This window comes from Theropithecus gelada, chromosome 4 (assembly GCF_003255815.1).
Source record: "Theropithecus gelada isolate Dixy chromosome 4, Tgel_1.0, whole genome shotgun sequence".
Classification (NCBI taxonomy): domain Eukaryota; kingdom Metazoa; phylum Chordata; class Mammalia; order Primates; family Cercopithecidae; genus Theropithecus; species Theropithecus gelada.
Genome location: NC_037671.1, coordinates 49,976,268 through 50,048,356, shown reverse-complemented (window position 1 = coordinate 50,048,356; position 72,089 = coordinate 49,976,268). Strand labels below are relative to the sequence as shown.

The 72,089-nt window shown below is 41.0% G+C and overlaps 2 protein-coding genes across 3 annotated transcripts; both read right to left on the bottom strand.

The window, feature by feature from the left end:
* Positions 1-20,791: 20,791 nt before the first annotated feature.
* Positions 20,792-45,657, bottom strand: ADGRF4 (adhesion G protein-coupled receptor F4). 2 transcript variants are annotated; one of them, XM_025383468.1, is made up of 10 exons: positions 45,407-45,657; positions 36,090-36,198; positions 35,157-35,211; positions 32,553-32,704; positions 30,791-31,042; positions 28,201-29,580; positions 26,002-26,043; positions 25,463-25,522; positions 24,377-24,433; positions 20,792-21,622 (listed from the first exon to the last, which is right to left on the bottom strand). In XM_025383468.1, exons 2-9 carry the CDS (start codon positions 36,180-36,182, stop codon positions 24,380-24,382), a joined length of 2,088 nt encoding a protein of 695 aa, XP_025239253.1. In that variant the 5' UTR covers positions 36,183-36,198; positions 45,407-45,657; the 3' UTR covers positions 20,792-21,622; positions 24,377-24,379. The 2 variants fall into 2 exon arrangements, with proteins under 2 accessions (XP_025239253.1, XP_025239254.1); XM_025383469.1 differs by having other exon boundaries at positions 45,495-45,657.
* A 7,462-nt stretch (positions 45,658-53,119) lies between these two features.
* ADGRF2 (adhesion G protein-coupled receptor F2) lies at positions 53,120-71,283 on the bottom strand. Its single transcript, XM_025382336.1, has 8 exons — positions 71,212-71,283; positions 66,731-66,773; positions 65,401-65,552; positions 64,229-64,462; positions 61,876-63,237; positions 57,434-57,475; positions 53,886-53,945; positions 53,120-53,239 (listed from the first exon to the last, which is right to left on the bottom strand). Exons 1-8 carry the CDS (start codon positions 71,281-71,283, stop codon positions 53,120-53,122), a joined length of 2,085 nt encoding a protein of 694 aa, XP_025238121.1.
* Positions 71,284-72,089: the final 806 nt, after the last annotated feature.

The window sequence follows — 72,089 nt, the reverse complement described above, 5'->3', positions numbered from 1 at the left end:
CCTCATGTGTTATATATTTCTACCCATCATTAGAGCAGGAGTCAACATACACGATTTGTAGGATCATTCAATACCGGGTGCACCACTTAAGATGTGTGTATTTCCAATTCCTTACCTATGAACTGGAAATAAAAATTCATACTCTGGCTACCACACAGTGTTTGGGGGGTCAAATGAGATAATATGTGTTTTAAAACCTTCAAAACTGGAAAGTACTATACAAAAATAAGAAATGTAAATTGTTTTTGTATTCTAGGAAATTCAGAGCTATTGTTGTAAACATCAATATTTGTTGGATGCTGCATTAAATGATGCCACGTGAGTTGTCTAAATATTCAGTGCTAATTGTTCCTCATTTCATAGGCCAATGTCCCATGTTCTTGTGAATTAAGTCTTCTTTTTAGAATCTATGCCATGATTATTTCTTAAAACGCATAAGAATGAATGGGGGAGAGACTCTGAGTATACAGGACTAAAATGTATATGTATATGTGTGTGTCTATGCTGTTTATATATATACAGGCAAACAGATATATGCACCTTCTTTTTTGCTTATCCATGTTTTAATTGTATTTAAAAAGCAGCAGTTCTCTCTCCTTTTAAAAAAATCACCACTCTAGTTTTCATCTAGTTAAGACTTTGGCTATAAATCTTAAAATAACCTACCCTATGTCCTCACGTCAGGAAAAATGCTCTAACTTCTAGTCCTGTGAGGCTTCTTCTTTCCCTGCCACCCAGATTCAATCCTCTAGCCCTTCTGTTTCTTCTATACACATGGAAGATAAAGGCCCCAATTCTGAGAAGAGAAGCTATGAGAAAAATGAAACAACCACTGACTCCTCAGGGTTATTTTATTTGCACTTTCTGAGTCATTTTGATTCACACAGGTAAGAGTCAGGGTTTAAATTAGACAATTTCTGGCTGGGAAAGTTATACTGTTCCTAAAATGGAACGTGGAGAAAGGAGGTGTGACAATAGTGTAAAATGACTCATCGTCAGCCACAATTAGACTCTCTCCATTGCCTGCCAAGTGCCCAACAGCCCTGGGCTCAGAGCCTCACAGTCTCTGTTAAAGGCCGCCTTGGCTTCTGGTAATCTTCCTCAGTTACTGAAAATTATTGATCCTGTTTCCACACATCTCAATGTTAATCGGCTTCTCCTGAAGTGTCCCCATGGACACCAGAGACCAGCTTGACCTGTTAAATAAGCAGAGTTGATTCCTATTAATATTTTTTCTCTTTTAAGTTGAAGAGTTAGACACCACCAACTGAGGCAACTTTTAATTTGTTCTTAAAATAGGACAATCATTTCTGTATGACCCACCCACATGAGTCCCTATCACTGATAGTGATTCAGCAGTATAACTGGTACCAAGAGAGATGGCGGGACAGGGAGAGCCTAGATGGAAAGAAAAAATCGCACAAGAGTTAAAATCATATGGACATATGGGCTTTAGAATCAAAGAATTCAAATCCTTGAGCTATCACTTCTCAGCTATTTGCAATTATCAATAAATTGAAATATAAAATATAGATACTCAATTCTCAAAATAGTCCTCTTAAGAATGCAAAGAAAACTTTCATCATGGGATGCTGGCATTTCTGGTTGCAGCATATATGTAATCTGCATTTAAAAAGTAATAAATTTAAAAATCCAAGGTGTCTACAAGAAAACAATACAAGGGAACAAATCAATCTCTATGTTTGCGGTTTTGGTTTTGGCTTTTGATTTGCTAATGCCTTACGAAAATCAAATTCTAGCTCAACAGAAGATAGATTTCAACAACTTCCACCATAGTCTGTGTTCCTTGGGACAGCACTGGCTTTATATCTAATACTTTCCACTGTTTTTTAACTGAGTCTGCTTGAAGAACACACACTGTGTTTCACTGCCTTGTTGCATGTCCTGTGGCACCCTGAACAGTGTTAGGCCCATAGTAGATATGCAATGAATATCAATTTACTGAAAGAACTCACGATTCTATCATCCTCAGTGCCTCTGAATGCTTCCTATGACAGTAATGCAAATGTTTGTCTTTTTCTGCAGATACCATCAGTTAGGTTTGCCCTTTCTAAGGGAACTCAACTGTTTCCTGGAGTGCTGCTATTTGAATTTCATACTTTTCTGTTGTGGAAACAAGATGATGCCCTCAACCCCCATTATTCTGAATAAAGACAGGTGCAACCAACCTGCTTCTCCAGAGATCTCCCAAGACATCAATAATGGGGTCGAAGGAAACAGACACACTTGGGGTAAGCCCCACTGCCCCACAGAGGAAGAGAGAACTGGTATACTTGCTCTAAGAACACACCTCCCATTAACCTACAACTCTACCTACCTCCAGCATCAGTGTAAAGAGGGGCCTCTAGAAACTCACCCTCTCTGGCCCCCTCTAGTCAGAGCCTCACCCCACCCTCTCCTTTGGATCCACCTTATTCACTTTATTCCTGTTTATGAAAACCACCTCAAAAGCCCCAAACTGCAAAGCCACCCCTCATCTCCCACATTGTAAGGGTCTGCTCATCCCCATTCTGCCCATCTCTTCCACATTTCCCCCAATCCTGAGATCCTTCCATTATGCTATTTGAATTCCTAGCAAATCACAGAGGACAAATCCCCCTTATTGTCCTCTCTTCTCTGAATGTTCTCTCACTTTCTTGTTGTTCAAACAGAAATCAGGTCCACAGGAGTCTTTCCAGCCCACTAACACCCATGATTCATTGATTCTTAAATCTCGTTGCTGTCCACTGCTCCTGCCCTTCTTGATGGTTTCACTCCCCTCCTTACGCAGCTGAAACGCCATAGTTAATCCTTTGCATGTACCCTTTTGCCCTTAACCCTTTCTCATTTGCTCCCACTTCCTTGGCAAACGACAAACTTGGCTAAATCCAACATTTCATTCCCTGAAGCCCACTCTAGCAGTGGTTGATTTTCCCCCAGACCTGGAAGGGAGTAAGTGTCCTCCTTGCCTGCCCACAACCTCCATTGCTGCTTTTGGGCTGTTCTCTTTCCTTCAATTCTGAATTTCACTGTAGCTGTCATCTGCTTCCCCCAAGCCCTGCCTCCTTATTTTCCACGGGAACTCTTGGTTCACTGTCACTTCGTACTATTTTGGTGCTAATCCTTAGTCATTTCAATATACATGTAATTGCGACTTCTAATGCCTGGACTACCCCATGGTCAGACTCTAAGACCTCATCATTACCATCCTTTACAGAGCTGCGCACTCTTCACAGTCTCAGGTGTGCACATCCCACTCTCTGCCAGCTGCCTCCTAACTGCAACTCACTCCCTCTAATACCTATGCCAACTGTCTTTCCACCACACTCACACCCAGTATTCATCGATTCTTAAATCCCTTTACTGTTCACTGTTCCTTAGCCCCTTGATGGTTTCACTCCCCTCTTTACACAGCTGAAACTCCATAGTCAACCTTCGCATGCACCCTTTATGCCCTTATCCTCTCTCATTTGCTCCCACTTCCTTGGCAAACCACAAACTTGGTTAAATCCAAATCAGCACCTTTTCTGCATACAATCTCTTTAAATTTGTGACCACTAAATCAAGTGGCCTCTTTATGGTGCCCAGCAGTCATAAGAGACCCCACTTTCCAAAATGACTATTCCACACATTCTCTTCCCCTCTCAAATTCCACACTTCCTCCCCCATTCTTATTCTCAGCCAATGATCTTTCTTTCTATTTCTCTGAGAAAATAGAAGCAAACAGAAGAGAACTTCTACAGGCTCCCACCATCACTGCTTCCCACCACCAGCATCTATATTCAATGACTCTGGGTTTCTACCTGTTAACCAGAGCTGATCCTCTGCAAAGCCAGCCTTGACCCCTGGGTACTAGATCATAGCTATGGGAAGTTTTATATTGCAACTCATTAATTTTTCCTACCTGCGAGGAGCTTCTAAAATAATTTGAAAAGGGCATTTCATAACAGTTTGTCAGTACAGGAGATTTTGCTATTATTAATATACACAACAGATCACAGTGAAGGAAAGACTTGACTTGGGTGGCCATTACAGCTAACTCTGGGCAGCTGTGAAGTAACGGAAAAAACACCAGTTAGGTGTTTCAATGCTAGTGCTTTTAAAGTGACCTTGGGAAATAATTCCAGAGTTATAACAAACTGAGTTTGAATCATAATTCTGCTACCAACTGGCTTTGCTATTTGGACAAGTTATGAAATAGCAAAGGCCTTTAGTTTCCTGTACATAACAGCACTGCCTCATATGTTGTACTGAGGTCTAAGTGCATAGAATCATATAAAATGTTCGTTTTTAAATTTATTTTCAAGATGGAGTCTCACTCTGCTGCCCAGGCTGGAGTGCAGTGGCTCTATCTCAGCTCATTGCAAGCTCCACCTCCTGGGTTCACGCCATTCTCCTGCCTCAGCCTCCCGAGTAGCTGGGACTACAGGCGCCCGCCACCACACTTGGCTAATTTTTTCTTTTTTTGTACTTTTAGTAGAGACGAGGTTTCACCATGTTAGCCAGGATGGTCTCGATCTGACCTCGTGATCCGCCCACCACAGCCTCCCAAAGTGCTGGGATTACAGGTGTGAGCCACCGCACCTGGCCTAAAATGTTCTTGAAATATATAATTTTCATGTTTAGTTTCTTCTTGATGTGTTCATTTTACACTGTTAAAAAGTAAAAACATTGTAATATCATTTCCATGCTGTGGAAGGAGGAAAAGTGACCAAACCCTGCCCCAGCCCCCAAGATGTCCATGTCTGACTCCCCAGAGTCTGAATATGTTACCTTACCTGGGAAAGAGAGTTTGTAGATGTGATTAAGGATTTTGACATGGAGAAGTTATCCTTTATTATCTGGGTTGGCCCAGTGTCATTACAAGAATCCTTAAAAGTAGAAGCTGGTGTGGTGGCTCACTCCTGTAATCCCAGTACTTTGGGAGGCCTAGGTGAGCGGATCATGAGGTCAGGGGTTCAAGACCAGCCTGGCCAATATGGTGAAACCTCGTCTCTACTAAAAATATAAAAATTAGACAGGCATGGTGGTGAGTGTCTATAGTCCCAGCTACCCCGAGGCTGAGGCAGGAGAGCTGCTTGAACCCGGGAGTTGGAGGTTGCAGCAAGCCGAGATCATGCCACTGCACTCCAGCCTGGGCGACAGAGCAAGACTCTGTCTCAACAACAACAACAACAACAAAGTAGAAAAGGTACTCAGAAGAGTGAGGTAGAGGAAGATTGACTACAGAAAAGGAGGTCAAAATGACTCAGCGTGAGAAGGACTCAGTGCATCCTTGCTGGCTTTGAAGATGGCAGAGCAGTACCAAAACATGTAGGCCGCCTCCGGAAGCCGGACAAGGCAAGCAAGTGTATGCTGCCCTAGAAGCTCCAGAAAGGAACACAGCCCAGTTGACATAGCCCTGCTGACACTTGGATTTTAGCCCAGGGAGATCCATTTTAAACTTTTGACCTCCAGAACTGTTATATAATAAATATGTGTTGCTTTAAGCCACTAAATTTGTGACAACTTTTTTATAGTGCTATAGGAAACTAATACGCTTATGTGTTCAGTACAACCTATGCCTCACCCCACCTTGCCCTGCTTCTAATGGTAACCACATTTACCACTTTCTGCTTTATTCTTCTTGTGGATATATTTGTAATAAACAAATACATATGTGGTTACTCTAGCTTTTTTCTTTCTTATGCAAAATATTCTATACTACATACAACAACTCTGCTCCTTGGATTTTTTTTTTTTTTTACTTAACAATGCACATTCTTGTTCTTTCTTTACCCTGCACAGTAGCCCCACCCATGACCCAAGTTTTTGCAATCAAAATGTCTCCAGACCCTGCTAAACATCCCTCCCGTTGAAAGCCACATTTGTAGATGGAATAAATACCTCAATCTAGGGAAACATCTTTATGGGCTGTGAGTACAGAAGAATTTCTTTAAACACAACTTCAAAAACACAAACATAAGGCAAAATGTGGATCAATTTTATGACATCACTCAGGCGATTGTATTGAGAATTAAACAGTAAGGGGATAAGAGCTGAATCCAAAGGACCAACCAGGCAGTTCTTAAACTAATTTGGCGAATCCAAGGCCACACAGCAGGCAAACGTTAGAACCAGAATTCAAACCTGTAGTGTCTTATTTCATGCACACACTCTACCTCTGCTTAATACTTTTCTAGAGTGTCAACATAAGGAATATTGCAGGCTGGTAAAAGGCCTAAAAGAGTTAAGTTGGCTCAAGTACGATCAAGTTTCCTTAAAAATAGGTTATGTGATGAAGTTCAGGTTCTACATTTAGAGGCTTTATAAAGTTATACATGTTCTGAAAAATCCTGATGGAAAGATCTGGGGATAATGTGAAGTCTGTCTTTAATACCAGGAGGAACTCATGGCTGACGGGAGAATTGAACGTTTTCGATAAATAGCAGAAAATCAGAAGATGGAAGGGTAAAGCTGTGCTTTAGTAGTTGTGTCATATAAAAATTGCAAAAGAGAGGCAACTCTTGGGACCATCTGAAGAAGGCTCACAGATGTTGACCCTGTTCAAATGCCACAGCCTTCAACCGGCCTGTTCAGTGGATAGGGACGTTCGTGGTGCCTCAGCCAGAGGCCAGTATGGCCATTAGAAAAGGGGATTCACCATCCTTCATTCTGTCCTGTGCATGCTTCACTACCCTGCATTTTATTTTATTATGGTAACAAACACATATTATAAAATTTATTATCTTAACCATGTTTAAGTGTATAGTTCAGTAGTGTTAAGCACATTTACATTGTTCTGAAAGAGATCTCCACAACTTTTTCATCCTTTAGTGCTGGAACTATATATCCATTAAACAATTCCCTTTTCCCTCGTTCTCTGGTAACCACCATTCTATGAATCTAACTACTTTCTAGACCTCATATAAGTGATATTTTGCAGTGTTTGTGTTTTGCTATTGGCTCAATTTACTTAGGATAGTTTTCTCAGGTTTCATCTATGTTGCAGCATGTGACAGGTTTTCCTTGCTTTTAGGATCGAATAATATTCCATGTTTATATATGCATATATATATATAATATTCTATACGTGTGTGTTGCTTCTACCTCTTGCCAGTTGTAGACAGATATGAGACCCCACTTTCAATGTTTTCAGATATACACCCAGAAGTTGGATGGCTGGATCGTATAGTAGTTCTATGTCCTTTTTTAATTTACTGAGGAATTCTCATACTGTTTTCCACAGCAATTACACCATTTTACAATCCCACCAACAATGCACAAGGGTTCCAACTGCTCTGTATTCTCGCCAACACTTGTTATTTTATGTTTTGTTTTATAGCGGTGTAAAATCAAAGAAAAATGACTGAGGAAAGTCTAGATCAATTTCAAGGTTTATTTTGCCAAGGTTGAGAATGCACAAGGGAAAAAGGGACACTAGCCACAGTTGGATCTGCGGCCCATAATTTTGCTGAAGAAGGTTTGAGGACTTCAGTATTTAAAGGGGAAAGAGCAGGCAGTAGAGGAAAGAGGAAAGAAAAAGGAGGACAGTAGATAAAAGTGGTAATCAGTTGCATTCTTTTGAGTCTTTCGATCACTGTTCACATTCACATTTTTACATGTGAAAAGAGAGGCTAGAGAAACAGTCAACTACATATTTGTGTGGCCTTCTGCTCAGTGAATCTGCATTTCGACGTAAGATAAAGTAAACATAGAGTAGAAGCAGCAGTCAAATATGTATTTGTCTCAGGCAAGCAGAAGGATGACTTCCAATCCTGTCCTTGTCCCAAAACTATGAATATAAGTTGTTGATGTACATTGTCAGGGTGAAATTTAACAGAATTTCTGTTTTAGAGTAAAAATCTTGGAGCCCACAAGGAATTTCACTGTAAGCAAATTGTGAGGGAGGCCCCCTGGGGAGGTAAGTGGCCTTGCATCTTTTCAGCTCTCTATTTGGGAACACAACAAGAGGCAGTTTTGCACTATTCAGTTCCCAAACTTAATTCTTCCCTTTGGCATGGTGAGTTCGGAGTCCTGAGATTTTATTTTCCTTCCACAAGAGCCATTGTAATGGGTGCAAGATATCTTGCACTTTTGAATGGCCATGGGTGTACAAACAGGTTCAGATTCTGTATAGGAGAGGATTAGAGGTGGTCTCTGGTTGAAATAATGCTACATTTGCATCATACTTTATATATCGGTTGAGAAAATGTAATTGTCCATAACTAATATGGAGAGAATAACTAATATGGAGATTTCATAGACTTTGTGAGGTAAGGTCTGGGTAGAGTGAAAGTTCTCCCAAGTCACCTATCACTGACAAATGATGATTCCTAGGCAGGTCTCGTTGGCTTCGTGTTTTCTGTCGTGTGTCCTTGCCGTAAAATGCTTTATTCCTGAATGTTTACAAGCTGAACTTCTTTCTTCATTGTATTATCTGGTGACCCAAATAAATCCTTCCATCTTTTATTTTGAATCATTTAACCAAAAACAATAAGCTTAGTGTCATGCTTGGAGCATTTTACTTCTACTGCTTTGGGTAGATGTCATTTCAGCTGTCAGTCACTCTAAGATTTCAACCACCAGGTGGCGCCTAAGTGTTTATTAAAATCAATTGTCTGTTAGCCCAGTTTTAATTTGCCTAATAAGTTATTTATGACTATAAAGTCACAGCTACTGTATTAGTTTTGTATCATTGCTGTGACAAATCACCAAAAACTTATTGGCTTAAAATATCACAATGTATTATCTTCAGTTTTGCAGGTTAGAAGTCAAAAGTGGGCCTCTCTGGACTAAAACCAAGGTGTCTGCAGGGCTGCATTCCCTCTGGACGCTCCAGTAAAGAATGTTTTTCCTTTCGTTTTCCAGCTTCTAAAGGATACATGCCTTCCTGGGCTCACGGCCCCTTCCTCCAATCTCAAAGCCAACAGCACAGCATCTTTATATCTATCTCGTCTCCCTCTCGCACTTACAAGAACACTTGTAATTATATTGGGGATACCCGGATAACCCAGGATAATCTTACCCACGTTAAAGTCAGCTAATTAGCAAATTCAATTTCATCTGCAACCTTCATTCCCCTTTGCCATGTAACCTAACACAATCTCAGGTTTCAGGACATGTCTATCTTTGGGGGTCATTACTTTGTCTACTACTGCTACCACAAGTTCTGGAACTTTTAACTTGTCTTGATTTTTTCATACTCTGCCCTGACATGCTGAAGTCAAACAGTATCAACATTTTTTTCTGGAGTATTCAAAGGATGGATGAATGGATGGATGGATGGCTAGATGATTTGATACTCAGACAAATGTGAGGTATTAATGTGTTTCACACATACAAATCCCATTTGACTTCATGAACTTCTCCTGCACCCTGCTTGAGCTTATAGATATGAAGTGGAAATCAATTCCAGCTACCATAATTACCAGGCTCAAACATCCAATTCCTAGCTTTTTAATTTCGAAAATACTAGTCTGTGAACAAGACAAAAACTTTTAAAATAATACTTGACGAATCTTTTTTCCAGATTCAAAATGGGTTTTGGCATTCACAAAATAGGTTAGGATTCTCCTGGCTGGGGGAGAGAAGCAGGAAAACCATTTGCTACTGGCAAAGGTGTCTAAGACACGTCCTGAGCTCTGGAGTTAGATCCCAGGTTGGCCGAGAGTGTAGGGAGAAAGCAGATGATAAGTTTGGGGGACCAAGAAAAGAGGAAACTTGTCCACACCCCTACCTTTTGGAATATGACAGACAGACTCACAAACATTCAACACACTATAGTGGCAGGGGGTGTAGAGTGGAAAAGGCTGTGGGAGCTGTTAGGGGCAGAGAGTAATAAGCAACCTCACCGTGTTTCTCATGACTTCAGAGAGACATGAGATACCACCTGTATCCTCTCCACACACCTGAGAAAAGGACATGGAAGTTAGGAGAAAGAGAGGAGGAGAAAGAAGTATAACAAGCCATTTGTCTAGATATATTCATAGAAATCTCAGCAGATGCTGGGACAGAGTGATGACTATCCCCAAAGACGAGATGGTACAAATCCAGGGCAGATGCCCTCATAGATAGAGCAGCCCAAGATTTGAGACCTCCTTTCTGCTGATACACAAAACTATGGAAGCCCCTAGAATTTAAATGGAATCTTAGGAAGAAAAGAGAGGGAGGGAATAAGGAGGACAAATCCTGAACTAATTGAAATTGGCCTAGAGAAAGTGAGTTTATTTTGAATGGGCTCAATTTATATATATATAATTTCGCTAAAGGTGAAGCAAGGTTTAAAATTAAGTTGATTTTTTTAAAATTCTATTTCTTATACACATGAGTACATGACTTGAAACTATATGTCTACTAAATACAGATAATGTCTGCTAAATAGACTGATAATTAGAACTATTAAGCCGTATACCTCAATTTTTTGCTCAAAACTATGCAATCATATTAGTGTACTAGGTGAAAAATGATATACTTGAGAAAGTTTCGTGCTTGTTAGAAAACCTAAATTTTGATTCTCAGTCACTAGCCCCAGTTTTCTATCTATAACCTTTACCTTCTTCCTCATAGAAATAAGTGTTGATGTTTATGTGCATTTTCCATATTTTAATGGGCAATAAATACCAGTCATGAAGTCAAGAAGTTATTTGGGTGAGTATATGTCTAATACCATAAATCTAAAAATCTGAACTATACAATGTATAAACTGTGTAAGAATCTTAATCTTAGGCCTCTCCACAATTGCTCCACTAATAAAATACAAGAAAAACTTAAAGAGTGAATACCAGGATTATCATTTGGGGTGGGGTATCAGTATTTGGTACCCAGCCAAAGACAAGCTCAAGTAAAGTATTTACTAAGATTACTAATATTTTGGCTCTCTGATTTGGGAGCTGGGTTCTATTTTGAACCTCTCCCACATAGGAATAACTGCTGGCCTCTTCAGCATAGGAATAAAGCAAGGATTTCATTTCTCCAAAGTTAATTATGACTTAATTGCTAGTTCCTACAGTGACACCATAAGCCCCACAGTAGTGTAGGGACACTAGAGAGGTTCTCAAGGCATTATGGCAGTGCTGGCTGCAAAATAGGACAATAAGGCTTGGAAAAGCTTTTTAACAAACTCAGTCTCTCTCTCTCTCTCTCTCTTTCTCTCTCTTTCTCATTTTTAAGGTGTTGTTTGTGCACAAAGAAATAAATACAAGGCAATACTAATAAGACATGACTGCTGTGAGCTACAGAGAAAAGAATGAAACCCTTATTCATAAGTTAATCATAGAGGGAAGCTCTCCAAAAGCTACACAGATTCGACTCTTAGCAACTCTGGTGGCATCCACTCCTAACTCTGGCTGACAGCAGAGTGTAGAGTAGTTAAGGGTCATTGCTGAACAAGTCCCAGTTTTAATCTAGTAAAGAAAACAGAAACTTGAGAAATTAGTCAGAGAAAAATACATCCTATGACATCCTAGTTATTCATTATTTATTCAGATAATTAAATGATGTAAGAATAGTAGAACAAGAAAAATAAAGATGTGAGTATTCAAAAAGAGAGAGCTGTCTTTATTCATTTAACACTAGATTGTATACATAGAAAAATCTACAGATAAGAGATTAGAAAATATAGTAAATTTAGCAAGGCTGCTAGATGTAGGAGCAATACACAAAGAAGGCGATTTTTTTCCACATGACAGAAAAACAATTAAAAATGAATACTTTTAAAACAACAAAAATATCAAAAAAAAACTCAATACCTAAAAGTGAAAAATATGCAAGACATACAGAAAACTACAAAACGTGTGGAGAAATTAAAGAAAACCCATTGACCAAAAGACTAAGATGGAAGGGTAAACTATGTCAATGAATTAAAGACAAAAATCTTACAAAGATATTAACTTCCTACAAATTTGATTTAATTCCAATCGAAATTCAGCAGATTGTTTTTGTGTATGTTGACAAACTGTACTTAGACTCATGATTGCATAAGGTTAGGCTTAGGATAGCAAAGTTGTAAACTTTGCTTTAAAGTTTAAAGTTTAAAACTTTGCTATCCTATGTGACCCAGACCAACCTACATCACCTATCTGAGCCTCACTTTCCACGTTCTATTAAAGTGGAGATAATAATGTCTCCCTCACAGGATTCCTGTGCAGATAAAATTGGCAATTTAAATAATGTTTTTCAGTGATCTGCTCCTCATATTTCCTATTTGTCTCTCTCCTTCTGTAGACTATAAGCTCTTTGAAGACAGGGACTGGGTTTTGTTCACAATTAAAAGTCTAGTGAAGATACTCAATAAATGTTGCATCAATAAATGTATTTTGAAATATACAATAGGAAATAGATGGCATTTCAAGCAAATATCATGCAAGAAGGAGCTCTTGTAGGAGATAAGAAGGGTTTCCTAGTAAGTGGGCAAGTATGTGATTAAGGTATCTGGGAGCAGACTCCTACTCAAGTCGGGGAGGGATCTGGGAATCAGTCCCTGGGGAAAAGGAAAGACTGGAGCAAGGTAGCAAGTTGAAGGCCCAGATTTATATGGACTTAAAATCAGAAAGGACGATCAATACATGGCACAGAGTCATTATTAGAGCCGGTACAATTTGGAAAGTTGGTTCCAGGAGCACGGTGGAAGCCCCATTACAACCAAGGCATGTGATCAAAGTAAGCAAGGAGTTTCATTAGATATTGAATCACCCAGCTCATAATGAAAAAGACTTTTTATACTCCCTTCTGATTAAGATCAAAATCAGTCCTAAAGCCTAAGGCAAGGTTGATCCTGAAGTTTAAGATGAAGTGACCTTCACTGGGGAAAAACATTTCTTCAGAGATTGGGGTCTAAGCAGAATCATTACATATTGGAGATCCTCACTTACACATTGATTAAAATATAAAATAATATTTGAAATAATTGATTTGTTTAACCCTATTGGGGGGACTTTTTATGTGCAGATCTTCTCTACTTAGCTCCCTTTGGTGACAGGGCTGGATAGCAGCAGCAGGGGATGGCAAGGCAGGGGATGGAAGAAAGAAGCAGCTCTTCCTTGAAGTTTTCTGAGACCTCAACAGAGGAAGCTTATGGGAATGGACAAGAAGCTGGACTGAGCTCACTTACCTAGAGGACTGGTCTTATGTGGAGTGAGCAGCTACCCAACTCTCAGAGCGCAGAGAGGCTGAGTAGCCAGGGCTTGACTTGGCCATGAGCACTGCCTAAGGGGTCTAGGATACTTCACAGGGTATAGCAGCCAGACCAGGAGTAGGCAGTGACAAGTGATCTCAGGGGGCTGACCAATGGAGCAAGGTCCAGCCAGAGCATGGGACAGCACCCAAGAATGAAGCTGCCCAGAGGAGGTGTGAGAGCTCTGCTCTTATAAGGTACAACTCAGATCAGGACACTAACCACAGCATGACAGCTGTTTAGTAAACTAGACCCCGCCAATACAGGAGATAAAGGAAACAATAACAGGCTGAAGACACCCAGAACCCTGGACTCATCTTCAGCTCACCTAACCAGGTTGATGGTAGCAAATCCCAGGTCCTAATCACTGCTGTGCATGAAACTCTGAGCATGCTTTCCAAATTATTGGCATTGGCTCAAAAGTGGGCAAAGTTGAGCTGGTAAATAAAAGGCTCAGTATAACAGTGCAGAGGCTAGGAGGTAAGGGCTAAGGTGAAGATTCTAGGCAGAGAGCATGATTCAGAGGTGACTCAAGTAGACTGCAGTAGGAAACCTTAAGCAGGAAACCTTGAGTCTGCAACTTAAGCCACTGCTTCAGTGTCTACAGAGAAAGATTCACTTATACTTGAAACACTTTTCTTTGAAAAACAGAGAGCGAAGATTAGAGAGAAAATAAACCAAGAAAGACATGTGACCTTACCCCAGAAAGACAAAGGTATCCTTGTAGATCCCAAGTGCATGGTCCAGCCCCGTTCACCAAGACTGACTTCCTCATGGGAATATTATTGCACTAAGAAGTCCTCGTGAAAAAGAGACATGATTGAAACATCCCCTCTGCAGTTCTTGTTTGTGGCAACAGCAGATCAGGGACTTGGAGATTCAGGATTGCTTGCAGCCCATTTTTCCACTCTGTCCATGGTGACAGGTGAAGAAACAGATGGACAGAAGAGTTATGACTTTTCCTAGGTCACATGACTGGTGGCACTCAGGTGTTCTCAGAGCTCAGAACATATTCCAGAGCCTGATTTATTTCCTGATTTCTTTATGATAAATCACTCTGAAAACCAAGAACACTAGATCATAGACTGCTTGTGCACTAATATCAGAGCTCCTTCAGAAATGGGTGGCCCATTCCTGGGGTGAACAATCATATCTCAAGGTGCATTTATCCTGGGTAGCCACACTCAGCCCTGTGTTTTCTCTTTACATAGTTCCAGCAGCCTGCAAGGTCACTGATGGGCAGTCCTCTAATAATAGCTTAGTAACTCAAAATGTTTGGATCCCAGATTTATTTGGCTGCTATGTGGCTTATTTTTTTTTTTAAGTGAGTCCTACTTCCATTGAGCACATGTTCTCTAATGTCAGAAAATTTTCATCAACATACAGTCTATCATGCAAAACATTCAGACTATCAATTACTTCCACTTACTCTGAGCAAAGAATATCATTAGTATACCAATAAAAATAGTTTTCTATGAATGGCGTCCTTGTTCACATTCCCTGGAGAGCAGAATCTGAGATGGAAGTTTAGTTGCATAAAGTTTATTGGGGAGTGTTTCTGTGGGTGAATGAAAGCAGCCAAATGGGGAAGAAGGAAGAGTTGAACTGTGAAGCAATGAACAGTGGCCACCGCTGATCCCACAGGAAGCTCTGGAGATGGGTGGTCCTTCAGAAATATTCCAAATTGAGCAAGGCCTTTATGGTTAATGTCATTCAATCATTGCATGCAAGCTGACCTTGGCATGATATAGGGAGAGGCAGTTGACTTCAGTTCTCATAGGACAATGCTTAGGGTGTGATGTGGTTTGTCCCCACCCAAATCTCATCTTGAATAGTAGCTCTCATAATTCCCACGTGTTGTGGGAGGGACCCAGTGGGAGGTAATTCAATCATTAGGTGGGTCTTTCAGTGCTGTTCTCATGATAGTGAATAAGTCTCATGAGATCTGCTGGTTTTATAAAGGGATGTTCCCCTATACAAGCTCTCTTGCCTGCCACCATGTAAGACGTGCCTTTGCTCCTCATTTGCCTTCAGCCATGATCGTGAGGCCTCCCCAGCCATGCTGAACTGTGAGTCAATTAAACCTCTTTCCTTTATAAATTACCCAGTCTTGGGTATGTCTTTATTAGCAGTTTGAGAACAGCTGTAAGCCATTAACCAGCAACACTCCTGGAAGCTGGGGGAATGAGTGACTTGATCCTGAAAGGAAGGTCATGGTAGTGCCTCACCACATCCACTATAATTGGTTTCTTCAAGATAGTTGCTTTGAGAATATAAATGGATGGCCATTTTCACAACAAACTCCTTGCAGTACAGCACTGTATCATGTTTGTCTTTATAACTACTATACTATACTAGCTGCTCTCATGCTCTTTGCAAATAGCTAACTTCAACAAATATTTAGATTAGAATTGCCTGAAATAAAATCCACCCTATTATTGGCATATTATTTTGAAAATGAAAATAAAAAATCTACAGTGGAGCTAAGAATAAACAGTTTGTTTGTGCAGACTTGTAATGATAATAATGCATTGTATCCACCTTTTGTTCCAAGAAATAAATACGTATTCTCATGAAGCATTTCATTCATCTAAAAATATCTTTAGGCATGTACATTAGCTTGCTAGGTTTGCCATAACAAAGTACCACAGACTGGGTAGCTTAAAACATAAATCTATTGGCTGGATGTGGTGACTTACACCTGTAATCCCAGCACTTTGGGAGGCCAAGGCAGGCAGATCATCTGAGGTCAGGAGTTCGAGACCAGCTTGGCCAACATGGTGAAACCCTGTCTCTACTAAAAATACAAAAATTAGCCAGGCGTGGTGGCAGGTGCCTGTAATCTTAGCTAGTCGGGAGGCTGAGGAAGAAGAATCACCTGAACCCAGGAGGCAGAGGTTGCAGTGAGCCAAGATTGCACCATTGCACTCCAGCCTGGGCAACAAGAGCGAAATTCTGTCTCTCAAAAACAAACAAACAAACAAACAAACAAAAAAATGTAAATTTATTATCTCATAATTCTAGAGGCTGGAAGTCCAAGATCAAGGTGTTGGCAGGGTTGACATCTTCTAAGGTCTCACTCCATGGCTTGTAGATGGCTGTTTTCTCCCCGTGTCTTCGCATGGTCTTTCCCCTGTGCTTATCTGTCTCCTAATCTCCTCTTCTTACAAGGACATCAATTACACTGGACAAGAGCACACCCTAACAGCTTCATTTTAATTTAATTCCCTCTTTAAAAGCCCCATCTCCAAATGTAGGCACATTCTAAAGTAGTGGGAATAAGAACTTCAACATACAGATTTTGGAAGAGACAATTCATCTCATAACAACATATGGGAAGGGCTCATGCTTCAAATATCATTTTATAGATAGATAAACCAAGACAGAGATGCTGAATGTCTTGAGGCACAGGTCATGTTACCTATCCCAAAGGCTTATCTTCTTAATTTTAATACAACTGTAGGGACATCACTCCAGCTAGAATTTTAGCATTCAGAGAGCGAGCTTTTACCACTAATGTCCCCCAGAACTTGTTTGCATTGAACAATTAAGTTACTAAAGTCATTCAAGAATGGAGTTTGTCGTCTCCACACAATTGGTTCCTCTGAAAATTAATATTATCCCATATAAGGTTCACTCTCTTGAACCAGGTTCAAGACACATATATATATATATATTTGTTTTTTGTTTTTTGTTTTTTTTCCTGAAGCAGTTCCTTGCTCTGAAGCTCTTTCCCTTTTCCTATCCTGAACCAGGCCTAATCACTAGAAGGACATTTGGAGGTTTCTTCTAACTCTTGCTTTTGAGCCTGATAAAAGTCTTAATACATAAGTCCCTGATTCCACTTCTCTAGTATTACCACTATCCCCTCATCCCCAGAAAAATAGAGAGATGGGAAGGGGGACTAACATTTCTCCGATATCTACTATGTGTTAGACATGAGGGCAGGTGCTTTCACAGATAGCTTCTTTACTCTAAACCATACCGTAAGGTGTGTTTTATGTTATCATTTTATAGATAAACATTTAGACTAAATATTAGGCTCCAAGAGCCTAAATACCTTGCCCAAGTCACCCGTTGGAAAGTGGAAAGGACAGAATTGAAATGACAGACATGCCTGACTCTCCAAAACCTAGCTTCTTTCCATTGGCCTACAGTGCTTATGTATAATGGGCATCACAGAGACAAGCCCCAATCCAGCCCACTCTCTCCAAAAGTCCCCAGGTCCAAAGGTGTAGATGTTCATAGTCTTTACTCCCTGACTTTCATACCCCATTTATGTGTCTGAAAAAAGGTTCTATCCACTGTCTTAAAATACCCATATCATATAGAAGGGTGGCACTCTTCTGCACATGCTTGTTTCCTGTTTCATGAGCTTCAACATTCTTCATTTGTTTTATCAGCTTAAGTCTTTTCTTTGCCAGCTCATCACATCCTGCACTGAGGGCTGTTAAATCTGCACAGGCCCCCTCCCAGAGGAAGTTGTGGGAACTGGGCTGAATGCGAGCTCCCTTCTCCAGTTGCCTCTTTCAGGGGTGCCACTCAGTGACTGACTGTTTCCCCAAGGTCCTGTGACTCTGAAAACCAGTTCTCCACTCCCCAGGCAGATTGCTATCTCTCAAAGAGCTGGATTGCAAAAACAAACCTACGTAAAAGCTGCCCCTTCCATTTGCAATACAAACTTTCAGCCAGATCTGCCAATGGAATGAATGAAATGGGTGAAGAGGTAGAACGAGATGACAAAATACCACCTGGCTACAGTATGCAGGTAAAAATGGATTTCTTTTTAAAGAATGATATACTTTAGATGTTTGTCCCCTCCAAGTCACAGGTTGCAATGTGATCCCCAATGTTGGAGGCGGGACCTAATGGGAGGTGTTTGGGTCATAGGGATGGGTCCCTCACAAATGGCTTGGTGCCCTCCCGATAGTAATGAGTGAATTCTGACTCTATTAGTTCACATGAAAATTGATTGTTAAAAAACACCTGGCACCTCTTTCTCTCCCTCATTTTCTCTCTTACCATGAGACACACCTGCTCCTCTTCCCTTATGCCAAGCTTTCTGAGACCTCACCAGAAGCCCAGCAGATGCTGGCACCATGCTTGTACAGCTTGTAGAAACATGAGCCAAATAAACCTTTCTTCTTTACAAATTACCCAGTCTCGGGTATTCCTTTATAGCAATGCAAAATGGACAAATACGAAAGGCTATAATGGAACCACAACCATTGAGTCATTGACTTGTGACATTTACTAGAAGGGAGAAATCCATAGCTGTAAAATTTGCCTTCCAGTGAGTGGCTCAGGGCTGAGATCTTTCTGCCTAGGGTTCATGCCCGGATACTGGAATCATAGCAAGATAGTCATCCAAGAGCCTGGGCAGTGCCTTCCTAACAGATAGCCCCTTTACTCCACCCTGTCATCCTCTCCACATTTCTCTGAGTCTTTGGTTTCCTTAATAAGACTAACCATTGTTCTCCAAAACAGAAAGCTGTGCATTAAGCAGTATTTATTATCTTTACTGTCACATACCAGATCCAGCCCCATCATCCCCACACCAGGTATGCTAGGCCTTCCACAATCTGACCTACTCTCCTTCCATGGCCAGCATGGCCTCCACTTTGGTTAGGCTGCTGTCTGCATGGTCTCCCATGAATGCCTTCTTTACTCTTTACTTCCCTCTCTGGAGTGCGCATGCTCTCCTCCAGGCCTAGAATAAGCATCTGTTCAAATCCTTTCCAGCCATTAGGCCCAGCTCAGGTTCTACTTGCTCTGAGATCACCATCCAATTCCACAATTCTCTGATATATTCATTACATCAAGTCTTTGTGTAATAATTCAATATTGGATAAAACTTTTTATATCATCTTTTGGTCAGATATTTGGTCAGAAGCAGAAGACTAAGAGAGACTTCATTTTCTCCACTTGAACCCCTCAATGTAGGCACATACAGTAAGAAACCAGTAACTATTTATCTAAATTAAACTTATTGAGTGAGAAGTTTCTCTTTCTTCATTCTTCCACCTAGAAAGGTTTTCTTTTCCCGCCTTTTCAAAGACTAATTGGATCAGAATCTCTGGGGGTAAGGCTCAGGGTTTCATGGTTTTAGAAGCTTTCTAGGTGATTTTTAATGCGTTTCAGTGTTGGAACTCACTGTTCTTTATGGTGGTCCACCACGAGATACAGCCAGTTCTGCTATAATGCTTGTTTTGAAAACAAGAATTTGTTCTAACTGGATGGATATATTCGGGAATAATTTGAACATAACATGAATTTCATGTTTGCTAATATGTGATACCATCTTCAAGAAACATTAGGTGAACCCAGAAAACTGTATGTACATGAATCAAGCAATGTAGGAGTATACAAAACATGCACACACGCATGCACACACACACACAAACTTCAAACATCTACCAGCTCTCTCAATTCACTGCATGTGTTATAAGCTATACCAATTTACTTCTGGTGTTACAACTTTCTATCAATGTCAGATAACCTTCCTTCACCATAACTAACAAGCTGCAACCTTTTTGACAACCACTTCCAAAAGCAAATTTCAGATCTTTTTCAATGAAAAGTATGTGTGTGTGTGTGTGTGTGTGTGTGTGTATAGTCGTATTTATATATTTCTTGACCACTTAACATGAGTCAAACTGTGCTATAATTTTTATTCAGTTATCTTTTTTAATGGGTCTCTGACAAAGTTTTGCCATGTTTTATCTCCGATCCATTTTCCCCATAAGCTCTGTGATTTTTATTGCCTATTTTGCATAGCAAGGTGATTTTTGAAATGCATATGTGGCCTTATTGCAGAACTGACTGCACCCAGTACTACATTTCTCTTACTATGTGCTACGAAGATGGAAAGCTTTGGAAAATATGGAAAAGAAAGAAGACTAAATGGTATTAGCATATGGAAATTATAGATTTGGCCTTGTTACGGTATCAAATAAATCTACTAAACCAAAGGCAATTATTTGGCTTGGAATTGCATAATGCTCAGGAATTTCTGGATTGAGAGAAATAAAAGTTGTTTTTATAGTGACAAGAGTCAGAAAGGAAATGTGAATCAAGAAATTAATGCTAAAGAACTTTTATACATCTAAAAGTTAAACTCATGTCTCTCCAATGAACATTTTATTTTCATTTCATGAGAGGAGAAAAATTTGCAATTGACTGAGAATTTTCACTCTTTAAATAATTACTATTTAGTATGAAACCAGATCTTATCTTGTTTCTAAACCAATACTAAAGGTTTTGACAGGAGCCCTGCAAAGAGATATTCATTCAGTTGTTTTGTTGTTTGTTTTATGAAAAAGCATGACCACTAATCAGCTTTCACGACTTCCACAATTTGAACCCAGTGCTCTACCCATGCACATACCCATCTTCAGTCCTGAATGCCTCACTATAAAGCCAAATTGGTGATAGAAATTTCGTTGAGAATCCCTGAAAGACGCTAGTGTTCTTTGCTAAATATTTCCAGGTTCCCGCCCTGTGAACGCATGGCAGGATTGCATTCTCAGGCCTCTTATAGGTATGATCAATGCACTGAGGTGGACTGATAGCAGCACTAGTGCCCAAGAATGTGTGGTACCAATGGACAAGCCCATCTCAAATGAACTCACACATGAGCAAGTTGTGAAAGGTACATATATTCATTTTTACATCTAAAATAACAACCAGAATCTTCTTTATATATAGTATTTTTAAAAGACACACACACACACACACACACACACACACACAAAAACACATGCAGGTAGACACAAACACACAAATAGTAATACCTACAAGAATTTTTTTTTCCTGTTTCACAAATAAGGAAACTTGGATCCTAGAAGCTAAATTAGTTTACTCAAGGTCTAAAATACACTAAAAAAATTAGCATATGAAACAGTTCTCTTACTTTTCTTCTGTTCCCTATCTTTAGGAAACGTACCATGACTTAACTGTCTCCAAAGTAGACTCATTGTTCCTCCTGCCACCCCACGCTACCACTCACACTCCCAACCCTACTCCTAAAATTGGATCTAACCCTCACTGTCCAAAGTACCCAAGATCCACGCAGAGTGATGGAGGACTGAGCTATGGAGCCACACAGCAGGCCTCAGGAGTGAAAGACAACCAAGCCCAGCAGAGCCCCACAGCCCCCAACTGGCCCAGGAGACCATAAAACGGCTTGCAGGTTGACTCTTAATCTAGCCAAGATTGACCAAGAAGCCAGCCTCCTGCAGGGCGCAGATAGGTCAAAGGGTCCATAAATCACCCTCCTTAAAGCTCAGTCAGCAAATGATATCCTCAGTTTTTCTTCAGCAGACCAAGAGCTTTGGAGTCACTCCTGACAAGAAGAGAAAGTATTCCAAGGAAGCATGACCATTCCTCCTCACTCCAGACTGCTTTCCATGTCCTCTTTCTCCCAATCTCCCCTCTTGGTCTCAGGACATCCATCAGAAATGGGGCAGCCTGGGAAATATGGTTGAAAAACAATTAATAGCAAGAACAACAGCTTGCATTGGGTTTTTAACGTGTTAGTTCATTTAATCCTGAAACTGTCTTGGGAGGCCTGTACTATTATCAACTCTGCTTTACAGAAGATGAAATGAAGCACAGAGCCATTGAGTAATTTCCTCAAGGTCACACAGTAAAAAGGCGATGCTCTCAGCTGCAATTTTTGGTGCCTTTGCCTTCCCTGGGCTGTTCCTTCCACCCTAAACTTGGTGCTCAGTGCCCTCCCTCCTCCTCTGCTGTTGGAACTTGGATTCTAGAATGCCTCTGCTGCTGTGAATTTACTTTGCAAACCATGTTGCTTCCCTCGGGGTATTTGCTCAATCAGTCTCATTTATTATTGTGGAGTGAAAAACTCTGTATCCTTTTAGTGATAAACCAACACTAAACAGGCATAAACAAATATGTGGAAGACACTGGAGGAACCCAGAGCCTTCCTGGTGCCCCTGGAATCTAACAGCCTGCTTGTCCTGCCCTTGATATGAACAACAGAGGGTGCTGTGGAGCTGTGGTCTCCAACAGAATGCCGTGGCCCTCTCTCCCCTGCCTCCCAGGATGGGGTCCCCCAATGAGAATCTATACCCAAAGCTAAGTTCCCTGTTTCTCCACCTCTGCAGTCCTCTTTCCCTGACCCTAGGACCACCTGACAGACCTGTCTCAACCCTGTTTCTAAGAACAATTCTGACCTGCGTTCATTGGGATATGAGGAGGGTCCCCCAACACTGGAAGCCTCAATTCTCCATGCAAGTCCAATTCTGACCTCTCAACCCTTTTCTCAGATTGAGAGGCTGAGACCAGGTCAGCCTTCAATCCTGTATTGTTGGTGAAGGTCTGGAACACTGCCTTCCCCCATGGTTCAGCCCTGCCCTGAACCACCACCAATCCTGGTGCTTACCAAATAACCCGAGTGTGCCTGGGGGTTTGCCCTGAACCCTGTGCATGGGGCCCCTCTCTCTGCTGAGGGACCCCCCTGGTGCTGCCACCCTCCACTCTGGACTTTGGAGGATGATCTAGTGTGAATTTCTTAGCCCTGTACTGTAATCTTTGTTGGGTCCTCAACACGGTCTACCACGATGCCAACTGTGATTATAGAGCCCTTCTGATATCACGTGAGTCCAGATGTGAAAAGCATAGGACCTAATACTGAGAAAATTCAATAGGCACCGAGCCACCTACAAGGGATATGCTCAAAGAATCCAGTCCTCAGTTCCTCGCCTACCTCTTATCGCTTCCAAAATAGAGCAAGTTGATAGTTAGAGAATTACGTAATGAAGTCTTCATCATGGAGTATCGTAAGGGCATTCCACCTCCTTCCTGGACTTCCTTCTAATACTGGCAGACTCCTTTGTATATCCCCAACCCTAGTTAGTGTAGCTCCTGATCTTGCCTTCTCCTGTGTTTCTCCAACATGGACTACAGCCAACCAAGGATCCCCAACCAGCTGGAGATAAGGCCTTCACTACGCACTTCTTCCCTTGAAAGGCTGGACACAGTATCCCCCAAAGGCAGGGCCTCCTCCACCTGAGACAGTCTGATAAACCTAAAACAAGCGGTTGTTTAATTAGGACCTTAATAGAAAGGCCAGCTGTGTTTTTAATAGGTCATTTGAATTAGTGACTCTCTATTAGTGGCAAATTAAGAAACGTTATAGCGATGTTTCATCCTGGAGGAAGCTGACAGACTAGGAAATGGGCAGCGAGCAGGAGGATCAACCTTTGTAAAGTTCTCCTATAAAATTCCAAATATGATGACAATTATTAAGGGTAACAGGCCTATGTTTTCCCCTCCCCATTTTCCCAGCACTCACACATGCCACTCCATGTATACGACAGAGCCCTCCTCCTCTCTCTCCCTCTCCCTGGGACTGTACGTCCCATACCAGCACAGCATACGGTTTGCAGGGTCTGTAACATGGATGTCCCTTAAAGGTTTTTCCAACTCAGAGTGTCTTTGGTTCCATGAGATTCCACCCCTTGTTTTCGCCCGTTGCTCAATATATGGACCATGACTCAGAAAAGTAAAGAAATATAAAAAGGATGTGGCTGCTGCCAAATGGTATTTTGTTTGAAAGTCTGAGACTCTTCTATAACAATGCAGAAAGGCCATGAAACCTCTCCAAGCAAAACCATTCCCAAGGTTGATCATCCCTGCCCACATTCCCCCAGTACCTCTCAGGCTTCTGGCTGCCGTTTTTGTGACTTACTCTCCTGCTTCCTGGCTGCCTAATGTGTGTTCTCCCCTGGTTTCACCTGTGTAGAAATATGTCTCAGGGGCTGGCTATGAGTAGGTAGCTAATTTGCCACAACCCCACCCACACCCGCTTAGGAATGATTCTGGATTCCACTTCATTAGGAAAGACAGACCTGTTGCTTTGTGATTCCAATCAATCAAGTGTTCTTTTTCAACAATGGGGCTATTATGAGTGTTACTACTCACTGACAAGATGGAATTAAAGTATGTGAGTACTGTAGACAGCAGGTGTGATGGGTTTGGTCATGTAAGCTGAGATGACATAGGTTTTAAAGAAAATGTACATATTTTCATTTATGTGCTAGACAATCAAGATGTTTCCATTCTCTGAAAAATATGTCCCCCTGTTCCCCTCCTACCTCATTCCGGCATCACATAGCAGGCAATAGTGTGGTCACAAGGGGCACTGGTGGATTGATACAAATTGCAGGTGAAATTTCTCTTTGTATTTTTAATACTCACATTTCATCCTTGACGATTCATTAATTTAGATCCATTGGTTGGGCTTAATGATGCATTCTAAGTGGGGGAAAAATAACAGTGGTGGTAATGAGTAATGATATTGACTAAATGTATATCCCTCTCTAGAGATAAACATGTGAAAATGAATACATGAAAAGGAGTACCCACATTGATATAGCTACACAAAACTAAATTATCATATTTCACTGAATCGAAGTGTAAGCTACATCATTATTTTTATGTTCTGCTAAAAAACAAAGGGAAACAAAACTTTCCAATTAAACTCTGACATGCCATTGAATATAAGATACATTCCAATTTCAGACACATTAAAAGATGAAGAAAATGCCTATCTTAGAATAGATAATCTATGATACTAAAAATCACAATCAATGCTATCTAACTATAAATGGTAGTTATCAATGTATCCAAAAAGTTTTTGTTTTTAAGGAAGGGGCTCCTAATGTGAATCTGTAGGTTAAACAAATAACTTCTAATTAATAAAGTAGTATCAGCAGTTTTACTTGGTGCTTTAAGAGACTGATAGCCAGGCTCAAAGTCTCCAAGATCTGTAAATACACAGATACTCCAATCCAAGAGAGTATGGTTTACTCAAAAGAGTCTCAAGGAGAATGGAAAGAGATTTCAATGCCAATTGTTCCCTGTTGTGATTCTGCTACTGATTAGCTGGGTGGCCCTGTGCCCAGCCCATAAGCATTCTGGGCTTTGACTTCCATACCTGTAAAATGAATGAGTTGGACTAGAATCTCATTTCTAACTCATTTGTCATTTCACAGCTCTCACATTTTATGAATCTATGATCCTGAGTTCATGTGGTCCCATCTTGATGGGTTCAAATGTCAAGCTGAAATACATCCAACATGAAACATTCTCTTGAAGGGTATATTCCACTCACCTTCAGTTTTAGCAGAATACTCCAAATTTATCGAATGAAGAAATGAATGAATTATGCTCTATTGATCCTCTTCGACCGCAGATCCTGAGTACTGAGCTATGGTATTTGTCTCTGCATAACTGGTGAGGACACGGACCCTCCAGGGCTGAGACTAAAAGGGGAAGGCTTACCTCAGCTGCCCTTGATTTCCCCTTCAATGAAGACATCCTCATCCTCAAAGCATCTCTTATCTAAAGAAGCAATGACAGTAAGAAGTACCTCACGGATGTTGGAAGAAACAACAGAATCACCAGGGCTCAGATGCCTGTCCTGAAACTTTAAGACCAGTAACCCTGGCAGAAGCAATATCAGAGGACTTAGCATAGTGACTGGCAAGTAACAAGATTTGGATAAAAGCTAGCATGTAGTTTTAATTAGATTTCGGATTTGGTATTAACATTAAAATTGTGATTATGATTTCCATTTTTTTCACCAGCAATACTCCTCCTGTTGACTTGATAAAGAGCCTTCTGTTGACTTGATAAAGAGCAAGAAATGACAGAATATTGGTTTTGTTTTGTTTTGTTTTTCCTTTTCACAGCTGATTCCTCAAACCATCCTCACAAACTCAATTTCCCTGGACTATGCTCTCCAATCAAAACTGCTTCATCCTCCTGCTTCCCCCAGCCACATGAAAATCATTGATAAGGAGGAAGCAAATTCAAATTACCTTGTGATCCATAATGGTTCCAAACAGCAGGATGAAAAAACCCTGTGGCAAAATTCAACAGACTCATGAGGGATGGTTTTTCAAAAAATATCTCAGCTGTTATTTTCATACCACTCTTCTAGATACCTCCTAGGGCAGTTATTGGACATTAGAAACTTCAGTTTCCACTAATGCAGATAATAATGCACTGATGGGTGTTCCTTTGAGTCTGCCCCCACCCTTGGAAGAGGATCATCGCCTGCACAGGAATGTGCAGGAGGGTTATTGATATTTATTGAATGACTGTAGATGTAGGACCGTTTTCAGCCTTATGCAGTTATGTTACTTTCTTCCCAAATATAGAGGTAGCTGTTTCTACTCATGATGACAGTAACGTGTGACAGAAACTTGTAATTCAAAATCACAATCATGGAAGGTGTCTTAAGAAAACGAAACTTATATTCTAGTCTACTTTGAGCTGGAATTAAAAGTCAGTAAATAGACAGCCAAGGCCTCTAAGCTGGTGGGGGAAAAAAAAAAAAAAAAACATTTCTACATAAAAGTAAGAGAATGCTACAGAGATTTATAAGGCTAGGGTCTTTTCACAATCAATCTAAGGAGAGTTCATAGCAAAGAAACACTCATCAGATTAAAATTTTAGATGTTAAGTCACAGGGAGAGCTTGTTGAGAAAAGAGAAATGTACATAACTAGAAACATTTGAGTATTTTTCTGTCAAGAAGAGAGAAACACAAATGAACTGAAAAAGAAATACATGGCAAAATTTCCTGGGGTTTAATTAAGTTGCAAAGTAAGGAAGGATGAGATCATTACTCACCAGAGTAACTTCAAGAATGGGGAAATTTATCAAAAGTCCCAGAGTCTTTGATTTTAAAAAAAAAACAAACCCCTCATGTCAAAGATTTCACTGTAAAGCAATGCAACAGAAAGAGTAGATTAAGTGTGCTCCTTAGTTATTATAGAATTATGAGTAAGATATATAACTGATCTGAGTTGGTATTTCTTTAAAGGCTGCTTTCTATTTTGTATCATGCTTTCAAACAGAATAATACTGACCTGTTAATAGGAATACTTTGCTGTTTAATTAGTTATATTATTTAAAACAGTAGTGGGGAAAAATTGTACTGAAAAGGACCAAATAGTAAACATTTTAGGCTTTCCAGGCCATACGGTCTTTGCTGTGACTACTCAAGTTTGCTGTTGTAACTTAAAAGCAGTCAAAGGAAAACTGTAAACAAATGAGCATGACTGGCTACCAGTAAAACCCTATTTACAAAAACAGCCTGCAGGCCATAGTTTGCCAACTTCTGATTAAAAGCATAATCAAGAAAATGGACTCATCAAATTTTCTATTACTTGTGGGTATGAAAAGCAGTCTGGTCAATGATAGCCTCCCAAAAGTGTAAGCTTAGTAGCCAAGAGACAGTAAAACAACTTTGAGAGGAACAATCTTGCCAAACCCAGTATGTTGGAGTAGGAAAAGACAATAGAGATCATTCTAGATGCCTATCTTTATTTTACAGATGAGAAAGTTGAAGCCCAGAGAAAAGTGTCATTCCCAAGATCAGGTAACATATGGCAAGATCTGTTTCTATAAACAGATAGCTGTTAGCTGGGTGGCCCTGTGCCCATCCCATAAGTATTCTGGGCTTTGATTCCATACCTGTAAAATGAATGGGTTGGACTAGAATCTCATTTCTAACTCATTTCTCATTTCACAGCTCTCACATTTTACAAATGTGACTAGCAGGGAAGGGGTATGAGAACTCCTGACTGGCTAACACCCAAAGTGAGTGGCAAGGCCCATCTTTTCATAACATAGAAAGTGGCTGTTATTTCACTGAATTCCCAAACCACTGGAGAAAAGATAAAAAATGTACCTGTTTTCAGGCATAACATGTAGCTTCACATATCCTTGACCAAACAATAGTCCTCTATAAGTGAAAGTTGGCTTCTTCTAAGATTGAAACTTTAGTAGGGATACAGGTGGATCAGTGAGGAAAGAAGGAAGGAGATTTCCACCCAACCACCCTGGTCAGCTAAATTCAATTTAACAATCAACAGTTGGAGATGCCATAGCCAAATAATCCTAAGATATAAAAGGAAGTGGAGAGGACATTTTGTGTTCTATAATTTCAGATCATAGTCATTTTTTGTGGTGTAGCCAGAGTAACACAGAAGTCTCTCTCTTGGAACTTACCTGGAAAGCATTGAGCAAGGCAAAAATTATATGGAATGTCAAGGAAGTGCCTTCTATGAGAGTGGCTATTCCAAAACCCCAGGTCAGTCCCAGCAGTGGGGTGAGGATGGCAACATTTTTGCTGATCCTCATAATTATGGCCACATCCTGAGACTTGGAACTGCCAATAGAGGGCCTCTGAGTGTTGATGGCAACAACCAAAACCACAATGAGATTGACAGCCACAATGACCAATGCCGGGATGGCAAATGCTAAAAGGGCTTTGGTATTGTCCCAGTTAAGCCAACAGGCCTCGAGTCTCATGTAGCCGTTCTTTGGCTCTGTGATAGCAACTGTGGTGACAGCAATGATCAATGGGCACCCATAGCCAATGGCAAAGCCAATGACCATCATTCGGGACTTCATCATCCTACGGAAAATGACCAATATTCCATAAATGATAAGCAGTGCTTTGAAGAGCATCCAGAAAAACAGAGAGAGGTAGAAAAAGTGGCTGAAAAATATCACTGCAACACACACGTTGTGGTCCTGGGCCTTAGTGTTAAAGTTAGAGCCTATGATAAACCACACATTGGCAGTCAGAAGGGACACTGCTATATTCACGATGCACACGTGACGCATGTATGATATCTCCGTCACCACCACCCGGGACCACACCGTGGCTTCGATGATCAGGCAAAGAACCAAGCTTAGGATTGAGACACTGAGCCCAACGCAGGTGATGTAGTCCAGAACTTTGTCAGTCATTGATTTGGGGGACATTAGAATGGAAAAAGACATCACTGTACTGGTGTAGTTACAGCGGCATTTCACTTCGTTCTTGATATCCGATATCATTTGGCATGCTTTCTCATCCCATCTCCTTTTCTTGGAGTGCCAGCCAACACACTGGGCTCTGGCATTGCGGCTTTTATTGATCTTTTCGAAGGTGAGTACGATTTCTTGCAACTTTTCTGGTAAAACCACTGATAGGACCAGACCATTTACCGGTCTGGGAAGACTCACATTTTGCAAGTGGGCTTCTCTCAGGATAGCTCCCAAGGTTGGGAAAGCTATGCTAATGGCTCGGGATGCATTTGGCCACAGCTTCCTTAGCTCTTGCCTGGGAATCTGTACCATTCCTAAGATATCTTCTGTGGTATTGTTTGTGCTCATGGAGAAACTGAGGCTCTTCTCTGAGGTATTATGGTTGATGTGAAACCCTTTTGTCTGAATGAAGAGTTCATTCACAATGTTCTCAGATTTATTGTGGATGTGGAGGTGCCTGGCAAACAAATTCACTGACTGCAACAAATCCGAGCTGGCATTTTTGTTGGGAATGAAAACCCAATTTGAAATGGCTGCCGTGTCCAGGATGTGGTTGGCCACTTCACTATAGCTCTGCAATGGAGAAAGGTGAACATTATACTAAGGATTTACACATTGTTGTATAAAGTTGATTTCTAAAACCTGAAATTTCTAAAGATCAAGTTACCCAATCTTATTTGGCATATTTCTCTTCAAATTCCCTATGTATTAGAATCCCACATTAGTAAGGTCACACAGAGGGAAGAAAAGTAAAATAACGCAAAAAAAAAAAAAAAAAAAAAAAAAAATCACAGCTAAGGTTTACCTGCTTTATTATTGCACCCAGGGCAGCATTTCCAGACTGCAGTGTGTGTAGAACTCAAGTTTCCCATTAGATTTTAATGATTGTTTAATGGAGGAGAGTGGAGGTATGTTCTCTGGTCATCCAACCTTGATAAAGACTGCACACCCTGTCCCTATCTCCCCCTGCCTTACAAAGAATTCCAAAGTTCATTAGGACATTAAAGGCTCTGAAAAGTTGTGCCATACAGAAAACTGCCTAACTTTGTTTAACCTAGAATTTCCTACAACTGATGTGCTACAGATCTCCCTTTTAAAAACGGAATCTCCATTAACATTTCTCAGAATGGTTATGTTCTACAGCAGTGGTCCTCAACCTTTTTGACACCAGGGACTAGCTTCATGAAAGACAATTTTTCCATGGACTCTGGGCGGCGGAGGTGGGGATGGTTTCAGGATGAAGCTGTTCCACCTTAGATCATCAGGCATTAGATTTTCCTAAGGAGCACACAACCTACCTCCATCTCATAGGCAGCTCACAATAGGGTCCGTGCTTCTATGAGAATCTAATGCTGCAGCTGATCCAACAGGAGGCCGAGCTCAGGTGGTAATGTTCGCTCACCCTCTGCTCACCTCCTGCTGTGCAGCCCAGATCCTAAGAGGCCACAGCCTGGTACCAATCCACTGCTCAGCTGTCGGGGACCCCCATTCTAAAGAATATAGTTTTAGAAAGGTACATTCCATCTTGCTCACTGCCATCACTACACTATGTGACATTTTCTTGAAAATGTGAAGTGTGTACAAAGATAGGTATTCAAAATGTTTTAACTTCTTGAAAACTTCCATAAACTAGAATGAATCAATATCCCAAACCGAAGTGAAATGCCTGCTGTTGCTGTGATGGTTGCTGTCACTGTAGTGTTTGCCCTGGAAAGTACATTTGAAACTATTCAAATGAAAATTTTAAGAGAAACATCATTTTTAAATTATTAACAAAGAATACCTTCATTTTCTCTCGAGTAACATCATCAGACAAGTCTGTAGAAATATTTTTTAATAACTCCACTATAAATGCAATATTTCCAGATGTCGTTTCTGATGATTTCACAACATCAATGATGCAGGCATAATCAAGGGGGCAGTTCTTACGGATTCCTTGAGCTACATTCTCAATGTTCTCAGGAGCTCGAAAGTCTAGAATGTGCAGGGGTATAGATGCTGCTGCTACAGAAAGGCGAGATGCACCAGTTGAGTCCTGTTTAAAACAAATGTAGTTTCATTCAAAAATGATTAAGTACCTACCATGTGTCAGACTAAAGGAGCTAAAACACAAACAATCTACATGGCGAAGGCAGATGAAGAAGCAGAATCCTAAAAAGTGGATTGGATGCAGAGTGGGGTGGAGAGGATACAGTGGGGTCAGAAAGAGGCAGAGGATTTCGCTCGAATTAGCAGGGACCAGGATATTGACCTTTACTATTGGAATTTGCTTTCAGGACATTGATTTTTAACTCGCGCATTATAACAAGATAATTTTCTACAGAGAAGGGAAAGAAGAGCCACATGGAATTTCATGGGGGAATGGATTTGGGAGGTTGGCAGGTCAAACACAGAACGCTAAGGAATTACAATTTTGGACTTTAGAGTTGACTAGTTAGAAGAGGTGATTTGCTCGTATTCTGATTTTTTTTACCTAGACTCACTCAGAATGTGACTTTGAATAAGGAAAAGCAATGATTTATTTCCTTTCATTCACTTTTGAGTGTGACCATAGTTGCAAGGACTTCTATGTGATTACCTAGGCTAAGTGACAGAGAAGCCAGCTGCAATCCCCTTGTAAAACCACTGTTAAAATTTTAGAAAATGCAGAGATCCATGAGCTTCCATGAGATTGCAGGGGAGGTAGAAGATAACAGTTGCTACATGGAATTATACAAAAGAGATTTTAACTTTAACTGGATGTGTATGCATTCAATTTCTGTTCCTCTAGATAGAGCACACATCTCTCCTTTCTTTTGGTCAAGAGATTGAAAGTATTAAAAAGAGATATCAAGGCCCGGCACAGTGGCTCATGCCTGTAATCTCAGCACTTTGGGAGTCCCAGGCGGGCAGATCACGAGATCAAGAGACCGAGACCATCCTGGCCAACATGGTAAATTCCCATCTCTACTAAAAATACAAAAATTAGCTGGACGTGGTGGCAGGTGCCTGTAGTCCCAGCTCCTCGGGAGGCTGAGGCAGGAGAATCACTTGAACCCAGGAGGCGGAGGCTGCAGTGAGCTGAGATTGCACCACTGCACTCCAGCCTGGAGGCAGAGCAAGACTCCATTTCAAAAACAAAAAAAGAGATATCAAAATAAATTTGATTCTAGACACATTTAGTTGATTAACTGATTATCACAAGAGGCATACAAACCCACCATTAGAGCTAAAACGTAACCTCTAAGCAATCATATGCACCACAGTGTAAATGAGTTTCATATCTTTGTTTTTTGTTGTTGTTGTTTTTTGTTTTTTTTAAGAGAAGTTTCTTAGTGGTAGAAAGAGAGAGCATGTGGAGAGGAGGGAGAGTACCTGAGAGTTTGGGTAAGGAAAGAAGGTCAAGAAACAAATTTAACCCACTCTGTAGATTTTTCTAAATTTAACCCACTCAGTAGGTTTTGCAGATCTGAGACTTTTTGTCATGCCGAACAGATCACACTAAAAATGCCTCACTTTCTCCTGGGGGATTGACTTCTGTCACCAATAATTTTTGAATCTATTACCTTAAAGAGTTTTTCCACAGAAAGACTTGTACATGTTTCGGTTGATTTTTGCCACTTTTTTTGATTACATGTAAATCCTATTTCTCCACGAAAGTCCTTAGCACAGGGCTGGCTGCAGTTGGAAGAAGAGATACAAGGTCCATGGCATTTCTCTAGAAAACAAAAAAAAAGAGGGAGAGAGACAGGAGCCCAATTAGGATTTCCATACTCTGACACGTGCATCAAATTCATTCTGGAGATTTTTGGATTGCTTCCTGGAGGAAGTGATGTTGAACTGGGCCCACGGCAATGAGTAAGAGCTGCCAGGTAGATTGTGAAGCTGGTGTCCAGGCAGAGTGAACAGCACGTGGAAAGGGGAATTTCACATCATTCAGAAAGACTAGTCCAGAGCACCTGAAGGGGGAGTGGCAAGAGATGAGGGTGGGAAGGAAAGCAGGGGTTAACTCACGCAGGGCCTTGAATGCTGTGCTAATGTGGGAGTTATCAGAAGACATGATTGGACTTGTTTTTGAAAGATAATTGATGATAAGATAGAGCAGGAGTCCATAAACTTTTATATCAAGGAACACGTGAATGGTGTTGCCAGATAAAATATGGGAATCCCAGTTAAATGTCAATTTTATTTTCACACACAGTTGATTCTCATTATCCACAGGAGTTACATTCTATAAAGACACCATGAACACTAAGTGTTCTGAACAACCGCTCCTAGGGTAATATAAGGTTAGGGTCCTACAAGCTTCTGCTTACAGCATTTTCATCAACTAATCAATATATGACCTCTTGAATGTGTGTTTCTATATAAAGATACCTTATTTAATATATATTGTTGATTCATTAGCATTGACTTCATGGCCAATAGCACTGTAACTCATACCCGAACAAAGCTTATCTAACATATGCATTTTCTCCATAAGACACATTCCAGCCTTTTCTGGCTTAGGAATGCTAGGCAGTGCTTCAGCAGTATGTTTGGGGGCTATTTTAAACAGCAAAATCACCAACAAAAAGCACAAAAATGCAGAAAAAAAATTTAATTCTGCGTAGACTAGGAAAGGACAGTTGTTTATAGTAGGAGAGCTAGAATAAGAAGGTAAAACATCACCTTGTCCAGCTCCTGCTGAAAACATATGCACTGGACAATTCAATTTTTTGCTGCTCTCTGCATGTCTGTGAATGACCACAGAAGCACTGCGAGTGTTGATTTAGGGATTACAGATAAATTTCAGCATTAGGCAAATTTGCAAATACAGAATCTGCAAATAATAAATGACTGTAAATGCTCAGATAAACAACAAATAAGTTTTCAGTGTGTGTATGATCCATGCGCTATTATTCATTGTTTATCTGAAATTCAAATTTAATCAGGCATTCTCTATTTTTATTTGCTAAATATGGTAACTCTAGCCAGAGAGTAAATATTTTCAGCTTTGCAGGCCATATGGGTCTTAGTCACAACTACTCAACCCTGCCTTTGTAGTGTGACAGCAGCCAAAGACAATATGTAAATGAATGGGTATGGCTATGTTCCGATAAAACTTTATTTACCAAAACTAGTGGCAGGCCAAATTTTGCCCATGGGTCACAGTGAAGGCGCTTTGGATAGGAAGAGTGAGCCTGTTGAAATATTCTCAGGAGAATTGCCTTAAGATAGCAGCTGGGGAATGGAAAGTAAATGATGCTGAGAGCTATTAGGGTGTTCAAATCAATAAAATGAGGTGACCAGTTACCTGCGAGTCACCTTTTGTGGCTTGGACAGCTCTGTGATGACTGCATTCACTGGGAAAGGAAACAAACTTTGCCAAACCTTGTTTGCAAAATTTGCATCAAACCTTGCCTGCAAAATTTGCATCAGTTTTTGCAAGTTCATTAACCAGAGTAGTTCTCAGTTTCTTCTTCCATATAGATTGAATATGATGCCATAATGTTGTTATAAATATGGAATGAGACAGCATCTTGTACAACACTTAGATCCAAGTTGTCTTAAATGCCCTGTAAATGTTAGCTACCTTTCTCTCTGCTTTCCTTTCTCACCCACAAATAAGGATGTATTTGCCACCTAGCCATGATTGTGCAGAATCCAGTTACTCCCCACTATGTGAGTGAGAACCACAGGATTTCACTGAAGTACTATTAGTGATTACCCCCTTAGTTTACTTCTCACTTCTTGAGAGTGACCAGTCTCATCACCCATGATGTCCATCTTACAGTGCTTTAATAGACTTCTCAGCACCAGAGTGTTACATACATTTAAGCACTCTGAAAATCTCTTTGAATGAAGGAAGGAATAATCTTGTCCTCTTTCCTTTTCTGCCTCCTGTTAACTCATTACTTTGAACAGATTTCTCTTTGGGATTTGGAGATGTGCACTTCTCTACTATTCTACAGCATATGTGAATATTTGATAACTCCCTTCATTGACTGTGCCACTGGTAATGGTATAAATGTAAGAAAATCTATGAATACTGGTAAGCGTAGAGAACTTACTGGAGATTGCTATTCAGTTGGAAAGCCTGTGATCTGGGGACAAGTTTGCAACACCAGTGCCCTTCCTTTATTCTTCCCTGTCTTCAAATGGATGAAGACTGTTCTATAGTCACATACCTTGGATCCTTCCAGTCTTGGGTTTCCCTTCAGGGCTTTGAAGTTTATCTCCAGCCTGAAAAATATAAATTCCCAAAGATCCTCTTTACTGTGGGGCTCTGCTCCCTCATCTCAGCTGAGAGGCTCCATGTGAATATGAAAAGAAAATGCGTTCAGGACTAGAAAGAAAACTGCAGCAGATCCACATGCTGGTATTGTGGGAACTTGCTGAAGGAAACGTAGGTGAGAGCACAGGGAGAATGCACTGCCCTCTGATGAGGGATAGAATCTTGACGGTGGTCACTTGACCTTTCTAGGTGAAGTTAGTAAAGATGCTACATCTTTCAAGAAGTTTAAGCATCCAGGGAGAACAGAACACAGATGAGAATTAAACGACTAATCTGTTCTCTGCCTGTGTTAACTGTAAGGATGAAATGAAGTTAATGTGGTCCACCAGACACTGTAGATCCTTAGAAGACAGAAATTAACAGATACTAGGAATAATCACTAGATCACAATAATAGAATCACAAATCTCTTATATCCATAAAGAACTATAAATAGTATCTTTAAAAATTTCATCTTATAGATAAGGAAATTGGGACTCAGAAAAGTGAAACAACTTATGCAACTACTGGGGAGCAAAATTAAGATCTGACTCTCCATTGCTCAACTGCCAGGTGAGTACTTTCCTCTCTCAGCAGCAGTCTATCTGCATTCTATCTACATTTCCCATTGCAAAGTGATTATTCTACTGTACTTTCCCTCTCCAGGCAAGTCCCTGCCACCTCTCAGCTTTTCTTTGTTCCCTTCTTTAGAAAGTTATTATCAGCAAGAGTAAAGTTGTAACCATTTGAAACTGTATTTAAAATGATATCTTATTTATCAGAAGTCTTGCCATCGAGGGCAACTGAGAGATTTCTCTTTGGATCACATAGGAATAGTTCAAACTTACTTTTAGGTGAATCTTGGATCTATAGTGAGAACATTCTGTGGACAGAAAGAACATTAAGCAGCAAATCATGGTTGCCTGGGACTTCATTTTCATACATGAGGATCTTTACCTGCAATAGAGAAAGAAGGCATACCCACCTGAAGGTGATACCTTCACACAACTAACAATACTTATCAGGCTAACCAACTCCTTAGTGAACCCACCGGATATTCTGAGATAGTCACACCAAAGCAGCCGGCCCCGGAAAAGCACACCAATATCTATTTTCAAGCCAGCTAAAATGTATGAAAGAAAATAATTTCTCTCAACTGTTAACTTTTCTACAGAAGAAGATAGAATGATGGAAGAACCAGGAAGGATGTAGTTTCACCAAAGCATCATTCCTTATTATTTAATTGACAAGTTTATATAATAGTCATATTTATCAAGAATATCTATTTGCCAATAACTGTTCTAAGCACTGTCTTTTATAAACTCATTTAATCCTATGATGCAAGATGCTATTACTATCTTCATTTTATCACTGGGGAAAGTAAGGGACAAAGGGTTGAGCAACTATGAGCCCAACATTACTCCGATAAAAAGTGGTAGAGCCACGAGTTCAACCCAGATGGTCCAGCTGGACAGCCATTCTTCATCTCTATAACAGGATTTCTCTGTGATGGTGCTATTGACATTCTGGGTTGGATAGTTCTCTGCTGTTGGGGGCTGTCCTGTGAACTGTAGGATGGTTAGCAGCATCCCTGGCCTCTATCCAGTAGATGCCAGTAGCACTCACTACCCCTCCTCAATTGTTGTCAAATGTGCCCTTAGAGGAAAAATCTCCCACAGTTGAGAACCACTGTCCTATAGTGTACTGTCTGTCTAGGCATATGGAGACAAGTAACTTAAAGTGATTTTAATAAGCCCAATTGTCTGCTACCAGAGCAAGCTCTGAGACTCCCTCTTAGCAATGGATAAACTATTTATACAGATAAACTAGATGCACAGGAAGATAACTCTCTATTCTTTTGCCATATCTCTGTTTCTTGCCTTTTTCCTGAGAGTTCTAGCTTTCAAAGCCAAATCTCAAAAAAAAAAAAATCCTTACAACAGTTGAGATTTATCAACATCATCATGATCGCTACTATGACACCTTCATATAAGATAGTGGCAATTCAGACCACTTATTGGTAACAAAGTTCCTTAAAATGATTTTCCTGGAAATTCAGATGCAGCAAAATAAAAAGATCATTGATTTTAGAATCAGCAAGAGCTATACTATAATCTTATGTCTGCTATGGATGAACTAGCCTGTTTTTTCATCCATTTCATAAAATGTAGATGATCATTCATTCTATCAACCAACATTTATCAAGTGTCACTCATTTGCTAGAAATTGTACCAGATGCTGAGCATACAGAAATAAAAGATGCTATTTTTCCTGTAAAAGATGTTCAGTGGGTAACATAGACAAATCAAACCAACAGTGAGAAAAGAGATCACCTACACATCGCATTCCGTGAACACAGCCAGGCAAAGACTCTCCTCAGCAAACATAAATTCCCTTATGATCCAGTAGAGATGACCTAGACCCTGATCCAACCAGGTCCATAAGGCAATCGGTGAACAGGGAGCAGACAGAACTGATTGATCTGACATCAGACCCTTTCTGGGTAGCGTCAAGCATAAGATGGACTTTCATGAGTCCAGTGAGCCTTCAGCTGAGATGACGAGCCACAGGCACTTACAGGAATGCTTCCACATTATCTTTGAGTTTAAAGTTTCTAACCAATGAACAGAGGGGAAAGTATGTTTATTTACAACATCATCTGGTAGAGCAAGTCTGAGCAAGGGAAAGAGAACATGGCAGCATGACAAGCAAGGTGTGGTAATGGATTTGATAGGGGTTGGGATTATGAATGCGGAATTGATGATCTCACAGTGTGGGTAGAAAGAAGTCACCATGTAGGCCGTAAATTGATGAATGGGCACACTAAGCAATTTGCAATACGAATATTGTCTAGGATAGATGCTTAACTGATCATCACTAAAGAAAGTACCAGAAGAACCAGTATAAATTGTTTTAAAAGTATCCATATATTTCACATATACGACTTTGGCTTTCAAAATTTTTTGACAGGCCGGACACGGCAGCTCATGCCTGTAATTCCAGCACTTTGGGAGGACGAGGTGGGCAGATCACAAGGTCAGGAGATTGAGACCACCCTGGTTAACATGGTGAAACCCCATCTCTACTAAAAATACAAAACATTAGCCAAGTGTGATGGTGGGCGCCTGTAGTCCCAGTTACTCTGAAGGCTGAGGCAGGAGAATCACTGAAACCCTGGAGACGGAGGTTGCAGTGAGCTGAGATCGCACCCCTGCACTCCAGCCTGGGTGACAGAGGGAGACTCGGTCTCAAAAAAAAAAAAAAAAAAAAAAACTTGACAATAACACAATAAAAAACAGATCTCAAATCTCATATTATGACTCACTATGCACAGCCATACATAGGTATGTATCTATGCATGTATATCAGTGTCTATACATAAAACCAAAAAAACGTAATTTTTATATTGACAAATTTTATGTAAAATAGTTATCCTTGCTACCTACAAGTAAGAACTCTGATACATCCAATAGTTTTATCTTATATTCTTCTCCATTCTATTTGACATTCTCTCAAATACTAGTTGTCACCCACTAAGTTTAATTCACAAGCCTCTAATGGATTGTAACCTGCAGTTTGAAAAACAGACTATAAGATTCATTTTGATTATCAAGCTGAAGACTGTTCACTTCTCTCATTAAAGTGATCACTTTAATCCTTTCTCTTTGCTAGTCTTCACGATTATACTGAAGTCTCCTTCACAGGGTACATGTGTCAAGGAGAAAAGAAACCTATTCTCAGGGCCAAATAATAGGACCGATGCTGAAGGCAAACCCAATTCCTCTCCACACTTCAGATCATGGTCAGAAATGTGCACTAAAATGGGTGACGACGAGATGAAGGGAGGCATTTATAAAGAATAGCATCTGCTGCCGGGGGTTGTGGCTCACCCCTGTAATCCCAGCACTTTGGGAGGCTGACGCAGGCAGATTATTTGAGGTCAGGAGTTTGAGACCAGCCTGGTCAACATGGTGAAACCCCACCTCTACTAAAAATACAAAGATTAGCCGGGCATGGTAGTGGGCACCTGTAATCCCAGCTACTCGGGAGGTAGGAGAATCGCTTGAACCCGGGAGGAGGAGGTTGCAGTGAGCTGAGGTCACGTCATTGCACTCTCGCCTGGGTGACAAGAGCGAAACTCCGTCTCAAAAAAAAAAGAGAGAGAATAGCACCTGCTGTCTGAGGCTTCAGGAGAAGGGTCATGTTTACTGTCCATTACCTTTAATATAGGAGTTTTGCTTAAAGCTAACCTTGTTGAAAGCAAGTCAGACATTTGGCATAATGATGTGATGTCATTTGTGAAGTCTAAAAATGTCTCTCCAACTAGTGCTAGGCCTCCAGCTGCACACAGCTCCTGAACGTGTTCAGGGAGTAAAGGATCCAACAGCTATGACATTTTCTGTCAATCATTCTTTGTGGAACAATATTGAATAATGATATATTTCATATATGTATATACATAAAAAATTTTACTAGCATAAAATATATATGTAATATGAAATCATAAACGTGACCATAAAATACACAAATTTGAACTAAGCACAATTGGCTGGAGGGTTTTGATTAATTAATTTGCTACTTGATCATTCACGTTACTATAGTCTGGCATAGGTAACTACATACCATTTGGGATGGCAATTTATATAGTAAATTTTCTTCAGTTATTACAAATGTTGGGGGAGAATATTCAGTGACACTACCCAAGAGGAATCATAGCAGTTTTATTTTAGCCCAGTTTGATTGGCAGGGATGGATGAGATAGACGTTTTCAGGTTGGCCCTAATTTGGTTGGTTCTCTTCTCACCAGAAAGAGTTGAATGGGATCCCTCCTGTCAGAGTTCAAATGTAGCTGAGGCCAAAAGCCAGAGTCCTCTGCAGAGAAGAGCTTAAGGACTCTGAGAATGAAGAATTTAAAAATTTCTAAAAAGGTTTGGCAGCATAATTTATCCTCCTAATTCATCCGTGGTTGATATTTTATAGAAAGTAATGGAGGAAACACACGTCCTTACATCTACCACTGATAAAGACTTAATAATTAAAGTGAATTGGAGTTTTTCAACATTCCAAACTGAAAAGTTTCAGTAAATACAAATATAGTATCTCTCCAGCACCTAGCACATGTCTATATGTAGTGAGTAGTCTCCCGAAAGGATGAGGGAAATAAAAGAACAAGCATGCAAAACCTGAATATTAAATTAAATGTAACAAGAACAGTGAGAATTATCCAGATGGATATAAGCAAACCATGGCCCGTACCTAAAGAAGAAGCTTCCATACAGGAGCCTTACGGGGCTAACTCACCCAGGTGAGCGACATACCAGTTCCTGGTAAAGAGTGGGGAGCCAATGCTGGATCCTATCCTATGTGGAGAATCCAGACTTGTTCCAAGCTTATTCTCCTTAAATTACTTTTATTCCATTTATTGACTTCTGGTTCTACATTGTGTTCAGGTTATCAACAAAATTGTGTATTCTCTTTGTGTGTGTGTGTGTGTGTGTGTGTGTGTGTGTGTTTCATTATGCAATAAATACTGTGGGTTTTTTTATACTTTATGTTCTAGGGTACATGTGCACAACGTGCAGGTTTGTTACATATGTATACATGTGCCATGTTGGTGTGCTGTATCCATTAACTCATCATTTACATTAGGTATATCTTCTAATGCTATCCCTCCCCACTCCCCCAACCCCACAACAGGCCCTGGTGTGTGATGTTCCCCTTCCTGTGTTCAAGTGATCTCATTGTTCAATTCCCACCTATAAGTGAGAACATGTGATGTTTGGTTTTCTGTTTTTGTGATAGTTTGCTGAGAATGATGGTTTCCAGCTGCATCCATGTCCCTATAAAGGACACAAACTCATCCTTTTTCATGGCTGCATAGTATTCCATGGTGTATATGTGCCACGTTTTCTTAATTCAGTCTGTCATTGATGGACATTGGGTTGGTTCCAAGTCTTTGCTATTGTGAATAGTACTGCAATAAACATACGTGTGCATGTGTCTTTATAGCAGCATGATTTAGAATCCTTTGGGTATATACCCAGTAATGGGATGGCTGGGTCAAATGGTATTTCTAGTTCTAGATCCTTGAGGAATCGCCACACTGTCTTCCACAATGGTTGAACTAGTTTACAGTCTGTGTATTCTCTTATATTCCCTACCTTTATAAACCCTCTGTGTATGGTGGCAGAAAAACACTTTGTTGGGAAGAGATGTCACCACTTAAATTAAGATTCTAGTACCCAGTGAGGGGAAACAAAAATGGCAAGCAGTAATCGTGACAGAACAATGCTGGAATTAGGCATATTTATGTTTGAGGTTGATGCTTATTATCCACCATTTGTTTGCCAACCATTTGTAGCAGGCACAAAAAGATTAAAGAAAATGGAACAGAAGAAAAATTTAACCTTGAGGGCATTTGTAAAGACTGACCTAATTTTCTTTGAATTGGGGGAGTGGGACTGCTCTACCTTTAGTAGGCAAACAGTGGAGGCTTTGGTGTCTACTGTATTTGACCAAGGCCTTGTGTCCTCATGTGGGTTTCTGTGGAACGCTGGTCTCATAAAAGACAAAGGGGTTCCGTGGCCAAATCAGTTTGGGAAACAATGTGTAACACCACTGCCACAACTCCCCCCAACACACACACAGGCACACACACACACAGGCGTGAAAACATATCAAAGGTTCTGAGATTTCTTGTAGTAAGAAGACTGTTTCATCCAGGTTTTACAATTCACTTGATAATCAGAAATTCCAGGCCAGGCGCAGTGGCTCACGCCTGTAATCCCAACACCTTGGGAGGCCAAGGTGGGTGGATCACCTGAGGTCAGGAGTTCGAAATCAGCCTGAACAACATGGTGAAACCCTGTCTCTACTAAATACAAAAAAATTAGCCGGACGTGGTGGTGCATACCTATAACCCCAGCTACTTGGAAGGCTGAAGCAAGAGAATCGAATCGCTTGAATCTGGGAGGCAGAGGTTGCAGTGAGCTGAGATTGCGCCATTGCACTCCAGCCTGGGCAACAAGAGTGAAACTCTGTCTCAAAAAAAATAAAATAAAATAAAATAAAAATAAATAGATAATCAGAAATGTTCCGGGGAGTTTCAAGCTGCAATTCCATCACAATATGTTATATTGGAGGGAAACACGTTAATCTCTCCAGACTTAGGCTTCACATGTATTTGCTGGGCATCTACCTAATGCCCATCCCTGTGCTAATACATTCATGGGAGCTCTTTAAGTCATTCACAGCAAAGCTTGGGTGACCAAAAGAAAGAGATCAGTTTCAGAAACGAAGAATTAAAAAGTGAAAGAGAAAACAAGAAGCAAAAGAACTCTTGCCTGAGGTTATCTGTGGCAAGAAGGTAAATAAAGAGTTATCAGTTATTTATAAATTCCCTACAATTTCTATACTAGTCACTTGATAAGGGCAGCTCCACATCTCGTTCCCAAGGTGTCTGCAAGATGACTTATTTCAGAGATAAAAGCAACCAAGCCACCTAGAATGGCAGCTTCTCAGGACCTGCAAAAGTCATGTCCCAGGTTCCTTCTCCTCCATTTCCATAACCCGCCTCTTTCTGTGCATGATTATAAAAGTGTTAATTACCCACTACCATCCACCTTTGTTTTTCACACAGCACTAAAAAGCAATTCAAGCCTGCTGAATGGAGGCCAGGCTCCCCGCTCCAGCATGTTCATCACAAAGGAAAAGATACCATTTGCTGGTCATTACAAAGAAAATAACATTTGCTGGCCTCAGAGACTTACAGGAAAACACAGCTAGACCTGATTGTCCCGGGGTGGAGGATGTGTCTAAGGATCTACCTCTCCATCAAGTTTACAGTGATCAGCAACTTTCACACTGCTGCCGAAATTCTAATCCCAGTGGGTCAACAGAGCACAACAATTTGTGCTCTTTGCCCCGGAGCCTCAGAGAAATTAGGCCACACCTAGTGAAATAGACAAAAAAAAAAAAAAAAAAAAAAGGTCAGGTTGTCATTAGTCAGAATGTAAACACCTCATGTTTCTCTATCCTCGGCACCCAGCAGAAGATACAGAATAGACACTTGGTAAACATTTGTTGGATGAGTGAATGAACTGGGAAATGATCTCTGCAGAGTGACATCAGCATCTGAAGCATCTGAAGTTTTTGCTTTAAAATCATGAGGCAACTTTTCTATCTCAGAGGGGCAGGTGAGCACATTTGCAACTCTAGATAATTTTGGAACCTGGTGACTTAAGTAGAAACACTCCTGGATGCCAATCTGACTGTGGACCTCCTCTTTATTGTACTGCCTGGAGCCTTATGTGAAAGAATTGAGCAGGAAATAATGCTATGCCAGGTTAGGGATGTCCACCATGGGCACAAGAGGGTGTCATAACAATGCATGTGTCTCTTTCCACACTGTCTCCACAAGTCAGAACTAATAAAATCCTGTTTCTCTGGACAGACCCAGATGACCCCAGCTGTTCTGAAACACCATCTCCTATTTGTCCCATCTTCCTTGTACCTGGAGCAGATTTTCTGAATGAGTTGGAATTTAAAACTACAGTGAGTCTGCCTGGGTACTGGAGCTCCTTTCTGAAACATGCTAGATGGAATTGTAGGGGATGACTCACACAGACTGAGTACTCCCTACCCGTCTGAACACGCTGAGTGTGGCCTGACATCGGGACTCCCAAAGAAAAATTTAAAAGGTCAGCCGGGAACTATAAGTGGAGTCAGTCAGGAAGGAATGCCTTGGAAGGTGTGATCTCGCAAACCTATTCATGCAAAACACCCTAAGGTGAGTGGCCAAGAATATTTGTGAATCAAGGACATACTTTCCCAAAGGGGTCCTCTCCCTGGAACTGTACCACAAGGTAAGAGGGAGCGCCTATTCTCACCTGTTTGCCAGTCTTCAAGGTGGCAACTCGCCTCATACTCCCAGGCCAGACCATTGTCTGATGAGAACAACCCATTCAAAGAGATTAACTAGAGGGCAAGGAACCTAAGAATTAAGTGACCCACATTTTGGGGTGTGTATGTGTGTGCGTGTGTGTGTGTGTGTTGTTCCCCTACTTCTAAAACCGTCTGTTTCCTCTGCTCCAGTAGTATAATTAGAACTCTGATTATAACATCAGATGGATAAACGAGTTGTTTATGTGTTTAAGACCCAGTATCTCTTGCCTTCAATAGTAGATGAGTTGTTCATGTGTTTAAGACCCAATATCCCTGCCCTCAGTAGTAGAATCTATTTAGTTACCCTTAGCAGTTCTCCCTTGCCATGGACAAAATGCTTCACATAGAGCCTTGGGGGAAAGCAAGATAGAAAAGGACGATTAGAATCAGAAACATCTCATCTCTGGCTATTTTACATGGCTTCCAGCCAATCTGTTGGCAGCCCAGTATCTTTTCTAAAAATTGGAATCTGGATTTAGATTCTGATAGGTTTCAAGAATCACATAATTTCAGAGTTGGAAGACATCCAGATATCTCACCAACTATCTTGATACTTATAAAATTTTAAAGAAATTGATAGGCCCAGCAATTGCCTCTGCTCCATGAAGAAAGCTCATGGAGTGCTGGCACTGAAAAAAAAAGCAAAAACAAACAAACAGCACCTAATGATGCAACACTTTAGAGCTCTCACAACTGTCTTCAGAGTATAAGGAATATAGAGTTTCAAGTGGCATAGAATTGGCCACTTGAAACAAGAGAAGATGCAAAACGTGTTGGCAGGAACTGGAGAAATGTTTTTAAAATTGATACAATGACAGTTTTGTCAGGCTCACTAAAAGAAGAAACTGATAAAGAATGCTTTTAAAACAACATCCAGCTTTACATTCAGTCTAAAAGACAGGTATTGAAATGTATCAAGCAAGGGGACAATGCAGGGACAGTGAGTTCATTTGCCTGACAGGATACTTTGCATTTTCACTCCTAGGAGTGAGCCACGAAAGCCTGACAAATGACTCTTAAAGAAAAACAAACGTAAAGGCGGCTTAGGAAATACTCCAACCTTGAGCTAGCCAATTTCTAAATCATGTTACAGAAGTTTCCGGAAGAATCGAGCATTCCAGAAAATACCATCATAAATCACACATTTCCCCCTTCTGGAATACGTGCAAAAACAAGCCTTTCTTCAACAGGAAAATGGTGTTGGTGTGGGACATCTACTCACGGCATCCAGGAAGCAGATCTAGCAGCCCTGAGGTGGAGAATCACCTGGCAGGAAGGCCGGCGCTCAGCTCCCCAGCATGGTGCCCCACCATCACGTGGCACCTCCCACAGTCCCTGGTCAGCGGCTGCGATCTGTCTTCTCCATTTTTGAAATGGAAGGTCCAAGGGGCCCAGTGAGAACTCACTGCCTGTTGTGAGAAGCCGATCTGAGAACTGTAAAGTTGCCCACAGTTTCAAGGCTTGTGCAAGTCTGTGATTCACTCCACTATGGGTCCATGAAGCACGCCTAAGAGAAATTACAGGTTTCTCCTGTCTGAAGCAAATCCATTAAAGTGAGTCATCTGTTTGTCTTTCAGTTCTCCATCCTTATCTCAGATGATCGCATGAGACTCTGCTTGCATCTGCTGCGCTGGGGTAATTGGAACGAGGGTGATAAAATGCAAGGTTATGCCACTACTCTTGATGATTTTTAAAGGCTGATACTTTTTTTGTCTTTTTGCCTGTTCTGATGTTGATCTTGGAGGAAATTGGCTGACAAACTGATGCATAAGTTGTGATCTAATTCCTAACCAAGCAACAGAGAGATTTCTGTTTTATTTTTGCAATGACCGGGACAAGGAGTTCTTACTGAGCCACTACATGGCTGTGGTAACTCAGACACAGAAGGCACTGTGGGGAACGCACACAATTTGACTTTAGACAGGGGAGTTGGTTTGCATTGTTCTGCTCACCACCAAACAGTCCCACACACTCCAATTCTACTGTTGTCTACTCACAGGTTTCTTCCCCGCAGAGATCTAAAGCAAACCCTCATTTAGATATTTCCAGGGGAAATGTGAACAGTAAGGAGAGGTAAGTGAGGAGGCAGTTTTGTTATGGGTTTTATAGCAATGAAGGTCAAGGAGGTGCTGTTTATGGAAATGGGTCAGTTCCATTTAGGTCAGTAGTTAAGAAGAACTGGCTCATTTGGGAAGTGGAAAAGCCAATATCAAGCCATTGTGTAATCAAAGGACTTTTTATTGCACATATTTACCGAACATATTCTATGTACAAGACACCATGATCTGCACTATGGGCATACAAAAGTGAGTAACATACTGAGTAACAAAAGTGAATAACCCCATTCCCCAAAACACAGACATATGCACACAAAAAGACCAAAAGGAAATAAACAATACAACACAGTAAATACAAAAGTAAAGTGAAGGACACAGATTATTAAATTACAGGAAATCAGGTGGGGAGAATCAGCACTTCTGGTTGGACCAATCAGGGAAGACTTCTCGAAGAAGGCGGAAAGTGAGGGTGAGCTCAGGCACACATGCAGTGAGCACAGCTCTGTGATGTGTACTCCTTCCTGGCCAGGGAACTGTGTATTATGACCACAGTCATGAATGAAAAGATTTTTCAATGGTAAGCTCAACAAGTTTTGCTGACTGATACCCCTAATGTCGAACAGACCAAATCAAATGCTTAACTCTTTAATTCGGAAGTCAATGAACTAGTTCCCATGAAGGTGTCTACAGCCAAACTTATGCATGGGGGCATGGCTGTGTGTTTGCTTGTGTTTGTGTGTGGGTGGGTGGGTTCATATATTCACAGGACTCTAATTTAAAAAAAACAAAAACTAACATTTGAATTTGAATGAGCAATTATTATGTGCCAAGTACTATACTACTTTAGCTACATTTATCCACTTAAAGTCTAAAGAATTGAAATGGCTTTCCCAAGAATCATTATGTATTAAGTCTGATACTTACAAATCTGCCTTGGACACTATCAGTACCAATTTCTCCTAGGGTCACCTGACCAAATCACTTTGTTGGTGAGGTGTCAGCAGGAAACTGAATGTGTCTCTACCCAGGGTCATCCAGAGTCAAACTAATCCATACAGTTCCGTGACATTTTTCAAGATGGTGTAGAGTGGGCTTTGGGATGCAGGAGAGAGGGCATAGCTTCTTCCAGGAATTCCCAAATAATTCCAGAGTTTTTCTCTCAGCATCCTGGGGGCTTTTTGGTTACTGATGAGGCTAAGGTGGGGTGTCTTTCCCACCATCCTGTCTCGGGGAGTGAGTATAGCTGAGTAGTGAGTACTTCCATACTAGATGTGACTGCTCAAGGCACAAAGCAAATGCGAGGCCAATCCCTCCCTCTCTCCCTAGTGCTCAGAGCTGTTATCTGTGAAATGAGGTAATTGGAGTTAGTCTTTTATAAAATTTGTCCAGATTTACCATCCTATACCTATATTTGAAATTCCATTTTCACTTCAATATATGGACTCTGGGTAAGTGACATTTCTTTGTACCTAGGCCTGCACTGAGGAAAATCAGGACTATGTCTTTCTCACCCCTTCTCTTGAAAAGAATATACAAATATATTGGTAAATGGTAAATTAAAACCACTCTCTAACTTTATTTGTGAAGGATGCTTTTGTTGTCCCAAGATAAGCAATGCCATTTGAAAAATGACTCTTTCTCCAGGTTGATGCATTTTTGTAAACTTCAGATTGATGCTTTTCGTCTGCTCAAACTTTCCTACTTTAGGAAGATAATTTGTAATAAGAAAGAAAAGAAAAGAGAAAAGGAAAGAAAGAAGAAAGAAAGAAAGAGAAAGAAAGAAGGAAGGAAGGAAGGAAGGAAGGAAAGAAAGAAAGAGAGAGAGAGAGAGAGAAAGAAAGAGAGAGAGAGAGAAAGAAAGAAAGAAAGAAAGAAAGAAAGAAAGAAAGAAAGAAAGAAAGAAAGAAAGAAAGAAAGAAAGAAAGAAAGAAAGAAAGAAAGGGAGAGAGAGAGAGAGGGAGGGAGGGAGGGAGGGAGGGAAGAAAAGGAAAGGAAAGGAAAGAGAGAGAGGGAGGGGGGAAGGAAGGAAGGAAAGAAGGAAGGAAGGAAGGAACTGCACTCATACATAAAGCAAGCCCCACTTTCTCCTTTGTAATGAAACATCATTAATACTGACTTCTTGTTGGGATAATTAGAGGCTGCCCATTGCCCCTTTGCCTTTATCCACTAGTTAGATGCTGCTGCCGTCATCTGTGTCCTTGCTTTGTAAAGAGGCTTTTTTTTTTCTCAAAGAGCTTCTACCTACAATACTGTTCTATCAGGTAACACCTGGTTTGAATGTTGAATTTGTTTACATACAAGTTAAGAAAATGAGCAGCTCTGAACTGGAAAGGTGATATTTCCTCTCTCCAATCCCAGGTATCAAAAAAGCATATTGTTGGTGAGGATTTATCTTACATTGTCAGTGTAGGCAGAAGATCTTTCAGTGGCTACACGATCTTGAAGAGGAAGTGCAGGGCTAGGAGCCAGCAGACTTGGGTTTCTACCTCTGGCTCAGTCCTTGATTAGCATTGACTCACAACTCCCGGCTTCCATCTCCTTAACTGAAAATAGTCATCTTTCTGTCTCAAAAACTCTATGCTTTTCCCCTTGGTTCCTGGCCAAGGAAGTTGTATCTAAGCCCACACCAGGTTGACCATCCAATCTATTTAAATTTGAAAAAGTAGAATATACTGGCAGTGGATTCCTTTTGGGGAAAAAAAAAAATCAGCAATGACCTAGTTAGAATCAGCCCAACTCTTTGTGACTATTCATGAGGCTCCTCCCTCAGCAACACACAGAATCCAGCCAGGTGAAATCCCAGGCCGCCTTTCCCAAGATGAGACAGAGCTTGCTTTCCAAAGACAAATGTGACCCAACAGCAAAGAGGTGGAAAAGCCCCAACAAAAACCACGGTGGTGACCCCCTTTGTCTTTTTGTTTGCTGTGGCTGCTCAGCATGACGTATATGTAGCTATGTACAGTTGATGGATGAGAAACGTTTAGTAGCACAGAACAGCTTAGACAGAGGAGGCTTTCATCCTTTCTGCACATCACGCCCTCCTCCATCAGCACCACATGTGTGAGCTTCCTACATATTCTCCAGAGGCAAGAAGACAGGAATGAGCAAATTTCTCCTTTGGGCTCTGCCATTCCTGGAATATACAACCTTGTCAAGAACAGAAGATCACAGCTTTCATGTACAAGTAGCAAGATTCATAGGCTTTATAACATCTGCATTATAAGCTCACTGTCTTGAATAATGAGCCCATGTGGGTACATCCCTTATGGCCGATGGAGAGTCTTCTCCCTTTAAGCCACTTTGGAATCCAGAGAACAGTCTTTTCTGTTGCCCACAAATGCTGAATTACACACCTTGTCTTTCTCTAAGCTGGACCACCTCCTTTTCATTGTAACACGTCTTGAAAAAGATCCATTTTTCATACAAGGCACTGAACTGCTGCAGAAAGCCACAAACACTGCTGGAGCCTGGATGTGTTGGGATGAGGGGTGGGAGGCCCTCTCTACATAGCTGAGTGCATCTGTCTCTGTTTCTGTCTCTGTCGTGCTGTATGTGTCTCTGTGAGTCAATGTCTCTGTTTTTGTTTTTGTTTTTTGTTTTGTTTTGTTTTGTTTTTCTGCATTTCTCTGGGTCTCCCAATGCATCTCTTATCCCCTCCCTGCATCTCTCTGTCTCTTATTATGAATGTGGGTATTTCAGTGTGGGTTCCTCTGTCTTCCTCTCTTTTCTGTCTCTAGATCCAGAGGGACATCGAGACACAGGATTGGAAGACTTGTGTCTGCACATGTCCTGATATCTACGTGGCTCTCTTCTAGTCATGAGTCACCATGTCCCTCTGTCTTTGTGTATCTGAATTTCTGTTTTCCCCTATGGCTCCTTCCTGTACTTCTGTTTTTCTATATATCTTTGTCTATCTCTAAGATCTCAAATGTAAATAAACTTCTCCATCATCCCTGAGGCCTCTCACAGATATTGTTTATCATACCTTGATCTTTTCATGCTAGGGAAAAGAAACGGGCCACAATGGGAAATTTGGGGATACTGCTGATGTCATATAGGATGTCCTGGGATAGAGAACTAGATAGAAGATTGAAGAGAGGGAGCAGTTAAGTAGAGCAAGCAGCTCTCCTCACTCCCATCTAAAAGTCACCCAGGCTAATTTAAAAGCATTTTCAGACATGCCTGCCTAATTTTCGGAGCCAAAAAAATTTCAGTAGCCTAAGAATTTGAAGTGTGAATATATTTCCAACCATAGCTAGGTGAGAATAGACTGTATAGGAGAATCCTTTTAATGAAGAAAAAATCATTTCCAATTATAATTAATCAAATTGCAATTTTAAAAGAAATGTCACATATATGACATATATGGGAATCCCTTGCTTTGCACTCACCTCCCAGGTTAGGAATGTAGCCTGGTTTCTTAACTTGGGCCTTTGATGGGATGACAAGATAATTCAGAAGAAGCCTTCTGTTGATGACAAAGTATAATTGCATTTATTAAATATCATTATTAGTCTGTTTTCAATTATCACAATTATTCAAAGCACCTGGGAAATTGTGATCCACAGTAATTCCTTTTACTCCTTCACTTTATTCCTCTCCTCTCCTTTTCTTTTTTTTTTTTTTTTTCCCAAGACAGAGTCTCACTCTCTCGTCCAGGCTGGAGTGCAGTGGCACGATCTCAGCTAACTGCAACTTCTGCCTCCCGGGTTCAAGCAATTCTCCTGCCTCAGCCTCCTGAGTAACTGGGACTACAGGCATGTGCCACCACAGCCAGCTAATTTTTGTATTTTTAGTAGAGATGGGGATTCACAGGTTGACCAGGATGGTTTCCATCTCTTGACCTCATGATCTGCCCACCTCGGCCTCCCAAAGTGCTGGGATTACAGGTGTGAGCCACTGCGCCCGGCTCCCTTCTCCCCTTTTTTGTATTGGAACCACTGACAACATAGGAACCGACTGCTGTAAGAGATCCTCCTCCTCCTTGGCCTGACCTGGCTCCACCTACTGAAGGAGCCCCAGATTTGGGAAGGTCGTAGATAGTGGAGAAGACATTGAGTGGCATGGAGAGAGAGAGAGATAGACAGCAAAATGGCTCCAAGCTCTCAAACAGCTCTCTCAGCTGGTCTGCTGAAATCCTCAGTGTTAAAGCCATCCCCTTGTAATGAACCTGTCTCCAAAGGATGTCCTTGTGTTTTAGGAATGTGTTGCCTAAGATAGGTAATACATTAACTCACTGGTAGAATTACTACCACATAAACATAGGCTAATTCATCACATCAGATATCAAATGAACACAGACAAGCAAATTTATTATGCTGGGTTTGGGAAGCAGGACTGACACTACCCAGGCAGGCGCCATGAGGAGGGGAGTTGAATCTCGACTACAGAAGATTGCTACCTAGGGATTGGAGGCCTACAAAGCAGAAGAGGAGAGCACAGATGAGACACCTACTTGCCCTCTAAGCAGAGTTGACAAAACTAATTGCAGGCAGTGGCCTAAAGTTAGTGAGCAAGAAATGAAGGGGGAATTGCAAGAAATTAGGATAAATTTACATAGTACCTAGGCCAGTGATTGTTAACCCAGGTAGCACATTAGAATCACTGGGGAGCTTTAAAAAATGCTTAGGCCCTACCTCCAAGAGTTTCTGATTTAATTTTTCTTGATTAGGGCCTGAAAAATGTTTGTTGTTGTGGTGGTGTTGTTGTTGTTGTTGTTGTTGTTGTTGTTGTTTTGAGACGGTGTCTGGCTCTGGCACCCAGGCTGGAGTACAGTGGCACAATCTCGGGCTCACTGCAACTTCTTCGCCTCCTGAGTTCAAGCAATTCTCCTGCCTCAGCCTCCCGAGTAGCTGGGACTACAGGCATGTGCCATCTGGCTAATTTTTGTGTTTTCAGTAGAGATGGGGTTTCACCATGTTGACCAGGATGGTCTTGAACTCCTGACCTCAGGCAATCCGCCCACCTCAGCCTCCCAAAGTGCTGGGATTATAGGCGTGAGCCACTGTGCCCTGAAGTGGTATATTTTTAAAGCTTCCTAGGTGTTTCTAAGGTACAGCCAGCATCAAAAACCACTGATTCAATCGATAACTACTCATAAAATGCTGGATGTTATTTTGACTTACCAGTCAAATAAAACCACAAAGAGAAGTGGGAGAAATGACTAGGATTTTATAACACTGAAAGGCAGAATTTCTCTATGATGACCTGAATGGATCAATTCTGAAACACATAAGGAAAGGAGCAAAGCTAAATTGGAAGGGATTGAGAGAGTCAGGACTCTCTCCTGAGAACACCACAGCAGACCAAAGTGAAGGAGGAGACTACTTACATCAGGGATGCCTGTTGGAGACAAACATTTACAATGCCAGGACACTTCAGGGAGACTTTAGATGAATGACCCTCAGCCTTGACTGTACATTAGAATCACCTGGGGAGCTTTCAAAATCCCCAAATCCAAGCCACACTCCAGACCAATCAAATGAGAATCTCCAGGGGTGTGACCCAGGCAACCCCATTTTTTGAAGCTTCCCAGTTGATTCTAACGTATAGCCCAAGTTGAGAACCATTGCTTTAGATATTTATTAATGTCATTTGCATTAAACTTTTGCTCTTTTTTTTTTTTAAGCTGAAAGGGGTACAGAGAAACCAGCAGATTCCCAGGTACAGAGACCAAAGACTAAAAACAAGACCAAAGGTTAGGTAAGAGTAAGGCAAACGAGAACAGAAAAAGAGAGGGAAGAAAAAGAAGAGAAGAGCAGGGCTAAAGAAATCTACAGAGAGGGAATGGAAAAGCAAGGAACGAGGATGGGGCAACGCTGCTCTCAGGGCCACAGGGTACCCAGCCCCATCAATTAGCCTCTCTCCGTGCAGATCCCCTAAAGCCCCAGTCCATGACAGGGGATGTGGACCCCAGCAGACATTGGCGTGGGAGCCTCTAGATCACCTCCTCGCTTGTTGTGGGTGTATTCCTTGGGCCAACCCTGAATCTCCTTTTGCTGCCATTTAAAAGTTTTTTTAAAAATTGAGCGGCAGTTTTTCCCTCACTCAAAACAGTTCATGGCCCTCATTCTTTGCATAGCAATACATTGTTTCCAAGTCACAGGAATAGAAGATAAGTTAGAGGCCCTGTTATAGTCCAGCCTGCTGTCCAATGACTGAATCTTCTCTACAGCAACCCTGAGCAGGCCCCAAGCCCACTTAAGCCACTTCAGCAACCATGGCAACTGGCCCCTCTTGAGTAGTTCTTTGTGTAGGATCAGAATTAATTTCCCTGCAGTTTTTACACTTTGGATGTGGGTCAACTGATTGGAGTCATAGAGAACAAGTGAGATATCACGGGAACCTAACACTTATCTCATTTCTTTCATCATTTGCTCTCCTACTATGTGGTTTGAGGTTCACCCTCCAACACCAGCCATCTTGTCACTCTCCTCTAAATTCATGTAACTCCACTTGCATCTCTTTGCATCCCCGTATTCCAGAAAGAATCTGAACTGTTTAAGAGGCACCCAGCACTTCTGGGAAATCCACATTGCGAAGTGTTAAGGTGAGAGTGTTAGCAACATTCCATATGCCAGAAACTCCAAGACTGTTGTTATCTTGTTAAACTTTTCAACGCAAAAATTAATATGAAAGCTTTACCTCTGATATTGTGGAGCTCCTTTTTGCAGAGGTTACTCGACCCTTTAAGGCTTCTCTTATCTGGATATTTAACAAAAGAAGTTAAGCATTAGAAGATCGTAAGAAGATAACACATATGCTTGGACCTGGCTGATATCGTGGCCAGGTACTGTGTTAGCGGCTAGGTTCTGTTGGAGGGATATGGAGGGATCAGTGACCCGGTGGAGTAGTCTTGGAAAAGATGGAAAGATGGGGAGAGACAAGAGAGGTGGAGGTGGCACAGGATACTCACTTTCAGGGCCTTAAATATGGACCCAATGGTTGAGAAATACAGTTTGCCACAAGTTTGAGGATTCCTCAACATAGCTTCTTTTTTTTTCTTGAGACGCAGTCTCGCTCTGTTATCCAGGCTGTAGTGCAGTGGGGCCATCTCGGCTCACTGCAACCTCTGCCTCCCAGGTTCAAGCAATTCTCCTGCCTTAGCTTCCCGAGTAGCTGGGATTACAGTCGTGTGCCACCACGCTTGGCTACTTTTTTTTGTATTTTTAGTAGAGATGGGATTTCACCATGTTACCCAGGATGATCTCAATCTCCTGACCTCATGATCTGCCTGCCTCGGCCTCCTAAAAGTGCTGGGATTACAGGCATGAGCCACCTCACCTGGCCTAGCTTTGGCATTATTTTTATGGAGCACTTATGTAATCACTTCTCACAATTTGTCAATTATTCAAACGACCTTTTCTAGAGGAAGAAAGTACTATACGATTGGATATGGTGGCTCATGCCTGTAATCCCAGCACTTTGGGAGGCCAAGGCAGGGGGATCACTTGAGGTCAGGAGTTCGAGACCAGGCTGGTCAACATAGTGAAACCCCCTCTCTACTAAAAATACAAAAATTAGCCAGGCGCAGTGATGGGCACCTGTAACCCCAGCTACTCAAAAGGCTGAGGCAGGAGAATCGCTTGAACTCAGGAGGTGGAGGTTGCAGCGAGCTGAGATCACGACAGTGCACTCCAGCCTTGGCAACAGAGCGACATCCCATCTCAAAGAAAAAAGTACTATACAACATAGCAACAGCCCATGAAATTCATCTTCCCTGACTAGGTCATCCTGTCCTTTTCTCTAAGTTTTGCCTGCTGAATACAGGCCCTCTTCTTATTTCTGCTATACAAAATATTATTCACCTTCTAAGGCCTTGTAGAAGTTCTGTGTTCACAATTCATATATGCCAAAGCCCTCCAGCTCAGGGTGGCTCCCCCTTTCCCTGCAGATGCCATATTCTTTGTCACACACAGACATCAAACCACCCGCCAGGGATGGAGGACGGTGTGCTCAAGGGCCCACTGGAGTTTGTAAGATACATTGGCACTTCTACTTACATTTCTTTGTCCGCACCCTTTTTCACTCTTAGGTTTCACAATGTACGTAACACTTTTTAAGTTAATAATGAACACATCTAGGGATATGTGCTCACTGTGTTTTACTAATCCTAAAAGTTTGAAGACTACTGGTATATACAACTTTTGGTCAATGAATCATGTATGGTCCTGTGACACTTTTGAGTATTTACCTTTCATATCATAATTGCAAAGGTAAGAGGTTTTGATCTTGATAGAAGTTTCCATGGCTTGGAGTTCTTTGCACATCTCACCTAACACCGGTAAACTAAGTAAAAATGCCGCTGCTGGTACTCTGGCTACAGATACTAGTTGTGGTTTTACAGATAATAGAAACATAATCCTGTGGCATATGACTGGGCAGTACCTTAAGTGCTTTGTGTTTTTACCTACAAAATTGCATTTGTTCTTTGCCATAATCTAATGGAGAAGGCAGAGAAAACATTACTATCTCTGCATCCCAACTGGCTCTGTCGCCAGGCTGGAGTGCAGTGGGGTGATCTTGACTCACTGCAACCTCTACCTCCCGGGTTCAAGAAATTTCCCTGCCTCAGTCTCCTGAGTAGCTCAGACTACAGGCACATGCCACCATGCCTGGCTATGTTTTTGTATTTTTTAGTAGAGATGAGGTTTCGCCACGTTGGCCAGGATGGTCTCTATCTCCTGACCTTTTAACAAACCTTTGATATTAATTTAATAGAATATTACTGGCAGTAGGCTGGATGCAGTAGCTCATTCCTATAATCCCTGCACTTTGGGAGGCCAAGATGAGTGTATCCCTTGAGCTCAGGAGTTCGAGACCAACCTGGGCAACATAGGGAGACCCCATCTCTACAGAAACTTTTAAAAATTAGCTGGGTGTGGTGGCATGTGTCTGTAGTTCCTGCTACTCAAGAGGCTGTGATGAGAGGATCATCTGAGCCCAAGAGGTGGAGGCTGCCGTGAGCCATGATGGTGCCACTGCACTCCAGTCAGAGTAATAGAGTGAAAGTTTGTCTCAAAAAAAAAAAAAAAATTAACATGTCCTTTTCTCTAAGTCTTGCCAGCTGAATACAGGTGCTCTTCTTATTTAGTAAAAAATAAATAAATAAGTAAAAAATAAATAGTAAAACATAAATAAATAAGTAAACAAACAAGAAACTGCAGTGAAGGTGGGGTGCTTGGGGGAAGGAGTGGATTACGTTTTTGTTTGTTTGGGGTTTTTGGTTTGGTTTTGTAAATCCAACCTGGTACTGTTCCTTTTTATTTTTATTTATTTATTTACTTTAATTGACAGAAGGGTTTTGCATTTATATCTGAGAGGGTTGTTTGCTTTACTTTTTCCAGAAGGTAGTATGGTACAATGGAAAGAGGGTGGTTTTAGAAGCCTGAATAAACATTTGAGGGGTTGTTCCTCTGCTTGGTTTTTATTTGTTTTCAATGCTCATCACTTGTCAAGACTCATCTGCATTTGAAGAGTTTCTTTTCTTGACTCCACTGCTGTTCAAGATACAAGTAGGAACTCACACTTCCACCCAACCTTGCAGCTAAGACATGACCATGTGATCTGAACTCAGCCAATCAGACATGACAATGAATAAATGCGGGTGCTGGTGTACCAGACAGGCAGGGTGAGGCGATCTCCCAGGCAGCAGTAGCAGCAACTCTGGCTTAAGTGTTTACTGCCTGACATTGGCCTGGTGAGCTGTGCTATCTGTGCCCAGCAAAGCGGGGAAGAGCAATGGTATCTCTTGTGGAGCATTTCTGTGCTGTGCATTGGTAACTATTCCTGGAGCAGAGCCTCCAAAACTCCAAGCCGAAGAGACCCTCCCAAAGATAATACTGCAGGATTTAATAAGTTCCTTTTCTGCTTCAACTATTCAGAGTGGGTTTCTGTAGTGATCTTGAGCAAGCTGTTCACTCTGAGTCTCAGTTTCCTCATCTGTAAAATTGAAAATATCAATACCTACAATTGTTTTAAGAATCAGCACTAATGTACATAAAACATTCATTCCCATAAGAACTTGCAAGCTGGTCAATATCATTTGCATTGTAAAGAGCAGTGATCCAGGCTTCATACATCTGTACAAATGACTGAAGTGAGAGCTTTTCAATAAATAGCCTTTACAAGCCTTTACATGGCCAAGTACCGATAATACAGAAAAAGCAACAAGAAGAATTTACATTCAGTACCTTTGGATCCAGGATGGTTCCAAACACTAGGATGAAGAAGCCCTGGGAAACAGAGAAGAGGGAAGAAGAGTCATTTACAAAAGAATGATGATGATAAAACACACTCTCAGTTATTACCAATTCCTATTTTGATAAAAAGAAAACAATTTCATGAAATCTCTTAATTTATCATCCTTAGATCACAACACCTAGATTCATTCAATGAATACTGATGAGTGTCTTCCATATGCCAGTCACTGTAGAGGTACCTCAGTAAACCAAAGAGACCAAGGTCCCTACATCATACAGGAATATTTTTAAACTTTCCTTTTAAGTTGGGCAAATTAAAAGTGTTTGCACTTAGCAGGAGCTGGGCCTCTCAACTGAATATAATGATCCAAGAAAGAGTCAGAGGAGGTGTTGGGCAACGAATGCAGGCTTGCCGTCCTTGAAGAATAAGTAGGAGAAGCCTTCCACAGAAAAGAGCAGAAACAGCTGTTGCTCAACTTCCCATAACACCTTCAACCTCCTTCCTCATCCACTACAAAGAATATCATAAAACTTGCAAAGAAAAGTCAAGTGTATACATCCTCAAAAACTTAATGACTTTAAATAGATTGAGTTTCTAAGCACATGACAAGTATTCCCAATATGATGATGTAGAAGGAATTAATTAGCTTTTATATCTTTTATTTTCCATATCAAACAAAAAACCCCATATAAAACCCAAAACAGTCTGTTCCTCTATAGCTATAGTCCATTTGAAGTTTTTACTTCTGTTTCACATACATTGACACAAACCCCCCCTTGAGGAAGGAATGGCAAGTTGTAGTTCCACTTTTCAGTTAAGGAAAAGGAAGCTGAGATTCAGCATTCAAAATGTGATAGACAGGAACATTCATTAGACAACAATTTCTCCTAAATGTGCAGTTACTCCATCCATGGCTCACCTGAAAAGGGAGGTTAGATAATGACATTTTATTTAGGAATACCCATGCTAAGCTGCTCTGACTTCACAAGTGAGTGTGAACTCTTACCTGAACTCTTACCTACCCAGAGGCCTGTTAACAGGCATGGGTTTTATACAGCTGGCACCATAAAGATGTTACAACCTGGTATTCATCGCTGAGAACAATACCAAATCTGCCACTATTTGGTAAAAGCCCAGATGAGAGGTAGAGAACTTTACAGGGACCAGTGTATATCCTTGCAGCTAATCCAGTCCCCCAAACACACTAACATACACCTTCCTATTCAGCCAGTCCAACCCTCAAAAGCTTAATCTCCATGTAGCTTTTATGAGATTGTTCTTCTGTGTAACACTCTGAGCCTACAAGGTAATTATTGAAATCTCTTATTGTATCTGCTACAAAAAAAAATTATTGTTGTCATGTTCCATTATGTTGCAAAGTTATCATGCTTATAAGGCCCCTTCTGACAAATATATTCCAGCCTGATTTTGGTACTAGGAATACATTTCAAGTCAGGATCTCCATTAATTTGGGCCAGGAATTATATTTTTTAAAGATCTGGGAACCACAATGCTAGCATGCTTTTTTCTACAAATATGCTGATGGCTAATATTCTTTGGCTAAAGAACTAAGAGGAATTTCTCTCCTTATAGGATTTTTAATTCCTTGGGGTTGGTCTATCTATATTTGTATCTGCAACATTAAGCATAATGCTTGGCACAAAATAAGTAGTAAATGTGGTGTCTCTTCATTTGAGTGTATGTATGTGTTTAATTTCTGTATTATGCAACCTGCACTTTTATAGTCATGTCACATGACTATAAACATGACTTTAACATGACTTTATAAACATGTATCAGGGAAATACTCCACTAGGATCACTTTTCGTTGGCCCGTGCCACCTTAGATAAAGTTATGCAAAACATCTTTCAGAAGATTTGGATTAAAAGATTGGCCATAAAGTTTGGTATCTGGTTGAGAAGGGAAGAAAGAATATACCTAACAAACAATTCACCAGTAGCAGCTTCTTCGCATTTCTTTTAGTAAGCAAAGCACAGTTTGGACAGGTAACTCTCAAGGTGTTCTCCCAAGTTTTGGTATATGTGCTTTATTTTTTCCCTCCAAAATGGCTATGAGGGAGTCCCAAAAACTCACCCAGCCCACAATCACTCTCAGTAAATACAAGAGTAGGATGCCAACCAGAAGTTATGGATGGACAAGGTGGGTAGTCGAGGCAGCAACTGACACCATAATAAAACCACTCTAGTAAAGGGGATGGGTGAGTTTTAAAACTAGTGCAGATATTGCCCTGGGGCTAGGACCAGGAAATCTTTACAAGAGTCTTCCTCCCACATCCTCTGGGCCTCTCAATATGTTTCAGAATCTCTCCCCTCTGTCTGTGCTCCATCAGCCTCTGCTGCTGCCCCTCATCTCATCCTAAGACTCTACTTCTCCTGCTTTTTACACCCAGTTGGTTGTGTCTCCCATCTCAGTAGATCCATGGCTCCTCTCTCTCCTCCCTCAGAGGATGCCCTGATCCAGTGATATGCTAGTAAATGGCAATAAACTCTCCTTATTTGTAGTGTTTGCCAATCTCTATAGTTAATTACCCCCACCATGGCCTATTTGAATCTTGCCCTGTGACATCGCTGAGCATGGATTTAGAAAGAGATGGGCAGTAGCACATCATTGTACAGATTTTCCACCATGCAGACACAATAGAGGCAAGTAACCTCAAGAGAAAAGGTAGACAAATAATTAGGAAGTGATGAGTTCTGAGGGTATTTGACCTTTACTTTTAACCCCATTTGTTTAATTGCAAGTCTATATATAATTTAATTGTTATTGATGACGGTGTTCACAGCCAACTCAGAACAATCCTGAAAATATAATAGGCAGCTTCTGTGAGTCAATACAGGCCAGCACCAACACAGCACTGCCCAGTGGCCCCCCACTGGCCTCACCAACACTTTGTTCTCAGCTCCTCACTGCCCCGTCTGCACTGGCGTTTAGGTAGGCCCCTCCCTGCTCCTTACTGGGATTCAAGGCAGAAATGAAATTGAAAGCACAAGTGATCCTACAATGACAGGTAAAGGTGCTCAAGATATCAAAATGCAAGTGCTCACAGCCTTGTCCAAAACAAAACTCACAGGGAAGACGGCCCGAAGGGAGACAAGAGAAGGAAAATACTGTGGAGTGAGTCATGAGCTCATGAGGGGTTTATGAAAAATAGGGTTTTTACCCAAGTCTTTTCAATGACTAGTTTTGTAAACATGCATAAAGCAACTGATAACTACCAAAAGCTATACAAATGTAGGATACAATTAATATTTTCTATAAAAGTGCAAAAAAAGTAGAGACTCAAAATATGAAATACCCCTATTGTTATTAACTTTGTTCTTCAAGACATCAAAGTGTTTATTATAAAGTGAAATAATTTATACATAAATTCTGAAAAAGGAAAATGAGAAGACACTTGACTCAAGATATCTATTAGCAATTAGGTGAAGCAGTTACTTGAAAATAGTCTTACTGGCTACTGCATGCATTCAGAAAAAAAGATAATGTTTTAGATATCTTTAGAAAAATAAAAGCTTCCTTTTCAATTAGTTGCTATCTACATATTAACATTCAATATAATAAACTTTGGATCATTCACACACTATAACATAAAAAAATGGAAAAAAAACAAAATTTCAATCAAGAAGGAAATTATTGAATATGCAATGCTATGCAGCCATTAGAGACATATTCATACATAATGAGCTGGTAAAATTCTAGCGCATATTTTTAAGTGCAAAAGCAAGTTACACAATCATATACCTTGTTTTAACCCCTGTGTTATGTGAAAATATATTTGTATGAGCATAGAAAATTTGGCAAAGGATGCACATGAAACTGTGAACATTGCTTAATTCATCTAAGTGTGATAAGAGAAGAAAGGAGAAATGATCTTCGATACTTTTTCTGTATAGCTTGCCATGTTAAAATAAGATGGTTTCCAATGGTAGCTAAAAATTCTAAGTGGAAGGAAATGTAATAAATGTGCAAACTTTAATACCTCCAGTTATATACCTAAATTTTGGGGAGGGTGTTATTGCTTAATTTTTAAACCATAACAACTTAGCCTATTACTAGGTTGTCTATGATCTTTAGATCATTTTAGTACTTGATCCTTTCCCATTCAGCATTTAATTTCATTTTCCAAACACTCCTATAAAGTGGACAGTATTGCACTCATTTTATATGTGAGGAAAATATGGCTCGAAAAAGTTGAGTAAATATCCCAAGATCATGTTATACATTATTAGTAAATGAAAGAGTCAGGATCCAAATCCAGGTATCTCTGGAACAAAAGTTTATTTCGCCACGCCATATGCTATTCCGAATCCACTGGCTTTTACATAGAAATCTAATGCCACAAGCTCCTAATCACAGAACATCTTCATGAATTCTCTCACTTTGGACTTGGTCAGAAGCATCTGGACTTACCTGGAATGCATTGAGCAGGGAGAAGATAATGTGGAAGGCCAGGGATCTGTCATTGATGACGGTGGCTACTCCAAATCCCCAGGTCAGTCCCAGAAGTGGTGTGAGGATGGCAATGTTCTTGCTGATTCTCACAATGGCTCTCACTTCCTGGAACATGGAATTGCTGATGGCAGGTCGCTGGGTCTTGACAATCACCAGTGTGACTGTGATCAGGTTTACTACCACGATGGCCAAAGCTGGGACCACGAAGGCCAGGAGGGCTCTGGTCATATCCCAGTTGAGCCAGCAGGCCTCAGGTCGTAGGTAGCCTTTGCCAGGTTCAGTGGCAGCAACCGTGATGGCAGCAATGACCAAAGGGCATCCATAGCCCACTGAAAACAGAGATGCCACCAGGATCGACTTGGGCAAGGTATGGAAAACAATCACGATTCCATAGAGGATAAGGAGTGCCTTGGCAAACATCCAGAAAAATACAGAAAGGTAAAAGAGATGAACAAAAAATGTGGCTGCCACACATCCGTTGTGGTGTGTTATTGGACCACTAAGAAAGGAAGCTACAATGAACCACACATCAGCCATCAGCAAAGTGGCTGCAATGTTAACAATGCACACATGGCGTAAATAGGTGATCTCTGTCTTTGTCACTTGGCTCCAGACTAGGACCTCAATGGACAAGCAAAGGATCAGGCTGCAAATAGAAATGCCCAGGCCTATATATGTGATGTAAGTCAGGATCAGACTCTCTAAGATGTGAGGTGACATAAGAATTGAGAAAGAGGTAAACAACTTGCTTGGCCTACATTTGCAAACAGCTTGCTGGGAGTTTTCTTGAATCATTTTGCAGGCCTGCTGGTCCCATCTGTTCTCCACAGAGTGCCAGCCAACACACTGTGTCCTCCTCTCCTCTGACTTGCTGATCTTTTCAAAAATTAGTGAGATTCTTTTAAGTTCCTTGGGCAAAATGACAGACAGGACAAGCCCATTTATAGTAACATTTTCCAAAAGACTGGCTTCCAAAATAGCCCCAATAGTTGGAAATGCAATGCTGATGACCTGAGAAGGGGAAGGCACCTTCCAAAGTTCATCTCTGCTGATCAACACTCTCCCAGTGACTTCATTGCTGGTATCATTAACTCTCATCGAAAAAGTGAAATTTTTTCCAATGTTATCTCCAGATATGGTGGTGCCCATAGTATGAATGAAGACATCTGGTATGTCAACGGGATATTTATCTATGAACAGCCTTCTTGCAAAGGAGTTGACTGAGTGTAGTAGGATATAGCTGCTGTTTCTGTCAGGAATGAAAGTCCAATTGAAGATGCTTTTGCTATTAAGAATGTGGTTGGCTATGGTGCTGTAACTCTGACAATAAAGAACCAGTGTTAGTACTGAGCCACTCTCTGAAACTGCCAGTGCATTCAACACTCACTTTTATAAAGCGTGCTCCTCCAACCAGCAACCTAAGCATACTCTGGGAACTTCTTGGCAATATAGAATCTCAGATCCCACCCCAGATTTAATGAATCAGAATCTGCATCTTAATAAGATCCCCAGGTGACTTGCATGTACACTGAAGTTTGACTTAGATGATAGAGCCACAAAGGAATTGCCTCACCATGCCCTCCTCCATTTATGCAATGGCCTCCTGCGAGCCAGGCCACTGGGCAGCTTTCCACATGCTCCTGTCCATCATTCCCTCCACATCACACCTAGGCAAAACTAGCAACTTGCTTACCCTGTTCAGAGAACCCATCACGTGTTTAACCTCTGTTGCATCCCAAATGTGTTGCAGAGCCCTATACAAGAACGTAATAAATTGGAAATTCACCCTGGAGTCTTAATCTACTTTTTATTATCTTTGCTTTGAAGATCAAAACTAAGCAAAATGGACCCAGTTCTATTTCATGTTTCTGCAATGGATAGGTATGGCTGTGTTTGGTTTTTTTTTGTTTTTTTTTTTTTGATTTTTTTTTCATTCAATTATTTTCCATTTTAGCAACCTATCCTAACTCATAAATGAAAATAAGAAAAGTCTTTCTCTCTCCAAAACAGAATGTTTCTTAAATGTATTCAGTAGCCAAAAGATACATTGGTAAATCATACTCCAAAGTTCACTACAGTACCAAGTAAGTGCTCTCTATAAATATTTGTTGATTAAATATGTTTACTTTTACCATTCATTTATTCATCCTTTCTTTAATGAATATTTACTGAACACTTGCTTTGCTAGACATTAGAAATACTGATGTGAAAGAATGGTTCCTAGTCCCTAAGAAGCTCACATAATACTCGAACTAACCTGCATTCCTTTCCCACTGAGATAATGTTCTTCCAAGTATTCAGGGACACTCACCCGCATCTTTTCCTCATCAACACCTGTCCATAATGCTGTTGATATGTTGTGTAAGAGCTGCACAATTATGGCAATGTTTCCTGGTATCCGGGGTGACTGCTGAATGCCTCTAATTACACAAGACAAATCTGTGGGACACTTTTGTAGCAACATATCTGATATGGTCTCAGACTTTCCAGTATATACACTTATTTTTATATTGTCTTCAAATGGCTGAACCAACTGTGAATCCTCCTACGATATGGCAAAAAGAAAGAAATTTTTATAATTTTTATTTTTGTGTTAAACGTAAAAGTACCTTTACTAAAACTTAGGACAGCCTAACATAATGTTTTTCTGTTTTACACTTTCAGAGTCACATCTGCTGTCAAATAACTTGACCAATACCGAGTTGCATGAACCAGCAAATAAAAGTCCCTACTTCCCATCTACCTATTCTTTAATCCCCCTCTCCCCAAATAACAACTGTTATCTTCAGCATATCACTTCAGACAACCTGTATATATAGAAATTTCTAGTACCATTTAAGCTTATTTGTAATATTTATGAAGGGCAAATCATGAGTGATGAGTCTATCTTAAAAATAGAAATTTGAAACTCAATTTGGATGAATCAACTGGAACACCAAGACTGAAAATAGCAATAGAAAGTATCTCCCATAGATTCAGACTCTGGTTCCCATATTTTAAGGCAGGGGTGGCAAACTATGGACCCAGACCAGCTGCCTGGTTTTTGCAAATAAGGTTTTACTGGAATGCAACCTGCCCGTTAATTTAAACACTATCCACAGCTGATTTCATGCTACAATGGTAGAGTCGAGTAGGCACGACAGAGACCATGTGACCCACAAAGCCTGAAATATTTCTGTCTGTCACTTTACAGAAGTTTACTAACCCTTGCTTTAGAGGACCCCCTTCTGGCCCTCCTGCAGCCTGCCCCTTCACATGGCCAGGAGTCCATGAGCACAAACTTTCACATACTCCAAGTTTAGAAGGCTATTTTTGCATAGAAAATGAGACTAGTGGATGCTTATCTATTCACCCATCCCTACACGCTGCCCTGCCACATGCTCGTCCTCTCTCTTACTGAGGGCAATGTCCACTGCCAAGGGGAGCCTCCACTGTGCTCATACAGTGCACATCAGAATCCATATTGCAAAGAAAAGATATTACCTCAAAGATGTTGACGGCATTAAGAGTCCGACAGGTGTCAGTGATCTTGTGCCATGTCTTTTTCCTGCATGAAAACCCCATATTTCCCTGAGTGTCTGGAGGGCAAGGTTGAGTACACTGGGAGTTGTCTGTACAGACACCATTGCATACACCTGGGAAAATGAAAGGAGACCGTATCAGATGGGAAGGTCTGGGCTCTGGGCCCATTGGGCCAGTCACCAAGGTGTCACTGCCAATGACAGCACATAAATACTGAAGACATCAGTGTCTTCTCTTCCTAAAGTGGAGGAAGACTGAAATGGATCAGTGGTCATCATCTATTTTAGCAACAAAATGTTATTGTTTCCAACAAAATCTTATCCTGAACTGCAGTGTATAAAATAGATAAAAGTGGAACATGGCCAGGTACAGTGGCTCACACCTGTAATCCCAGCACTTTGGGAGGCCAAAGTGGGCAGATCACAAGGTCAGGAGTTTGAGACGAGCCTGGCCACATGGTGAAACTCCATCTCTACTAAAAATACAAAATATTAGCTGGGCATAGTGGCGTGTGCCTGTAATCCCAGCTACTCGGGAGGCTAAGGCAGGAGAACTACTTGAATCCAGGACGCAGAAGTTGCAATGAGCTAAGATCGTGCCACTGCACTCCAGCCTGGGAGACAGAGTGAGACTGTCTAAAAAAACAACAACCAAAAAAATCTGGAACTGTCGCAGGTGAAGTGAGAGGGACAAACCCACAGTGCAGTCCACTAGGTCACTCTCACACCCTCACAGGAACCCCTGAATACTTCCTCAGACCCCTGAAGCTCCCCAGATCAGCTCTAGTTGGAATCCACTGCTTCCAATGTTTTCTAAGAAGTCTCTCAGCTCAGGAACTCTATAATATGTTATATCATCAATGACTTCTCACAGATCTATTCTAGCCACTGGACCAGTTTGAATGGGCTCAATCCAAAGGATCTATGGCAAAGAATTCTCAGACAAGGGTGGAGCAGAGGGTACTGGGAGGAGAGAGGAACAGGGTGGGGTGAAATGTACAATTTACTACCTGGTACTATGCTCACTGCCTGGGTGGGATCATTCGTACACCACACCCCAGTGACACGCAATTCTCCAGTGTAACAAACCTGCACGTGTACCCCCTAACGTAAAGTCAAAAAGAAAAAAAAGGCAAAGGTACAATTTAATATGAAGGAAATAATCAGAGTCCAAATGCAAGTCATCAAGGATTCCATCTGCCATGCCACAGGACAGAGGGCTGAGAATGGCCCTCTATTACAATAGATGGACAGCAAAACTTCCATGTGATAAGTAACTGCTGCCAACATACCGTATGGCCTGGCAGGCACCTTCTCCTTGCTTTTGCTGGCAGCCTAGAAAGGGAAAATCAAAATTTGCATCAAAATCAATTGTTGATATGCCAGCCCAACAGCTCACGTTAGTCACAAACAACCACAGTTAAATTAACTATGATACCAGCATGGCCCACCCAAAGCTGAGTCCATGAATTACGGCTCCTCCATGACCCCATTTTCCCTTCAGCCTGGACCACTTTCTCTCCCACTGCTACCCAGTAGGAGCACTCCTCTCTCTCCAGTAAGAAGAGTCTATGTTCTATCCAGGAAACATGTTATGAGCAGAAGTGGATTGAGCAAGAAATTGACGAAGGTTAAGCCTCAGAGAGCCTTGCTCATATGGGACCTTTTGAAGCCCTGGGAAAGGATCTAGCAATGAGCAGATCATCTCATGTGTTCATGTGATCATATGTTTTATTAAATTATCAAAAGCAAAATGTTTTAACCACCTACCATCTGTTAAGACCATCATTTTGTGCCATTTCAGTTCTGCCTCCTTCATACTCTCTCTCATTTTGGGTATCACTAGAGAAGCCATATCTATTCATGGATTCTGGACAAGTTAAGCTGGGATACGTTTAGTTTGAATTTAGTAGGATATAGTTATGTAGTTTTCAGTCACTTCTGCATTACAATGAGAACATCAACACTTAAGTGATATCAATGCCAAGAACATTTACAATTATTCACAGAACAAGAAAATTCTAAGTTCCCTGATACCTTGCAGCTCACATATGAAATAAATTGGATAGAATTTTCCCAAATTTGATAACAGTCCAACATGCTTACATGCCATTACTAATAATAAATTAGAAACTGAAAGATACTTTTCTAAACTAGGAATAATGAGAAACAAATTTGATCAATAATGCTGGAGGAAAGACTGAATAATATTCCTATTCTCTCTATAGAAAAAAACAATAAGATCATGCAAGTATGCAGTCAAAAATGTAGGAACTAAAAGGTGGGCATTTCATTAATAAAAAATATTGTTTTATTACTGAATAATGCTAAATAATACTATCCAGCATTTCTAAATTTGAAATTTGTTGTGATTCCTGTTCTCATTCTAAATAAATTTTCACTTTTCCCTTAGTTTTGTATGTGTAATATTGCATTCTTTTTCCTTAGGAGAACTCCCCCAAAACCTAGCTCCCGCACACCATGAGCATCTCCATCAGTCCTAATTAGAACCCCCTCTTTGTCCCATCCATTGAGACCATATCTGACCCTTCACTAAGAAAGTGTCACATAGTGGTCAAGGGATGTACTCTGGGAGTAGACAACCTGGGTTCAAATCTCAACACCAACATCTGAGACCTTGGGAAACTTTATCCCTCTGAGCCTCAGTTTCCTCTTCCATAAAGTAGAGTAGGAACTATAGTACTATAATTGTATGATACTTGCCCTAGAGCATGTTTATGAGGAATAAATGTGCTCATCTATGAAAAGCACTAGGAATGGGCTCTAAGAATACTCTAAGTCTATTTAAGGATTTACTACTGTTATTACTCTGCACATAAACTTACGAATGTCAAACGTCAATTACATACAAAGCTCACGTTTCCCCCTTCCAAGAGATCTTTCCTGATCCAGTTCTGTACATGATACATCTTTTCCTCTGGTTCCTACAGGGATCATCATCCATACAGCCATACACACATTCAATGCTTGGCATATTCTCACCTGACCTGCTATTTTGCTATCTAATCTTTTTTATAGAAGCATATTAACTCCTCAATTAAATCGCAAGTTCCTTAAGAACATGTACTGTGTATTGTGCTTCAGTATATTCCTCCAAGTAGCTAGTTCAGTGTCTTGTACATATGTGTGCATGCATATATACATTTTAGTATGCATATATATACACTGACATATATGTACATGTGTGTATGTGTGTGTGAGGAGAAAGAGAAAGACTCAGTTTTCTTGCTTCTGCACCAGAATAGCGTTTCCTAGTGGCTGAGAAGAGCCTTGACCCAATTACTGCAACTTGGGCTCCAAGTTCTAATCCATTGAGGAAGAAATTGGAAATTCGATGACACAGCTCTGTGACTAACTCTTGCGGTTCATGCCAACTCATGGGGTTCTTCTTCACAACCTTACTTCTCTCTATGTTATCAACAAACAAAGCTGAATATTCCCTGTTTTCTCTACTGAATAAGAACTTGTGGGGTATCTGAATTGAGCTTCTGGGATCTCTCCGAAGTCAAGAAAGTATCACTGAGGATTCATATCTGTGAAATCACTGACAGAAGATGACTTTTCATTTTCTAGTCCAGAGAATCAAGCCTTATTTTATAAGTGGAAGAATTAAAATTCTTGCACCAAACAAGAATGCTAAAATAACATCTTCAGAATTTTGGAAGACTTTATAGATCATCCAATCCAGCCCTCTTATTTTACAGTTAAGGAAAATGAGGCTTGATATTGTGGTGATTTGTACAAGTCCATGCAGGAGATGCCCCTTACAGCTAGGATGAGAACTTAGATCTCCTGATCCTACAATATTGTTTTTTCGAAACAGCCAGCCTGTGTCCAAGGGCAACAGGCAGAGGGGATGAGTGGAAGGAAATACAGGCATCTCAAGATACTCAACACCATCTTGATAGGACCACGGTGTTCAATGCACTGTGATAAATGCAGTTATAGGTCAACAACTCTGGATGATATTTGGTCCATTAAATAAACTCTAGTGAAGTCACATTATATTTATCATGTATATGGGCAGAAAACCATGATATTCTGTTTACTTGTAGTTCTGAAAACTCTGCCTTCTTAAGGGAAGGATCTGATTAATTTCTTCCCATCCAATTTGCAAAGCACATCACATACTCCTCTGGTTATTTCATTTCTAGTGTAGCATCCAGTATAGATTACTTTAGCTTGGGATACCAACCGTCCCTAACCTAATACTGTGAAAAAAAGAGGCTTGCAAACCGGCAACCTGCTGAACCTGCTGAGCTGCCTGGGTGCATAGGCAGGTCAGGAGCCAGCAGTATTAGCAGCTCAGCACCCAGTAGCTTGTCTAATGAGAAGAGAAGGATAGAATGTTCCCAGTAAGGTAAATCCCAATGATCAAGAGAAACAAAGCCAACCTCCCATGCTCTACCTACTGTCCACATTCTGTCTTGTAGAAAAGTGTGAATGCAGAAATGGAATGAAAGGAGGAATTAGTAACAAACTGGAGGGTTGACAGCCTTCAGGAAATGGTCTTTCCAAGAGTCTCTAACTTCTCCCAGAAACCAGGTACCTGTTTAGTATTAGTGGGGAAGGGGAGCCATGCAGAAGATTCCCATGCAAAGACAAACTAACTTGAGGGTAAAGTAAATATCATTTGAAAAACTCTTGGAAGGAACTTCCAAAGTCATTTTTTCCTAAAAAGGCTCTTGTTGGGAAGACATACATTAAAATGGAAAGATCAAGAAGCCGAGAATCTGAAAACAGGGGTTCTGGCCTTGGCCCTGTAACTGAGTAAGTATGTACTTCAAGCAAATCACATCTCACACCATGGGTCTCCCTCCCCTCAACTGCAAAATAAGGGCGTGGAGTTTCACCAGTTGATCTCAAAGCTCCCTTCCAGAACTTGTGGTCAAATAATAGTACTCTCTTCAGAAGATGCTCAAATGTTTTCATGTATCCTCTCTCAAGTGCTCCTCCACAGCTTATTTTCAATGAGTAACTAACAGGGAAATTAAAATTACTTATGGTGTCAGGAAAAATATTTCAGAAAGAGCCATAGGGCCCCCTGTGCTACAAAATTTAAAATAGTCCATTGCCAGAAACTCTGTCCCAGTGAGACCTCGCTTAACCACTGCCTGAGTTGCTCCTTCCAGCTCCTTCTAGCTCCTTCTAGCTCCTCATTGCTCCTTCTAACCCATTCATGGTTATGGTTTTTTATGGGAGTTTCTTCAGGTTTCTTATGGGAGATGTTTCTTATGGGAGTTTCTTCAGGTTTCTATTAGGTTTCTTATGGGAGATGCTGTTGCCATTTTGGATGGGACAATGCTTCATTATGCCAGGCCATTCCTAGGCCCTATCTCTTTAGAGGCCCTACCTCTAAATGCCACTAATACTTCCTGGTCATTGTGGCAACCCTTACGACCCCCACATTTTCAAGTGCCCCCAGGAAATGGTACCACCCTGGTTATGAACAACTGAAACATTCACTATCAGAAGATATAGAACAAAGTATTTATTACTCTTAAATCACTTGAGCCTCATTGCATCTCAGGAACTCATGGGAAAAGGCTGAGAGACAAACAATGTGTAGCTAATGGCTAAAGTGGGTTTTGGTTAGCTGTAGTTGTAATTACTACTGGCTGGGCCAGTCACTCTATCACCATCTTTTCCCTATACTTCAGCTCTCTGGTAACTGAGAGCTGGTAGCGGATGGATTTTTTTGTCCATTTGCTTTCCCCACCAGCTCATCCTCCACTCCTTCCCCTTTTCTTACCTGGTACAACGTCCTACATGACTCTGTGGGCAAAAGAAACACCAAGCAGTACAGCAAAAGTGTATGAGTCATTGTCTTCCACACAGCTGACTTTCTTGTTTCTACAAGAATAAATAAAAAGGCAAAATGTCTCCAATTTGAAGCTTTCATAGGCTCCATGCCACTGCAGACCCAATCAGTTCACCTATGAGACTGGGCAGTCTTCCTCTTCCATGCTGCCTACTCAGAACTTTCTGCTCCAGAGGCAGTGTCCTGTGACCTCCCATTAACTTCGTTCTCTAGGAGGCTGCAGTGAGAGCACAGGCAGCATTGGGAGACAGAGGCAATTGCTGAGATATCCCCCACCCTCTACGGTTAGCTTGCACGTCACTCCTAACATGAGAACCCCTCCAAAGGAAGCTACTGCCTGCCAGATTTCACCTTGCCCACATGGATATAATAAATAACAGCCTGTATTCAGGGAGCAGGAATGATGCTTCAGTCTCTGGGTTAGGCAGGGCTGAGAAGTCTGTGAATGGCTACAGTAGAAGATGAGCTGGGGTTCCTATGGGCAAACTCAGCCTAGAAATATCTTTTGAAGGGGCTTGGCCTATTATTCCTCACTCCCACCTAACTGGAGCCGTATGTTCATAGGTAACTGGTGATTTCTTCAAAACCGATCTTCAGCATGGTCTGTTATTGTTATTTCTACCAGGACTGATATCAAAACTAAACTGATTCCTCGACACCTAAAACAGTGCTTGACACATGGTTGGCACAGAGTATATTCAGTAAAGAAAGAGGAAGGTAGGGAGGAGGGATGGAGGGGAGGTGGGTGGGAAGTGCTCATAATTTGCATCAGAGTCTGTGCTCTACAGAGGACTTACCTAAGCTAAGAA

Bases quoted from the DNA above. Each gene is read 5' to 3' on its own strand.
- ADGRF4 (XM_025383468.1), bottom strand. From the start codon at position 36,182: ATGAAAATGAAGTCCCAGGCAACCATGATTTGCTGCTTAATGTTCTTT. The intron at 35,212-36,089 runs GTAAGTTTGAAC...TATATTTTTCAG, and splicing joins GATCCAAGATTCACCTAAAA to GCTGGAGATAAACTTCAAAG. The intron at 25,523-26,001 runs GTAATTTGAATT...TTGCTTCTTTAG, and splicing joins GAACCATTATGGATCACAAG to ATAAGAGATGCTTTGAGGAT.
- ADGRF2 (XM_025382336.1), bottom strand. From the start codon at position 71,283: ATGACTCATACACTTTTGCTGTACTGCTTGGTGTTTCTTTTGCCCACA. The intron at 65,553-66,730 runs GTATGTTGGCAG...TCATTTTCCCAG, and splicing joins GGTGCCTGCCAGGCCATACG to GTGTATGCAATGGTGTCTGT. The intron at 53,240-53,885 runs GTAAAGCTTTCA...TTTAAATGGCAG, and splicing joins GGAGCTCCACAATATCAGAG to CAAAAGGAGATTCAGGGTTG.